We start from the raw sequence: 72,089 nt of genomic DNA on the forward strand, positions 1-72,089 counted from the left end.
AGTGGATTCATAGTGCAGGCACTGAGCCCCAGCAATAACCCTGGAGGCAAAAATACAAAGGAGTTAAATTGTTTAAGGTAAAGAAAATAAGCCCATGGGGCCAGGTGTTGGTGCACCTGGTTAGGTGCACACATTACAGTGCTCGAGGACCCAGGTTTGAGCCCCTGCTCCCCACCTGCAAGGGGAAAGCTTCATGAGTAGTGGAGTACGACTGCAGGTGTCTTTCTGTCTCTTCCCCTCCTTATCCCCTTCCCTCTCAATCTCTCTCTGTGTCTATCCAATAATTAAATAAATATCAAAAATGAAAGTAATCCCATTAGAAGGCATACATTGATTTTGAAACAAATTAAAAGTTAATTCAACAACTGCAATTCTTAAGAACGGAGTAAATATTGTTCTTGACATGTGCAAAACAGTCTGTAAAATTCTGTATTAGAAATCAAAGTTATTCATCTGAAAACAGTAATTTCATAAAGGGTGAGTTGTTATAGCTCCAAAATTTGTTTACTATTTAAGGGAAAAGCTAACATTTATGTAAAACATTGTAGATCAGTAAAATAATATGAATCTTAGGTCTGGAGGACTTTTTGTAGGAAATTAATTCATATAACTTTTATAATGATCAGAAACAACACATTTTTGTTAAATGTATCTTCAAGACTACATCTTTTATTTGTGAAAACTATTTCACATGGACCTAACAAATTTATTAGTGAAAGTAGAATTTCCAAATACCTGGATAGTATGTTGTTTTGCCATGTGCATGGCCCAAGCTCAAATCCAGTCCCTGTGTTTTCCCTCCGCCCCACCCTAATTCCCTCCCTTTCAATTTCTGGCTGTTTCTATGCAGTAAATAAATAAAGATAAAAAATTTAAAAAAGAAATGCAAAGAGAGGAGAGAGAAAGAAAGAGAGAGTGAGGGAGAGAAATCAAAGTACCACTCTACAATTAATGGAGTTCTATGAATTTTATTCCTTGGTGTCAGGGATGAAAATCAGAATGCTAAAAATGATAATGGAGTTCTATGAATTTTATTCCTTGGTGTCAGGGACGAAAGTAAGGATGCTATAAATGAAAGTTGTGCACACCACCTCGGAGTCATATTATGAGCACCTAAGAAAAGTCTGTCACTCAATAAATGCATTCACAAAGGATTACTTAACAGTGAGTAAATTAAAGAATGATTAGGGCTGAATTTATAAAGCATCTTAACAAAAGAGCACTAATTTTTAGAGAACTGACAATGCAAAGGGAAAAGATCTTTGGTATTTTATAAATGGCAAATTATAAATAGATAAATATAGGGGGATAAACTATGTGGATTAATGACTCATTATTCAGGATTTTTTTTTCCTTTTTTTTAAATATAGATTTCTCTGGTGGTGTCTTCAGGCTGATAAGAGTCTAGAAAGTGAAAATTTCCTGTTGTCTTTTCCTTTTTGACCAAAATATAGCTTGGAATTTTCTTCTGTCTGCTTCTTTTAGCTCAAAATAATTCTTATGCCAGTGTAGTATATTTGTGGTGGTGCATTCTGAAAAAAATCAGTGTCATTAGCTCTAACATGAGGAAATTAAAGTTTTGAACACCATAGTTTGAAAAAAAAATTCACCTCATAAAAATTATCTTTTAATGATACAATCTCACAAATGTAAAATGCTAATAGGAAGGAAAACTATGGGCTAGGAAAACAAAGTGAGAACTCCACTTCTTTGCTTAAATTTTCTATACACCTAATACTACTTCAAAAAGTAATTTCTGGTCTTAAAAAGTAGCTATATGTTTGATAGTAGTGCTCTCTTTGTGGGCCCCCATAGGACCTTGCCCTCAACTTGGATCAACAACAGTAGAGAATGTTCCATCCTCCGAAGGCAGGCTGGACAGCATAGTCTATACCTGAGGAAGATGGGTTCTGATATTGGGGCAGCTTGGAAAGTTCCTATTGATAAACACAGAATGTGAGCTCAGATCTACAGAGATGCAGGGGTCACAGACTTCTAAGCTGAATATGGGCACCAGATCAGATCAAATCTATGGGGTTTACAGTCAACAATATTTACACACCTTTCCCATATTTGGGAGCTACTGTCTTCCCTGATCCAGCTTTCTGGTCCTTTTTCCAGCCATGAAATCATCTCCCCAGACACAAACTGGTATCCAACTGCATAGCAGATTTCAGGTTCGGTGGAGAAAAAAGAAAAATTAGAAAAAAAACTAGTATAGCCACAGGCCCTTTGGAATATAACTAAAATATTCTTACTAGCTATCTACAAAATGGAGACACCCCCCCCCCCCCAACTCTTCATCTGCACTATTCCAGCTTTTAGGTTCATGATTGTTCAACAATTTGTTTGGCTTCACGTGTTAATTCTGTATTCAATCACCAGGTTCCAGATGCTAGCAAGATGCCAACCAGACTTCCCTGGACAGACAACCCCACCAATGTGTCCTGGAGCTCTGATTCCCCAGAAACCTGCCCTACTAGGGAAAGAGAAAGACAGGCTGGGAGTATAAATCAACCTGTCAATACCCATGTTGAGCTAGGAAGCAATTACAGAAGCCAGACCTTCCACCTTCTGCATCCCACAATGACCTTGGGTCTATACTCCCAGAGGGTTAAAGAATTGGAAAGCTATCAGGGGAGAGGATGGGATATGGAGTTCTGGTGGTGGGAACAGTGTGGAGCTGTACCCTTCTTATCCTATTGGCAGGATAAAGAAACCATAGTACCAAAGTTCCCTTTAAGGTAATGGTGGCTGGACATAAACCATAGTCATGCACATGACAAAGTGGCACACTACCCTAGGGAGCTATTTTGTGGAGCTAGGGGCCTCATATATGCACATTTTGACCCTCTGTGTGACATTTTAATTGAGAGAGAGAGAGAAAGAGACAGAGAGAGAGAGAGAGAGAGAGAGAAAATAAGACAGTGACACAGCAACATGTCATAGCACCTCTCAAAGTTAGGCTGTGAAAATGGCAAGAAATGTGTCCTACCCAGTGATCTCTCTAGAATAGAAAATTTCTTAATAGAAGTTCTTATTTTATAATTATTTTTTAGAATGAGACAAAAGCAGAGACAAAGTGAAAGAGCCCATAGCACTGAAGCTTCCTTAAATGCAGAGGGTGTTGGGCTTAAACCTAGGTCACACACATGGCCCAGTAGTTAGGAAGCTATTTTATTGACCCCATATCTTATAAATGAATATATGACAACATGTAAAGATATGTACTTATAATTAAAATAAGGTTATCCGGGTATATTTTTGAAATTATTTTATTTTTTACAGATTTTTAAAACACTTTTATTGTCAATTGTATTTATTGGATAGAGGTAGTCAGAAATTGAAAGGAAAGGATGAAGCAGAGAGGGGGCGACAGAGAGGCACCTGCAGCATTGCTTCACCACTTGTGAAACTTCCCTCCCGCAGTGGAGAAAATTGAAGCAATAGTTATATAATGAATAAGTCGACAGACTAGTTAGAATTTATTTAAAATCAGTGTAATATAAAAGAAAATTAAAAATCAACATAATATTTTGACTACAATAATAAAAGATTATTGTAGGGTATATATCAAGAGGGGATTATATAACCCTATAGCAGAGTTTTCAAAACCTATTCCAATGATTTTTTGGTTTTTTACAGAATTAAAATGTTCAGAGAAGCCTTTGTCTTTCCTAGTAGGAAAATCAGGCTTCAAAATAATAGGTGTAATACAAACATGGATAGGGAGCAGGTTAAAACTATTGTACATTGTCAGGTCTTGGGAACTTAAACTTGGCACTACATACACAATTTTTTTTCTTTTTGTAAAATTTTCCTAATGAGGTAATCAAGCTTCAAAATAATATATGCTCAATAGTAATAACTCATCACAACATTTATAAATGGCAAGATTTAGTAGCCACATAAATGTGCATTACAGAGATTGGTAAAGTTAATGATGTTACATGCATTATGAAATTTTAATCAACCATTAAAATGATAATGTAGTTCATACATTTACATGTAAAAATACTTGCCACATAGAATTGAGTAATGATGAATTACAATTAAACAGAAAAGACTGATAGAAAACAATAATTTCTCCCTCCAAAAATGAAAGGAAACAGGAAATGTAACTGAATCCTGTGACACTGTGTTTGTGTATATTTTTAAGAAAAAATAAAACAAAACTCAAGAACAGAAAGACACAAGAACCTGGATGACTGATGAATGCATGTTTCTGCATTTAGAAGGAACAGTGAAAATTCTTATTCAGAGACGGCAGAGATACGATAAATGAAGCACTTTGATATACTGTCCTTGAAGACCTGAGACATAACATTTTAAGCAAATTATTCATTTGGTGTAAAATAACAACATAAAGAAATATAAGTGTATTTTATTAATTGATTTGTCTGTGATATTTTATGTACTAGTAATACAGTCATTTATGTCTAGGCACTTGAAGCCTATGAAATTTCTTAGAATAATGCTTTTACAAATGACCCCATCCAAAAATGGGCAGAGGATATGAACAAAACATTCACCTCAGAGGAGATCCAAAAGGCTAACAAACATATGAAAAGCTGCTCTAGGTCACTGATTGTCAGAGAAATGCAAATTAAGACAACACTAAGATACCACCTCACTCCTGTAAGAATGGCATACATCAAAAAGGACAGCAGCAACAAATGCTGGAGAGGATGTGGGGACAGAGGAACCCTTTTGCATTGCTGGTGGGAATGTAAATTGGTACAGCCTCTGTGGAGAGCAGTCTGGAAAAGTCTCACAAGGCTAGACATGGATCTTCCATATGATCCAGTAATTCCTCTCCTGGGGTTATACCCCAAGGACTCCATAACACCCAAGCAAAAAGAGGTGTGTACTCCTATGTTCATAGCAGCACAATTCATAATAGCTAAAACCTGGAAGCAACCCAGGTGCCCAACAACAGATGAGTGGCTGAGAAAGCTGTGGTATATATACACAATGGAATACTATGCAGCTATCAAGAACAATGAACCCACCTTCTCTGACCCATCTTGGACAGAGCTAGAAGGAATTATGTTAAGTGAGCTAAGTCAGAAAGATAAAAATGAGTATGGGATGATCCCACTCATCAACAGAAGTTGAGGAAGAAGATCTGAAAGGGAAACTAAAAGCAGGACCTGACCAAATTGTAAGTAGGGCAGCAAAGTAAAAACCCTGAGGTGAGGGGTAGACATGCAGCTTCCTGGGCCAGTGGGGGGTGGGAGTGGGTGGGAGGGATGGGTCACAGTCTTTTGGTGGTGGGAATGGTGTTTATGTACACTCCTAGCAAAATGTAGACATATAAATCAGTAGTTAATTATATGAGAGGGGGAAAATCAATTGTATGTCTCAAAGTTTTTCAAAACACAAACTGAATCTTTTTAATATATAGGCTGTGTACTTGATATTCAGACTCTGTCAAAAGCCTAGACTAAGTAGATTAGAAGCATCCAATAGCACAGCTATATACAAGAGACTGGATACTGTACAGCAAACCCTAACAAAAGGACTTTTCAAAGTTAACCCAATTACCAAATAATGTGATGATAACATTAACTATCAATTGTCTTTTTGAACCCTAAGACAGCAGGAACCTCACATCTCCACTATAGAGCCTCTACTTCCCCCAGTCCTGGAACCCTTGGATAGGGCCCACTTTCCCATATGCCTCTCCCAATCCATACCAAATAATATTGCATCTGCCGATCACAACCTAACCAACGCAACGATTGCCACCTCAACATGCTTCACTTCAGACTGTGTCCAGAGACTTCACTTGTGGAATGACAACCCTTCAGCTTCATTACTCGGGTGAGACCTTTCCTTTTATAGTACACTCTAATTTCATCTCAGGTGGTTCACTTTCTAACAAAGTCCCAAAACCTAGATATACACCAGTTTCTGTGAGAGAGAGCTTATGTTCACACGTATCCATAAACTACTGCAAAATATGTACCTGAAAGCAGAAGTACACTAGAGTTTGCAGTGAGTACCCCCCTAACACTTCCTCTCCACTGTTCCAAGCTTTGGGCCCATGATTGCTCAACAATTTGTTTGGCTTCATATGTTAACTCTCTTTTCAATCACCAGGTTCCAGATGCCACCAGGATGCTGGCCAAGCTTCCCTCGATTGAAGACCCCACCAATGTGTCCTGGAGCTCAGCTTCCCCAGAGACACACCATACTAGGGAAAGACAGAGGCAGACTGGGAGTATGGACAGACCAGTCAACACCCATTTTCAGCGGGGAAGCAATTACAGAAGCCAGACCTTCCACCTTCTGCAACCCAGGACCCTGGGTCCATGCTCCCAGAGAGATAGAGAATGGGAAAGCTATCAGGGGAGGGGGTGGGTTATGGAGATTGTGTGGTGGGAATTGTGTGGAGTTGTACCCTTCCTACCCTATGGTTTTGTTAATTAATCCATTCTTAAATTAAAAAAAATTTTTAAAAATTTAAAAAATTTAAAAAATTAAAAAAATTTAAAAGAAAGAATAATGCTTTTAATTGAAGGTAGTGTAATACGGTTGAAAAGGCAAACAAAATTTATTAAGTATTGTCCATGTATTATTAATATATAATACTTTATATACGTGCTTCTTTGTTACTTGGCAAAGGAGATTTAGTATAGATGCAGTTTAAACGTAGTTGATATTTTGAAATCTTCACCACAGATTGTAAATTTTTTTAATTTAATTTAATTTTTTCCATGCAATGTAACAGATGATACCCAAAGTCTCATACATGCAGATTAATATACTGGCATCCCTGCACCAAAATATTTTTCTGACATTTAGAGTATGAGAGAGAACCAGTAGGAAAGCTAGAAGAAGACGGAGAAGAAGAAAGAAAAGGAGGACAAAGAGGAGGAAGAGGAGTAAGAGGAGAAGGAGGGAAGGAGCAAAGCACTGTTTTGCCATCCTGAAGTGCTCCTTGCTACTCTATTGCAGGGCTCAAATTCAGAGTCTTGAGTATATGAAGGGTGTATTCTAGAGATAAAACACCTCCTGTCCTCTGGATTGTGATTTTTTTTTTCTGCGAATGATTTCTATTTGGTAATTAAATCACAAATAGTACCCTAATTATTCGAGTTCATTTGCTACATTCCTATTTTAAGAAAATGGTAAATTTGAAACAGGGATTATGGGGGATTAAGTAACTAAATTCAAAAATTTACTAAATATAAACCATAGACATCTTGGAGTGCAATTAAGAATGCCTAAATTGCCTACTTCTATTTAAATGAATAACTTACATTCAAATGTGATATAACTACAGTGAGCAAATTGGAACAAAAGACAACTAAAGTATCTGAAGGCAAAATACCTCTGGGGATAACAACTGGAAAATAGGAAAAATGAGGTAAGAGATTTATTTTTATTATTTTGCCAGTTGAGCTATTACTAGAGATAGACATCTACAGGATTCTTGTGTTCCCAGACCATTCCCCTCTCTTTTTCCCCTTTTCTTTTATTGACAGAGATAGAGAAAAAGAGAAAGGGAGAAAGAGGCAGAGAGAGAGAGAAACAGAGGGAGAGAGACCCTGCAGTATTCCTGCTCCACTGTTCATGAAGCTTCCTTAAAACAGATGGGATCCAGGGGCTTCAACCTGGGTCTTCACTCATAGTAATGTGTGTACTCTACCATGTGTGTGCCTTCATTTGACCCACTGGTATATTTTTCTAAAACTCATAAACTGCCATTTAATTTTAGTTAATAATGCTTTGAGTATTCATATTGAGTTTCTGTAACACACATGCATGTAGAAAGACATCTAGAGGAAAAAAAGACAAAGGATATGAACAGTAATTAACCTATGGCTGAAATATCAGGTGAATTATATTTTTTGATATTATTTATATTTTAATTGTTTTATAGTTATTAATATAAATATTAAAATACATATTTTTCATTTAAAACATAAAATATTAATGTATTAATCCAGAGCAGAAAGAATGGGCATATTAATACACACACATGATTAAACGGGAAAATGTACTACACAATTTCATTTAAATAAATGTATCATATGTCTATGGTAATATTACAGGTAAGATATCAAACTTCCTAAAATATTTATGGTATTTTCACAAGGAAATACAAAGGGAAACTTATTTTAATTTTAAAAAGAAAATCTAATAATAGCAAAAAATAGCATTAATTTGAAATGTGAATTATAAATTGCCAGAGATATTAAGCATCTGAAATGATTTATACCCCATATGGTATAATCTTGAGTATCAATTAAGATAACTTATAAATTAAATTCTGGCATAAGATTTTCTTTCTTTTTCTTTTTTATTCCCACTAGGGTTTTCTCTGGGGCTCTGTACCAGCACTACAAACCTGAAAATCCTTACAAACTCTTTTTTTTGTTTGTTTCTTTCTATATTATCTGATAAGACAAAGAAATATTGAGGGAGGAGGGAGTGATAGAGAGGGATGGAGAGAAACAGATACCTGCAGACATGCTTCCCCTTGTGTGTGTGTCGGGGGGGTGCATGGGCTATATGTAGCCCATGCCTTCTGGCATGGTAATATGTGTATTCAACCAGATGTACCACCATCCAGCCTCCACAAGATTTTATTTATATTATTAATTAAGAGGACAAAAACGTTCAAAGAAATGCTGGTCAGATTGAGTTCACTGAACTATTTATTAATCAGTTTATGAATAAGTCTATTCTATATTACAGGCATGGTAATGAATGTTATATTTAAATATGTATCATTCCTGATACTATTCACAGTGATCAAATATGTATGCTAGAGAATGTGTGATTAAAATTTGCCATGGTAATTCTGAAGGAAAAACATAAAAACACTGAGAGTGCATCATAATGATCCTGATCAAGATTACTATATCAAGTAAACTACTGCTTTGAGGAAGTTTCCACTGAACAGCCTAGAGAGACTAAACAGAAATTAGGTGGTTGAAGGAAAAGGAATGGCAGAAGTGTTGCCCCAATAAAGGAAAACTACTATATACCTGGAGGAAAATGACAGAGTGAAAGATTAAATAGAAGTGTCCCTTAAAGTTCAGAAGGCTAAGGTGCACAGCAGGGAGAAAGCGCCCTGATTTAGGTTAAGGAAGTTTCTGAAGTTTCAATGTCTTACAGACTAATTAAGAAAATAAATAGTTTCAAGTTGGGCATTGAGATTTGAAGAAATTGATAAACATTGTAATTAAAAAGTTACTCTGGCTGTATTATAGGAAATAAGTGATGGAAATATCATTTTGGATGGAGAATAACATTTGCAAAGTATGATTGGAAAAATATTTAGAAAAGAGTTCGTAAGTAAAATAATGGGCTTACAGAAGATCTATTTAATTATATAAATAATGTATTTAAGTTAATTTTTATTTATAAAATGGAAATATTGACAAGACCATAGGATAAGAGGGGTACATTTCCACATTAACTTTTTCCAAAACAAAGACCCTCAAATCTTCATCTGCAATATTCTTGCCTTTAGGTTCATAATTAGTCAACAATTTGTTCTGCCTTATTTATTGACTCTTTTTAGCCACCAGGTTCAAGATGACAACCTGACTTCCCTGGCCAGAGGACCCACCCCACCAATGTGTCCTGGAGCCCTGCCTCCCTAGATCCTTGCCCCACTAGGGAAAGAAAGAGACAGGCTGGGAGTGTGGATCAACCTGCCAATGCCCAAGTTCAGTGGAGAAACACTTACAGAGGCTAGACCTTCCACCTTCTGCACCCCAAAATGATCCTGGGTCCATGACATGAATACTGAAAGGTGGTAGAGGAATTCACCTCCCCTCATGTCTTAAGTCATTTTAACTCAGAAAAATATAGCTTCTCCAACTATTTCAGTTCTTTAACTATATCACTCTACCCACTTCTATGTTTGTATATGACCTTGATCACTTATGTGCAGTCATTAAACTACATATTTATCCATGACTTAGATCTGCAACTCAATAGTCCATTGGAAATGCACATTCTATAGTTCTGTATAAAGAAGACTGAAAGACATAGTTGTATATCATTTCATTTCAATTTAGATTATTTTTTCTTATAAACTGTACATATAGAAAAGTTGTGTCAATTTGTAGATTAATACATTGTTTAAAGCAGTACATTGAACTAAATTTAGTCGAAATGATGAATATAAAGCATAACCCAGAAAGTTATAATTCCTACCTCAAATGACAATATATATTTTTAAAAGCAGCTCCAGGATCATTTAATGAAAATTAGTATAATATAACATTAAATTTAGTACCCATCTATTTTAAATGTCTCAGCACTAACAAGTGGAATTACATTGTTATTTTTTTAACTGCAAATGATAGATAAGAAAAATAACATCATTCAAATTCTTAATAATAGTTGTGATTATAACAGCATGTTCTCTTATATGTGAACTGAAATAAAAGACTTACTTGAATATAGGAAAGAAGCAGATTTGTGACATGTATTTTACCAAATTAATTCACTGTGAGGTATTTGAGAAGTCATATATTTTTCATTCACCAAGTAATGCCAAAAGACACCACAGCAAAGAAGCTGCCTCCAGAGGGGTGGGGTCAAGCTTGGGCGATATGCACTTTCCAGGGCAGCTATTTTGCTAGACATTATCAAATAATATTTTAATCTTTAATGTTGTTTTCGACGGGTTATGTTGTTTTCGCCAGGCTGGCTTCACAAGTGGGTAACAGACGACCAGGGACTCATAGTTGAGCTGTAGGCAGTATCTCTTTATTCATGCAGGACGCAGCCCAATCTAAGACGAGCTAAGCTAAACTCAAGGTAAAGTACAGTACTCTAAAACTCACAATGCTGTCTTTATATATACTTCCCAAGGAGGGTGGAAACAGGATGTGATATAGAGAGGGTGGAGAGAAAAATGACTGGTGAAAATCAGAGTGTGACAAGGAAGGGGGTGGAGCAGGTGAGAATCCTATCACTGAACCACAAATGCCCTGGAGGGAAGGTGGTACTTGTTAACAGTGGTTATGTAAATAGAATGAAGTGGTTATGTAAATAGAATAGTGTTAAGCAGGGGGAATTTAAACCAAATGAAACAGAAGGAGTCTCATGCATACCAACACTTTAACATGTGCCAGACACAGTATTATCACCCTCTGTTGCAGCCCATCAGTGCTGTAAGAAAGAATTAAAAGGACCTCTGCCATTCTCCAGCCTGCATGGCCTTAAATTGGAGCATACAGCTCCCCAACCTTCACACCTGAAAACAATGAGTAGTTATTTGCATAAGAGCCTGAATACACTTGCCTGAGGACATGAAGTAGAGATCTGAAAACCTTTTAAATGGAAGAAAAGGACACAGACACCAGACACCAAAGAACTGAATTTGGGGCTGGGGTATCCCTGCTTCCTCATTGTGCAATACTAGTTTTCTATTTTTACTATTATAAATCTCATCTGTTATATTCTTGTCTTTAGGTTCCTGATTATTAAACAATTTGTCCTTATTTATATCTTAGTGCTTTTTCAGCCACCAAGTTGCAGATGCTACCATGATTCCTGTTAGAAAAAGTAACTCTAAAATTGCTTTAAGTAAAATTTTAAGCATGAGTTATAAGTATAGTTGCTTTTCTGCCTGCAGTGGAAAATTCCTGTACCTCTCATTTATGAAAAAAGGGGCTAGACAAAACCCACACACCAAGATGTAAGCCACCTGTTGTCTGTCTTAAAGAGAATAGCTAGCCTAACCAAGTCCTTGAAACCCAACCACTAGCTCAAGGTCAAGGGAGCTGATAGCCAGGTGGTCTTGGCTGACAACAAGAAAGTGTGGTGAACCTATTTTGCATAAAGGCTTGAAATTAGACAATTCTTTTTTTTTATTTAAGAAAGTATTAATTAACAAAACCATAGGGTAGGAGGGGTACAATTTCACACAATTCCCACCACCCATTCTCCATATCCCACCCCCTCCCCTGATGGCTTTCCCATTCTCTATCCCTCTGGGAGCATGGACCCAGGGTCATTGTGGGTTGCAGAAGGTAGGTCTGCCTTCTGTAATTGCTTCCCCGCTGAACATGGGTGTTAACTGGTCGGTCCATACTCCCAGTCTGCCTCTCTCTTTCCCTAGTAGGGTGGAACTCTGGGGAAGCGGAGCTCCAGGAAACATTGGTAGGGTCTTCAGTCCAGGTAAGCCTGGCCAGCATCCTGATGACATCTGGAACCTGGTGACTGAAAAGAGACTTAACATACGAAGCCAAACAAGTTGTTGAGCAATCATAGACCCAAAGCTTGGAATAGTGCAGAGGAAGTGTTAGGGGGGTACTCACTGCAAACTCTAGTGTACTTCTGCTTTCAGGTATATATTTTGCAGTAGTTTACAGATACATGTGAACATATGCTCTCTCTCACAGAAACTGGTGTATATCTAGGTTTTGGGACTTTGTTAGAAAGTGAACCACCTGAGATGGAATTAGAGTATACTATGAAAGGAAAGGTCTCACCTGAGTAATGAAGCTGAAGGGTTGTCATTCCACACCTGAAGTCTCTGGACACAGTCTGAAGTGAAGCATGTTGAGGTGGCAATTGTTGTGTTGGTTAGGTTATGATTGGCAGATGCAATATTATTTGATATGGATTGGGAGAGGCATACGGGAAAGTGGGCCCTATCCAAGGGTTCCAGGACTGGGGGAAGTAGAGGCTCTATAGCGGAGATGTGAGGTTCCTGCTGTCTTAGGGTTCAAAAAGACAATCTATAGTTAATGTTATCATCACATTAATTGGTAATTGGGTTAACTTTGAAAAGTCCTTTTGTTAGGGTTTTCTGTACAGTACCCAGTATCTTGTATATAGTTGTGCTATTGGTTACTTCTGAGCTACTTGGCCTAGGCTTTTGAGAGAGTCTGCATATCAATTACACTGCATATATTGAGAAAAGATTCAGTTTGTGTTTTGAAAAACTTCGAGACATACAATTAATTTTCCCCCTCTCATATTAATTAACTAGTGATGTATATGACTACATTTTACTAGGAGTGTACATAAACACCATTCCCACCACCAAAAGACTGTGACCCATCCTTCGCACCCACTCCCACCCCCCACTGGCCCAGGAAGCTGCATGTCTACCCCTCACCACAGGGTTATTACTTTGCTGCCCTACTTACAATTTGGTCAGGTCCTGCTTTTAATTTCCCTTTCAGATCTTCTTCCTCAACTTCTGTTGATGAGTGGGATCATCCCATACTCATCTTTATCTTTCTGACTTAGCTCACTTAACATAATTCCTTCTAGCTCTGTCCAAGATGGGTCAGAGAAGGTGGGTTCATTGTTCTTGATAGCTGCATAGTATTCCATTGTGTATATATACCACAGCTTTCTCAGCCACTCATCTGTTGTTGGGCACCTGGGTTGCTTCCAGGTTTTAGCTATTATGAATTGTGCTGCTATGAACATAGGAGTACACACCTCTTTTTGCTTGGGTGTTATGGAGTCCTTGGGGTATAACCCCAGGAGAGGAATTACTGGATCATATGGAAGGTCCACGTCTAGCCTTGTGAGAGTTTTCCAGACTGCTCTCCACAGAGGCTGTACCAATTTACATTCCCACCAGCAATGTAAAAGGGTTCCTCTGTCCCCACAACCTCTCCAGCATTTGTTGCTGATGTCCTTTTTGATGTACGCCATTCTTACAGGAGTGAGGTGGTATCTTAGTGTTGTCTTAATTTGCATTTCTCTGACAATCAGTGACCTAGAGCAGTTTTTCATATGTTTGTTAGCCTTTTGGATCTCCTCTGAGGTGAATGTTTTGTTCATATCCTCTGCCCATTTTTGGATGGGGTCATTTGCTTTTTTGGTGCTAAGTTTGCTGAGCTCTTTATATATTTTGGTGATTAGTTTCTTGTCTGATGTATAGCATGTGAAGATCTTCTCCCATTCTGTGAGTGGTCTGTTCGTTTGTTTAATAGTTTCTTTGGATGTGCAGAAGCTTTTCAATTTGATGTAGTCCCATTGGTTTGTTTCTGCTTTTTTCTTCCTTGCAATTGGGTTTGATTCATCAAAGATGTCCTTGAGGTATAGGTGAGAAACTGTTTTACCAATGTTTTCCTCTAAGTATTTGATTGTTTCTGGTCTGACATCCAGGTCTTTGATCCATTTGGAGTTGATTTTTGTTTCTGGTGAGATAAAGTGGTTCAATTTCATTCTTCTGCATGTTACAACCCAGTTTTCACAGCACCATTTATTGAAGAGAGCCTTCTTCTTCCATTTAATGCTTTGGGCCCCCTTATCAAAGATTAGATGTTGATAGGTGTGTGGATTTATTTCTGGGCTTTCAATTCTGTTCCACTGATCTGTGTGCCTTTTTTTTGTTCCAGTACCATGCTGTTTTGATGATGATGGCTTTATAATATAGTTTAAGGTCTGGGAGTGTGATGCCTCCATTTTTGTTTCTTTTTTTAAAATTTTTTTATTATTTTATTTATTTATTTATTCCCTTTTGTTGCCCTTATTTTTTATTGTTGTTGTCATTGTTGGATAGGACAGAGAGAAATGGAGAGAGGAGGGGAAGACAGAGAGGAGGAGAGAAAGATAGACACCTGCAGACCTGCTTCACCGCCTGTGATGCGACTCCCCTGCAGGTGGGGAGCCGGGGTTCGAACCGGGATCCTTATGCTGGTCCTTGTGCTTTGTGCCACCTCATTTCTGTTTCTTTTCCTTAAGATGTTTTTGGCAATTCTAGGTGTTTTCATGTTTCAGGTAAATGATTGTAGTGTTTGTTCTATTCTCTTAAAGAAGCTTGGTGGAACTTTGATGGGTATTGCATTAAATTTGTATATGGCTCTGGGGAGAATATTCATTTTGATGATATTTATTCTTCCAATCCATGAGCATGGGATATCTTTCCATTTCTTGGTATCAGTTTCTATTTCCTTGAGTAGCAACTCATAGTTTTCAGTATATAAGTCTTTCACTTCTTTGGTCAACTTATTCCTAGGTATTTGATTGATTTTGCTGAAACAGTAAATGGGAGTGATTTCTAGATGTCTTCTTCTTCAGATTTAGTGTTTGCATAAAGAAATGCCACTGATTTTTGTACATTGATTTTGTAACCTCATGCCTTGCTATATTGCCTAATAACTTCCAGTAGTTTTCTGCTGGATTCTTTAGGTTTTTCTATGTATACTATCATATCATCTGCAAATAGTGAGAGCTTGACTTCTTCCCTTCCGATCTGTATTCCTCTGATTTCTTTCTCTTGCCTGATTGCTTTGGCAAGAACTTCCAATACTATGTTGAAGAGTAATGGTGACAGTGGACAGCCCTGTCTAGTCCCCTATCTGAGGGGGAATGCTTTCATCTTCTGTCCATTGAGTATGATGTTGGCTGTAGGTTTGCTATATATAGACTCCACTATCTTGAGGAATTTCCCATCTATTCCCATTTTTTGTAGAGTTTTGAGCATGAATGGGTGTTGGATTTTGTCAAAGGCTTTCTCTGCATCTGTTGAAATAATCATGTGGTTTTTGGCTTTGCTTTTATTGATGTGGTGAATGACATTGATTGACTTACGGATGTTGAACCAGCCTTGCATTCCTGGGATGAATCCCACTTGGTCATGATGAATAATCTTTTTGATATGTTGCTGTATCCGTTTGGCCAAGATCTTGTTTAATATTTTGGCATCTATGTTCATCAGAGATATTGGTCTGTAGTTTTCCTTTTTTTTTTTCTGGAAATTAGACAATTCTTATAGGCTGCTTAGGGTATTGCAATGTCTGAAATGATTGGATCCTGCGTTTTCTGCAAAATGCTATTGAGTGTGTGATAGAATTCTGGTTTTGCATATTTTACACCCAGAATGTACTCTATAATCCTATAAATTGTGTGGTTTGAGCATTGTTCAGGGTCAAGCTGCTGAACTGGTGTCAGTCACCTCTCGGCCCAGATTCGAATTCGTGAATAAACATCTTTTGCTTCCTTACAGTGGATGGTGGTTTGATTTTGCTCGCTAACAATTCCTACCTGACTGCCCCAGGCTGATGACCTCACCAATATATCCTGGAACCTCCCCTCTCCAGAGGCCTGCTCCACTAGAGAAAGATAAAACAGACTGAGGACATGAGTAGATCTGCCAGTGCTCATGTTCAGTGGATAAGTAATTTCAGGAGCCAGACCTTAAACCTTCTTTACTCTATAATGAAACTCGACCCATGGTTCCAGAGAGATAAAAAATAGGAAAGCTTCCAACGAACGGGATGGTATATGGAACTCTTGTGATAGGAATTGTTTGAAATTATACCCTTCTTATCCCATGGTCTTGTCAATATTTTTTTAATTTTATAAATAAATTTTAAAAATGAAAAAAATTAAGAAAAATGTGTTCAACTACTCTCAGCTTTAGTTTTTCCCTATATTCAGTGAAAATATCTGTTTTTTTATACCTTTTGGAATGGAGGAGAAGATTAAAACCTACCTGAAATAATGTATATTCTTTGAGTAGTTGAAATATATGAACTAAACCTACATTATTGTTGTTATGATTAAAATGTCTAAGACTTAAAAAAAGCATTTTTTCCATGCACAAAAGAGTATGTGTGTTTTTATGGATTGTTGATAAATCGGTAATGGCCTACTCTTTTGGTTCTATCACCCTTATTGCAAAAAAATGTAATTCACTTAATAGATTCAATACTCATAAACCCCTGGAGGATAGAGATTTGCTTTTTTTGTAGCTTTAGTAAAAGAATCATTCTTTATTACTACGAAGTCTGTAGATTCCTATCTTAGTCACTTTTTTTTCCTTTGTGAAATTATCTGAAAATTTTCTGCTTTCCTTATTTACATGCTACATATCCCAAAATGCCTTTAAGTATTTCATTATTTTTATAATCTTTTCAGTTTACCTAAAATTATGTCATTAGAATTTAACTTACTGAACAGTATTTGTTTTACTTGTTATCCATACTTTTCTATATCTTTATATTATGATAATATAGAATAATATAATAAATAATATTATATATAAGCAATAATATTTATAAAAGCTCTTTCATTTATTTTCTACACTTACTGACATAGAAATACAACCCCTCATCTCCCTGTAGTAGGTGTTCGCAAGACACTCTTTTAAAAATATTTTTATTTATTATCAGATAAAGACAGAGAAATTGAGGACAGAGAGAGAAAGAAGGTAACCTCCAGCATCGCTCTACCACTTGTGAAACTTTCCCTGTTTGTGGGGACCAGGGGATTGAACTTGAGTCCTTGAGAACTGTGATGTGTGCACTTAATAACCAGATGAACCACCACCTGACCCACAGCCTAGATTCTTTTCCACCAGCATACAGCAGAACCACAGAGCCTCTCTATCCCATCCTGTTCCCTTCTTCCCCAGAGATCTTCAATTTGATGTAATAAATCACACCCAGTTCAAGTTTCACCTTATCTTTTCCCTTGTCTTTGTTTCTTAGGTTCCACCTATGAGCGAGATCATTTTTAACCACAGCACTCCTAGTCCTGGCTTATGGAAGTGCCAGGGATTGAATCTAGAGTGTCTGCTATTTAAGACAGCAATGTTAGTATTTTCTGTCCCAAAATATTACTTTTTTTGTATCCAGGAAGGTTGTGAAGCAGCAGAACATTGCACTTGCAAGCATGAAGGCCTGAACTCAATTCCTATCACCTCGTAGGTCCGAGTCTCAGGCCTCTGTTTTTCAAGAAATAAATAAAATAAATATTTAAGCATCATATCAATTATTGCTAGTTCTAAAAAATAGTTAAAATAAGCTTCTTTAGCATTAAAAAATACACATTTTTATGCTAAGCACAAAATATTTTTCATTTGAAAAATAGCATGTGACATACAATCTGGTGTTATGACCTACATTTATGTATATTAGAAGTAAATCTTATTAGTTATATTTACACTAGAATTGTTAGTGAAAAATAACATAGACATCAGGTATTAGAAAGAGATATGATACAAACATATGATTATCAAAAAGACAGATCTTTATCAAGGCATTAATTCTGTATAATTTCCATGAAAGTCTGAGTTTTCTAATTTTGACATTCATACAACACTTGAAAGCCGTGATATCTGTTACTTATTTTTAAATCGTATAAATATTGATGCAAAATAGAAAAAAAAAATTCATTCCTTCATTGTCTTTGAAGTACAATTCTCAGAATCACTAATATAATAATTAAAAGTAAAACCAAATAGGGGCTGGGTGGTAGCGCACCCAGTTCAGCACACATAGTATGAGGTGCAATGACCCGCACAAGGATCCCAGTTGGAGGTCCTGGCTCCTCATCTGCTAGGTGGGATCGCATCACAAGCAGTGAAGCAGGTCTGCATGTGTCTGTCTTTCTATTCTCTTCTCTATCTTCCCCTCCTCTCTTAATTTCTCTTTGTCTTATCCTATAAAATGGGAAAAAATGTCCTCCAGGAGCAGTGGATTTGTAGTGCCTGCACCGAGCCCCAATGATAAAACTGGAGGTAAAATAAATAAATAAATAAATAAATAAAAATAAGTAAATAAAAAAAATAAAGGTTAAAAAAAGAAAACAAAATTAAAAAGAAAAAAAAGTAAAACCAAATGACAAGATTAAGGTACATTTATCTTTTGGTCTAATTGGAAAACTTCTAAAATGTGTATGATTTGGTTTGAGTTTTGTGTGCTTTGTATAACTTGACTGTTTCCTTACTTTTCTATTTTGGGTCAACATGTATTAGAATTCAAGAAATACTTGGTGTAATCCATTTTTGAAGTATCAAATTTCGCAAAAGTCTTCTTTGTGTAGTCGGATATTGTGTTGAAGAGATAATCAATACAAGATTATATATTTTCCATGAATTATACACTGTGATTGATCTCAGAGCTTCATATAGTGAAGCAGCAGCCCTCTGGACTCTCTTAACTAGCTAAAGTCAGAAGTGACAGCTTTTAAAGATGTCATCTGCTCTGCTCTGATATACAATTATGTGGTTTTTTTTGGATTTTTTTTTTTTTACTGTTTTAAAAGTAACTCAGTATTTATATTCTTTATTTCTTTCCCTGAATGTTACTAACCTATTTGTAACATGTCTAGTGGATAAAAATCAGTTTTATTTATTAATAGATACTTTATTGAATTTCAATCCTGAAACAAGTTCTTAATTAATTTGTAATCCATACATGGGGTGATATATTTCTCCCTAAAGAGGAGATATAAATTATTGAACTTGATATTGCTCTTCTTGGAGAATGAAATAATTATGTTTTCAGACACCACAAAATATGGTAAGAACTCCTTAGGAGGGCAAGAGCTGCCAGTCTGTGCTATATTCATGAAGAACACAGAGCTGTTGGTAACATTTCTGTGTTGATAATAGCAGGCAGCCATCATGATGTCATCTGTTTTTCTTTTTAATTAGTGTATTAGTGATTCTGAGAATTATACTTCAAAAACAATGACAAGTTTTTTCTATTTCGCATAAACATTTTATATAATTAAAAATAAGTAACAGATATCATAGCTTTCCAGTGCTGCATGAATATTAAAATTAGAAAAGTCATTGTGTTGGGGGGTGAGGAGACTTTGTGCTCTAACAACACTTTCCTAATTAAATGAATGAGTTCCGAGAGAAAGTTAGTGGAAGTGTGGAGTAAGGCAGACTCTGAAATTAAATCAAATGAACAAAGAGAGCAATAGCGATTAGTATTTTTAAAGGAAGAATTTTCTTCCCTGAAAATCAATAGAAGGTATTACAGGTAGGGGGTCCCTAACTCTAAATTGGCCATTGTTCCCTGCTGTTTCCATCAAGAAAAGTTGTGTGCTGATTTCCTCTGTGATTTCTGTCCTTGTGCTATGAAGTAGGCAGCCTGCCCCTTCAGCATGCTGAAAGATCTCACACATGAATGAAAGGCAGTTTCACCTCTATCATGAGGTGATGGTATAAGATAGGCATTCTTAAAGAAGGATGGCACAAAATTTTATCTTACAAAATACTGAAAGATACTTACTGAATTTTAATTTCAAATCACTTTATTGTGTCATGTTTACCATGTTTAAGCTGATTACTCAGGAGAATGAATGAATTGAAAAAAGTATCCAGAAAGTTGTTCAACTTAATAAAAGTAATTGCTAAATTATTTTGAATATGTCATTGTATTTTAGTAAGTGCTCATATCTCATATTATTTTTAATTTAGTAACAGAGGGGAAAAAGTTAATATTTAGGGGCCAGGTGGTGGCGCACCTGGTTGAGTGCACATGTCACAATATTCAAGGACCCCAGTGTGAGCCCCTAGTCCTGCTTTACAAGTGGTGGTATTGCAGGTGTCTGTCTTTCTTCCTCTGTATCCCCCCTTACCCTCTTTATTTCTGGGTATTTCTACCTAAAAAATAAATATAACACATTTTAAAATTAATAAAATTAATATTTAGACTGATAATTTAAATTTAAATTATTATCATCAAAAAGATGGCAGCTATTTTGGTAAGTCAACTGTTGGAAGACAGTCTTTAAACATCTATTTTAAGAACAGTTCTATGTGTTAATTTCTTTTATTTATGAGATCTTTTTAAAATTTATTTATTTTCCTTTTTGTTGCTCTTGTTTTTTTATTGTTGTAGTTATTATTGTTATTGATGTCATCATTGTTAGATAGGACAGAGAGAAATGGAGAGAGGAGGGGAAGATGGAGAGGGGGAGAGAAAGATAGACACCTGCAGACCTGCTTCACTGCCTATCAAGTGACTTCCTTGCAGGTGGGGAGGCAGGGGCTCGAATCAGGATCCTAACACAGGTCCTTGTACTTCGTGCCATGTGCGCTTAACCCGCTGTGCTTCCGCCTGACTCCCTATGTGTTAATTTCTTCAGACAACATTGATGAACATGCTTTTGATAAGCTAAAAAATGATATATAGACAACTTATCTTACTAATTTGTTTTTTCTGTGGACTGTAGACCATCAAAATATTACTGGGGAAAAAAAAAAACATGTGCAGCAGCATCTTGAAATGATCCATTCATTGTGTTAGCATAGAAGGATGACAACCAAAACCTGTGTTATAGAAAATAGAATGTTTGCGAAGGTATTTGTTGGTCAACATACATTTAATGCCGCTTGACTTATTTCAAGCAGAAAAACGAGTTATTAGCACCCTTCTTTTACTGATGAGAACATCAAATTTCAGGAATAATACTTATTTGTTCACATTTAGGCAACAAATCTTAGCAAAGATGTAGAGAGAATGATCCCAATAATTTTTTAATTTATTTTTTATTTAAGAAATGATTAATTAACAAAACCATAGGGTAGGAGGGGTACAACTCCACACAATTCCCACCACCCAATTTCCATATCCCATCCCCTCCCCTGATAGCTTTTCCATTCTCTATCCCTCTGGGAGCATGGACCCAGGGTCATTGTGGGTTGCAGAAGGTAGAAGGTCTGGCTTCTGTAATTGCTTCCCCGCTGAACATGGGCATTGACTGGTCAGTCCATACTCCCAGTCTGCCTCTCTCTTTCCCTCGTAGGGTGGGTCTTTGGGGAAGTGGAGCTCCAGAACACATTGGTGGGGTCTTCAGTCCAGGGAAGCCTGGCCGGCATCCTGATGACATCTGGAACCTGGTGGCTGAAAAGAGAGTTAACATACGAAGCCAAACAAGTTGTTGAGCAATCATGGACCCAAAGGTTGGAATAGTGGGGAAGTGTTGGTGGGGTACTCACTAAAACTCTAGTGTACTTCTGCTTTCAGGTATATATTTTGCACTAGTTTATGGATATGTGTGAACATATGCTCTATCTCCTGGAACCTGGTGTATATCTAGGTTTTGGGACTTTGTTAGAAAGTGATCCACCTGGGATGGAATTAGAGAATACTATGAAAGGAAAGGTCTCACCCGAGTAATGAAGCTGAAGGATTGTCATTCCACACCTGAAGTCTCTGGACACAGTCTGAAGCATGTTGAGGTGGCAATCGTTGCGTTGATTAGGTTGTGATCGGCGGATGCAATATTATTTGATATGGATTGGGAGAGGCATGCGGGAAAGTGGGCCCTATCCTAAGGTTCCAGGACTGGGGGAAATATAGGCTTTATAGTGGAGATGTGATGTTCCTGCTGTCTTAGGGTTCAAAAAGACAATGGATAGTTATTGTTATCATCATATTATTTGGTAATTGGGTTAACTTTGAAAAGTCCTTTTGTTAGGGTTTGCTGTATAGTACCTAATATCTTATATAGCTGTGCCACTGGTTGCTTCTGATCTACTTGGTCTAGGCTTTTGAGAGAGCCCACATATCAAATACACATCCTATATATTAAAAAGACTCAGTCTGTGTTTTAAAAACTTCGAGACATACAATTAATTTCCCCCTCTCATATTAATTAACTCTCATATTAATTAACTAGTGATTTATATGACCACACTTTACTAGGAGTGTACATAAACACCATTCCCACCACCAAAAGACTGTGTCCCATCCCACCCACCCACCCCCACCCCGATCCCAATAATTTTAAGTTAACTTTCCAGTTAAACCAAAATTGCCTGGGTGTTTAAGAATAAAATGGCACCTGAGAGATAGCTCACAGGATAGGGTGTGTGCCTCATCATGCATGCAAGCTACCACATGGGAGGTGGAATGACACTGAAGGATGTTTATGTTTTTGTGTCTCTTCCTGGGTCTGTCTCAATGACAAGTATCCCAGAGGGGTGAAATCGCACATGAATGAACCCCTGGCTTTGAAAAATAAAAGCATAAAAAGGGATTGTAGCATTTGTTGGAACATTTAATTATGATGATATAATTGAGACTTTTATTTTTTTTCCAATAATGCAATTATGCGTATCATAAATGTTCCAGATGAACTGTGCCAAGTGCTTCCCTTTACTCCTTAGAGTATTTGCTACTCTAACAATCAATAAAACACAGTCTAGAAAAAGCTGAATCATAGGCAATGTAGTGACTCTCCTACATTTTAAGTGTTTAATATTGTTGCTGAAAACTCAAAGTTAGAACTCTGAACTGTTTTAACAGAAGAAAAAAGCAGAGGGAATTACGATACCACAGAAGAATAACACTCAAAATAGTATGAGTTAAGGAAGAAATTTATGCAGAAGAAATAAACATAAATACATCCACATATACCTATATGTATATATTGGGTATATAATTTGTACGTCTGCCTAACATGCATATATTAAAAAACAAGGGGGGTCAGGCGGTGGTGCAGTGGGTTAAGCGCATATGGCTCAAAGCGCAGGGACCAGCATAAGGATCCTGGTTCGAGCCCCCGGCTCCCCACCTGCAGGGGAGTCGCTTCACAGGCGGTGAAGCAGGTCTGCAGGTGTGTATCTTTCTCTCGCCTTCTCTGTCTTCCCCTCCTCTCTCCATTTCTCTCTGTCCTATCCAACAACGAACAACATTAACAATGGCAATAATAATAACCACAACAAGGGCAACAAAGTGGGGAAAAATGGCCTCCAGGAGCAGTGGATTCATGGTGCAGGCACCAAGCCCAGCAATAACCCTGGAGGAAAAAAAAAAACTGATTCCAACTGGTCTTTCTAGTTAAATTACTACCTCAGTAATAGAAACAAACTTTGTAAATTACTACCTCAAAAAGAGAACCAAATGTGGAAGCTTGTGATTCTGTGATTTTTGTGTGATGTGAGTTGGTATCATTTTTTTTTTTAAATGTGCTCATTTGACTAGAGCCTGGGCAGAAAAGCTTTTGAGCCAGTGCAGTCCTTCACTCCTAAAACATGGACCATTGCCCAAGGCATTCTGGGATTATAAACATAAACTAGCATTTCAGCAACAAGATTATCTATTGAGAAGCCAAAACCTTTGAATAAGGAAAAACGGTATATTTATTATATGCCACCTATGTTTTTTTTTGTCTCAAATTGATAGCATAAGTATTAATAGTAACATTTTCTGGCATGCTCAGAAAATATGGATGCATAAATGCTTGGTAAGAAGGGGGATGTATCCTAAATGACAAGAAAAGCTATTATGAAACCTATAGTGAATGAATAGGAATTTGGTAAAGACCAGGATATATTCTCTCCTGATACTTTAATAAGTAAGCAATTGTGTGCATGTGTGTGATTTGCAAATCTCATGCGAATATTCATTGTGACTTTGGAAAGTATATGCTGATGTTTACAGTGAGTGACTTAGGTAGTATTAGACATATTAATAGTGCAATAAGTCTTTTTATTTTTTCCTGTCTTAAAATTAACTCCTTCAGGATTGCATTCTGGTAAGTGAACTGTGTAGTCAGATTAATTCAATATGGTTAAGAGCTTAAATATTGGACTTTTAAAATGCAATTCTAGCTCTTCTATATTATAGTTATTGTGGATATACTGTCCTGATTATTCATTATTATTTTTTGAAGATAGTGAAAAATTATATTTATGGAATAATTTTTCTTTCCTTTCATTTTTTTTGTAAATCAGATGTTGGTCAGTGGAAATCTTTATAAAGATTTTTCTATTTATTTTATAACTAGTCATTATAACTAGACATGTGTTTAAAATGCCTGGACATGTAATTTAAAAATGTGTTATTATTGTTTTTCACTTCTAGCAATTGCATTTCAGACTAGGAATGGAAAGAGAAAAACTTGAGTCCACAGAGCTATAGAACAGATTTCTCTAGGTTTACTGGATTTAAATCATAAATGTGATCAATTTTATAAATTAACACATAAAGGCAGTGAGAGAAGAAACCATTTTAAAGAAATACACACAACTTTATGAGTTTGAAAAAATATTTAGTATTTATATGGAAACACAAAAATAGCTTATTTAAGAGGATATGAGTTTGAATGACTAGAGAATCAAATTCTTATTAAAATTTAAAGATGAGTATTTTAAAATTTATTTTATTATTTTCATTTATTCTTTTATTTTGCATAGAGTTAGAATAGAAATATTTAGGTGGTAGGGAGAAAGAGAGAGAAGAAAAGAGAGAGAAAGGGAGAGAGAGAGAAAGAGAGAGAACTGAAACACTTCTTCACTACTCCTGAAGATTTCTTCCTGCAGGTAGGAAACAGGCAATTGTACCTGAGTCCTTTTGCACTGAAATATATGCACTCAGTCAGGTGTGCCAGGACTAGATCCCCAAATGAGTATCTTTTTAGAAGAATTTTTCTTAAACTTGAAATGAGGATGTGTGAAAGGGAAATGGATATCTAATACAACTAAGTTGGAAGAAGGAAACAAATTCCTTAGGATAAAGGTAAAAGTCACAAAGCTCAGCTAAGACAAATGTGAAAGAGAAAAGGAAATAACATTTACTGCTGTTGTTGATGGGCCTAGTAAAGACAGAAATAAATTTTAAATTGAGAAATGAACATGACTGATGTTTAAAAGACATTAAGAAAAAGAGTAAAAGACAACTGAGTCAGAGGGGATGTATCTTTAAAAAATACAGAGGCTTTAACATATAAGAGAAATTTTAACATATAAGAGAGAAAGTCAGTTTCTTGGGATGAATGACTCTGAAAATGTCCAATAGTTCTAGTTTATCTATCTCTTCATTTAGCTCCCTTATGTCTTTACTGATTTTCTGCCTGGATGATCTGTCAAGTTGAGATAGTGGGGTGCTGAAGTCCCCTACTATGATTGTGTTATTGTTAATATATTGCTGTAGCTCTTTCAGTAGAAGTTTGATGTATTTAGATGGCTTCTCATTGGGTGCATAGATATTAATAATTGTTAAGTCCTCTTGATTGACTGATCCTCTGAGCATTAAGTAGTGTCCATTCCTATCTTTTTTAATCTTATCTATTTTAAAGTCTATCATGTCAGATATGAGAATAGCTGTTCCTGCCCTTTTTTGTGGGCCATTGGCTTGAATGATAGTTTTCCATCCTTTCACTTTAAGTCTGTGTTTGTCTTGTTGAGTTAGGTGAGTTTCCTGTAGACAACATATTGTTGGCTTGTGTTTTCTGATCCATCTTCCTACTCTGTGTCTTTTAATAGGTGAATTCAGGCCATTGACATTTATTGATATCAAAGATTGAAGATATTTTAACGCCATTCTTGTAGAGTTTTAGAGTGTTTTGATATATGTCCTATTTGTGGTGGTCTGACTGTTTATAGGAGACCTTTCAGAACTTCTTTCACAGAAGAGATCCAAAAGGCCGAGAAACACATGAAAAAATGCTCCAAGTCTCTGATTGTCAGAGAAATGCAAATCAAGACAATAATGAGATATCACTTCACTCCTGTGAGAATGTCACACATCAGAAAAGGTAACAGCAGCAAATGCTGGAGAGGGTGTGGGGTCAAAGGAACCCTCCTGCACTGCTGGTGGGAATGTCAATTGGTCCAACCTCTGTGGAGAACAGTCTGGAGAACTCTCAGAAGGCTAGAAATGGACCTACCCTATGACCCTGCAATTCCCCTCCTGGGGATATATCCTAAGGAACCCAAAACAGCCATCCAAAAAGATCTGTGTACACATATGTTCTTGGCAGCACAATTTGTAATAGCCAAAACCTGGAAGCAACCAGGTGTCCAACAACAGATGAGTGGCTGAGCAAGTTGTGGTATATATACACAATGGAATACTACTCAGCTGTAAAAAATGGTGACTTCACCGTTTTCAGCCGATCTTGGATGGACCTTGAAAAAATCATGTTGAGTGAAATAAGTCAGAAACAGAAGGATGAATACGGGATGATCTCACTCTCAGGCCGAAGTTGAAAAACAAGATTAGAAAAGAAAACACAAGTCGAACCTGAAATGGAATTGGAGTATTACACCAAAGTAAAAGACTCTGGGGTGGGTGGGTGGGTGGGGAGAATACAGGTCCATGAAAGATGATGAATGAAATAGTGGGGGTTGTATTGTTAAATGGGAATCTGGGGAATGTTATGCATGTAAAAAAAAAAAAAAGAAGTAGAAACGCAAAGCAGAAATTGACTAAAAAAAAAAAAAAAAAAGAGAGAGAAAGTCAATAAACAATTTTCACAAACAACCTTTGGGCAGTTAGAAATCACATTTTATAGAAATAAATGGGAGTAGAAGCCTAGTATAATCTGTCTACACTCATTATTTTAAAAACAGGCTAATAAAGCATTTTAAGGTGCTATGAAACCATACACATAAATTTAAGCTGTCAGGCTTTAGAAGGAAAATGAAGAGCTCACACACAAATAAGGATTAAGAATAAAGCAAGTTGAGAGAATTTTTTGAAACTGTGACAGTGCCATTGTTCTACAAAAGATAATGAGTGGCACAATTAATCTTAATGAATGATTTGGACAAATAAGGACATCATTTCATTCATAAATATGTAATAATTAGAATAGTAATAAGTATAATTATTACTATTATGAGATAGTAGAAGAGAGAGAGAGGAAGATAGACACCATCACTGAAGCTTCTTTCAATGCAGTGGGAGACAGGCTCTCAAATACAATATCCAACAAAGCTATTTTGCAGGCCTATAAATATTTATTACTGATGCCTGAATGATAGGATCCTTGGGATTTGTTTTAGAAAAAAAGAATTCACACACTTTGCAAATACTTGATGTGGTAGAAAGGAAAAGAGGACTACGTTAAGTAAAAAAATAACTACTTCTATCTATCTATCATCTATCTACCTTACCTCCCTACCTACCTCTGTAACTACCTGCCTACCTAGCTTTTGCCATCTATCTATGCAACTTGGTATACTTGAAAAAAAATAGACCAGATCAGATAGAGATATGGAATAGTATGATTATATCCTGTTATTCAGAAAAAAAATATGCATGAGAATGCCACTATGCCTACAACTCCAACTGTCAGAATATTCAAAATTTGAAAGAAAATCAGATTTTGAAGACTAGAACTTAAAAGAAAGTACTGGGAGTCTGGCGGTAAGAGGTTAAATGCATGTGGCGAAGCACAAGGACTAGCTTAAGGATCCCGGTTCCAGCCCCCACTCCCTACCTGCAGGGGAGTCACTTCACAGGGGGTGAAGCAGGTCTGCAGGTGTCTATCTTTAGCTCTCCCCTTCTCTGTCTTCCCCTCCTGTCTCCATATCTTTCTGTCCTATCTAACAACGGCATCAATAACAACAATAATAACTACAACAACAATAAAAACAAGAGCAACAAAAGGGAAAATAAATAAATTAATTAAATTCATAAAAATAAAAGTACTAATATGCTTTGAACTAATGAATCCAAAAACAATCAATAATTCAACTTTTCTTTTCCAGTTTGGAAAGTTTCAGTTTTAGTTTTCCAGGACACTTTGGAATTTCTTTATATATTTCAACTGGATATATAGGCAAGGTTGAAACCATCACATAGTCAAAAATATAAAGAATTCTGTCTATAAGTAGAAGGAGTCAGTTGTAATAGGTAAAAGCTTTAATGCACAATGCACATCTCAGAATAGAAAAATAAAAATAGTATAGAGGATTAAACTTAAGGGGAAAATAGTGAAATGAGTTACAACTAAGTAACCTTAAACATTGTTTTATTATTTTATTTTGAGTAGAGACAGAAATTGAGAAGGAAGAGGGAGACAGAGAGGAAGAGAAAGAGACACACCAACAACAGTGCTTTTCCTCTGTAACTGGGGACCAGGGATGTGAACCTGTGTCTTGTGCATTGTAGTGTATGTGCTCTACCAGTTGTGGCATCACCCTGCTTCAGTGTTTTTTAAATATAAATTTTGCTTACCCTATTCAAATAAAAGGATGAAAACTACTAGCAGAGCAGGTTCATAATCAACTCAGTATCAAATTACTAGAAAAAAAAGTGCTAAAAGGAATACTGGTAAAAACGTGGGCTGAAATATTCAGTGTGTAATAATTGTGAAAGGAATATAATTTAATTAATGCCTGGAAAACATAATATAATTGTACTTCATAAAAATTTCTTAATAGCTTACCTTGTAGAGAACACACACCGTGCACGCGAGAGGGCTTGTGTAGGCGCTCGGGACTACCGCATGGGAACCGTGTAAAGGGCTGGTGGAAAATTGCTGAGGTGTCTCACCTTTTCTTTCTCTTTTTCTCTGTCATTCTACTACTCTTTTGAAAAGGAGTCTTCTGGGAGTAATAGAATCCTGCAGAATGAAAATATTTGCCTAAAGCTCCAGCAAGTACTGGGTAGGAAAAAAAAAAAAAAACAGAAAGAGAATATATATGCTTAGAAAATGTATTATTTCAAGTACTAAACTCTCAGAAAACCTGCTCCTGGAGGATTTTTCTCCTCAGTAGTAAACACTAGAGTACATGTTTGAATTATTTTCTTTGGAAATATTCTTATATAAAGTTAAAATGAAGTTTCTGTGTTTAATATTACTCACCTTATGAGTCTTCTACTATTCTAGAAAACAAACAAGAAATAGATTTACTTGCACTTTAATATCTGGTTTCTAGAAACCCAATTCAGTAATGAAAACTTCTTCAGAGACTCTAGATGAACTTATATTTTCAGAAAATCATGCTTTGATTCCAAAACTATGTAGTCATTTGACTAAAAAGAAAGTAGGAAATAAGACAAACCGAGGCAAGAGAAGAGTGTTTGAGGTGATTCACTGGGACAAACTGACAGTGGAAATGCTTCAACACAGACATACTGAGAAACATGTATATATAAGCAAAAACATTCTTAAAAAGAGTAAAGAAGTAAGAAAACAATGAAGTTAGGGTGCCAAGGGGGTAGTGCGCCAGGTTAAGCACACATAGTACAACAAGCAAGGACCTGTCAAAGATCACAGTTGGAGTTTCTAGTTCCCCACCAGCAGGGGCACTGCTCCACAAATGCTGAAGCAGGTCTGCAGGGGACTTTCTCTCTCCTTATCTTCCCTTCCTCTCTCAATTTATCTCTGTCTTATGAAAAACAATTTGAAAAGTGAACACAGGTGCAGTGGATTTGTAGTGCAGGCACCAAGCTATACTGATAACCCTGGAGGCAAACAAAAAACAACAAAATGAAAAAAGAAAAACTAATGAAGTTAAATAAAAATTGTAAGAATTATTTATTTTCAAGGGGCTGGTGGTGATGCACCAATCAGAGCACACATGTTACAAAGTACAGTGACCTGAGTTCAAACACACACCTGCAGGTGGGGGGAGCTTCACAACTAGTGAAACAGTGCTGCACTCGTCTCTCCTTCTCTCTTCCCCTCACTACCTCTCCCTTCCTTCTTAATTTCCGTCTCAATAAAATAGATAAAATATTTTTTAAAAATTATTTTCAACATCAATTTTGAAGGAAGGGGAATATATAGTATGTTAATTATTTCTATAAGCTCAATATGGATGGATCAAAAATTCTCAAATTTAAATTTTATTACTTATGTAAAATTAATTAAGACATTTTTATGTCATTATTTATATTAAACAGTAACAACTAGTGAATTCATTAAAAAATGACTATGTAAATGAAAGCAATGCAAATGCTATTGATGCTAAGTCATTAATGCTAAGATACACTTTTTATTTCCTAATTGTAGTATAAGATTTATTTCAGCTTTCTGTAGACAGCTGAACAGTCCTACAGGGGTTTTAAGTAATAAATAAGAAGTTCTGGTAGATTTTATAATAATCTCACAGAGGTGGGGCAGAACTGCAAATTGTTAGTTGTTTAACTGAGTCCATTTGTTGTTTCTTACAACATCAACTGGGAGAAGTGAATTTTTACTTGAGAAGATGAGTCTTATTTTATTTTTAAATAAATATGACTTTGTTTGTTTACAGAAATTAAGAGGGGAGGGGGAGGAAAAGACACCTATATCAATGTTTCATTGATTGTGAAGCTTCTCCCTTTCAGGTCGGGATAGGGGCCTCAAGCCCAAGTCCTTGCACACTATAATGTGCAGCTGATTCAGATGGGCCTCCAACTAGGTGTGTCTTTTTTTTCCGACTTGAGAGTTTCAAGAAAAATAAAATTCTTCCAAATATATTCTTAATAGTGATATCTATCATTCATGTATTCAATTATTTTTGTTGTTATTATACTAAGCTCCTAATATATTTATTTAACAAAGATGATTTTAAAGTACAGACAATACAACCTGTGCATGATATTCATTGTAATACTATCATGAATGTGAAAAAGGTATCTTGTTACAGTTGGGAGTTTGTGTATGCACAAATTATTTAAATCTTAGTATACTAAGTCCAATTTATAATGGTGAATATTTTAAAATAGTACCCCCAGCCAAGTTTGGGATTGGAATTATTTTGTGTCTATAGTTTGTTCAAGAGCCAGGTTAATCAAATAGTATGCAGGGATGCTTCACTCAGTGTTATTCACCACAATCATAATTAATTATTATTATTTTTGCAATCACCAAGTATATACAGATGTTACCACATACTTTAATATATTTTAAAATCAATGCCAGTTTTGCTGACTTTTGACTTAAATTTATGGCTTAAATTTATGAAGTAACTAAAATCCATATTTTTCAGAGGTGTTTACCTCTTAGTTCAGTGTGTTATATACACATACAAAACACTAGACTCAAACTTGGATTATTCCAAAAAGGGAAATTCATATATATATATATATATATATATATATATGAATATGTATATATGTAATTATATGTATATATGTAATATATATGTAATTTTAATTAATCAATCAATCAATTATTTTATACTTACTCAGCTATGGCTTATTATGGTGTTGCTGGGAAATAAACCTGGAATCGCAGAGCTTCAGGCAAGAAAAATCACTTACATAATTATTAAGGCCTCTCACTAGCCCTTATATTCTCTTAATGTAACTCACAAATTTAGTCCCAGTTAATACTAATATGACTTTCATATGATACCACTCAAATCCAAACAGAAAACAAAATAATAAACTGTCATTAATGTATTCATAGGGTAGAAAGTTTAATGATGACTGAAAGATTTGAAAGATTTAAAAAACTTTGAAAGAGAACTCAATATATAGATTGATACTTTTTTTCCCTGGTGGTGAGTAAAAAAGTAACAGTTTGGAAAATATACCATTAGAATGCTTATTGAGCTATAAGCCTGAGTATTTCTCTGAACAAAAGAGCCTGTGGTAGCAAGAAGGCAACACAGTGCACTGAGAATTCCTTTCAGATTCTATATTCAAAGTTCTGTTAGGGACACTAAAGATTCTCTGTTTCAAAATTGTCATCTTAGACGAGTTAATCTTCTAAAAGGATAAAAATAAGTTAATGATAGTTAATAAATTAATAAGGGCCAGAATCTGAATCTACTAACTTTCACTTTATAACTTTCATGGATAGCACAGTGTTGAAGAGTTCATTATTATTTCATGGATATACAGTTACTCTCCAGGGTTAACATTTTACATGTTTTCACTGTTATTTCTTTCATAAATAATTTTCTGGCACACAAATGAGCTTGCATATCATTGTAGAATTTCATAAAATCTATAAAATGAAGCTTGTCGCAAACAGAGATTCTACTTTGAATTCAGTCTTGACACTCATACAAAAATAGCATGGATGACTCACCATCAGTGGCTTTCCAGAAAGGTTGGGAGCTTGTCTAAAAGATAATAAAATTTGTTTGCCTTATTCTCATTAGTCTTGGCTGACAGTCTCAATCACAATTCCAGAAGACTAAAAATAGAATCATGGAAATTTCAGAGTGCATGACTATAGGCAAAAAAATCGATCAGGGAAGACTAGTCAAGTCTGTGAATTTGCAGACTTCACCATTGTGAAAGAAAGTTGAAACATGCAATGGAATACACAAAGCAAGCTTCCTATCCATTCAGACTAATAAAAATAAATTCAGTCTGGGAGGGAGAATAATAACTACCATTCATATCAAGTTCTAATTTCTTTGCCAATTGATATCTACATATCACTTTATGTCACACTCATTTAAATATATACTTATGCCCATTTTCTGGATGAATACATTGAGGCACAGAAGATTAAACTGTCCACATCAATCATCTATGTTGATTACTTTATGTAATATCTCCACCTTTTGTGTTCTTCATTCTAATAAGCTACACATAACTTTGAGAAAAAATTGGCATCCTGAAACTTCAGATTCTGTATTTATAAAATGAAATAATATTAGAAGAAACTCTATAGATTAATTGTGTAGTTAAAGAAGAAAATATCTGAGAAATATTTGCCATTCTCTACCTCACCTATTATCTGCTATATAATATCTAGCTGTGATTATTATCGACAAAATTCTATCCATTTTAAATATTCAAACATTAGCTATTTCTAATACATGTGCATTAGATTGTCACATAAATTTGAAAATAATAACAATTGTGTCAAGATTATAATTTATATATTTTGTATACTATGTGTACTTGATTATAACAAAGTCAGAATTGAAATTATTGAGAATGAAAAACCTACCACTTTATAGAAATAGTAATGATTTCTTGAAGAGAATTATTTCCAACAACCAAATGCTTTTTCTGACTTAAATACAATTGCTTTTAGTGACAACATGGAATAAAATTGCTTTAGTTAGAAACTTATATCATGTAGAAGAATAGAAATATTTAGTTAATTTAAATAATTTCATTACATGAAAAGTGGGTGGGATAAACCAAGTTCTTTGCAATGTTATTCCAACCAACTGATTTTTAGATCTAACCCAAAGGGAGATAAGGCATCAGCTTGGCTATGTCAGCTATGATTGACAAGTAGATTTTAAAATATTCAACTAAAAGCAATTAAAACGTGGAAATAGGTAAGTGAATTATAAGTCTTCAATTCATGACATCAAAGGAGCCTTTAAGCTATGTCACCCAATATGTCAATTATAGTAATTTCTAAGACATAACACTTTTTGCTATGCAGCCACCAATCTTCAATAGAAGTTTGCATTTGGGAGCGGGGGGCCTAGCCTGCAGCAGCCTGCCCCAGAGGATCTGCCCAGCCAGCCACCTGGCCCCCTGCTCCCCCAGCAACACCTGATGGGCAAAGTCATGGCTGGGCACATGGGCTTCCAGGCGTGGAATCAGTGCTGAATGAACCAGCTGAGCGAGGTGATCCGGCCCACCCCTACGGGAATCCCCGAATTTGACTCGTCAAGGATCATCCCCTCTGAGAAGCCAAGCAGCACCCTTCAGTACTTTCCCAAGAGCGAGAATCAGCCCCCCAAGGCCCAGCCCCCAAACATGCATCTCATGAACCTGCAGAACATGATGGCAGAGCACACCCCCTCACGGCCCCCAACCTCCCGGGCCAGCAGGGAGTCCAGTGGGGGCTCAACATGTCCATGTGCCACCCGGACAGATGTCCTTCCTGGGCAGAATGAGCGTGCCCCCACAGCAGGGCATGGTGCCCCATGGTCTGCACCAGGGCGTCATGTCCCCTCCACAAGGCCTCATGACCCAGCAGAATTTCATGCTGATGAAGCAGCGGGGGATGGGGGGTGAGGTGTACAGCCAGCCACCCACATGCTGTTTCTTCAGGGCTCCCTCATGGGCCCCCCAGGACCCCAGCAGAACCTCATGGTGTCTCACGTGATGCAGCAGCGCAGCGTGTCTCTGGACAGCCAGATGGGCTACCTCCTGGCACCAGGCAGTATGGCCAATCTGCCATTCTATTGGTTGGGGGCTGGAGCTGGGGCAATATGTAAAAATACAATAACCTCAAAACAAAACAAAACAAACAAACAAAAACAAAAAAAAGTTTGCATTAAGTTATAAAGAGGCTTTGGTAAGATAGTCACATGATAAAAGATGCAACAAAAGCCATGAGAAGAAAGTTCTTCACATTTAATGGGTTTTAGCTTCAGGCTTGAGGAAAAAAAAAAAAAAAAGCCTTCAGAGTTCGTTTGTTATATTAGGCTTTCTGTTAAGCTTTAATAAAAGTTTTTAGCATTGCACCTATGCAACACCCTAGTGCTTTTGTCTAAATAACTGTAGTTAGAAAACAAAAATTTAAAAAAATATTCTTATTTTTCTGTCATGATCTCTGTAGGCAATAGTCACTGACTCTGTGAATATTTTCAGCTTGGAAAAGACAGTGAATGTCATCCAAAAACCGTGGGACTGCTAATAGAGAAGGATGACTTTATTGGAAAGAAGACAATTTGTATGTTGGGAAGCTAGTCTGGTCAGCACAGAGTACACAGCAAGCTTTGGAAAGGGAAAGATACTGTGGTGTTCAAACTTTGTAAGGAATAAATTTAAGCTGATGTAGCAATCTCCTTGTTCTAAAGTTTTCTAGAAAAAATATGCATTTTTGTAGGGGAGTAGTAAGCATATGGGATTGATGATACAAATGTAATCATATTTAACATGTACAGAAAATAGTAGAAAATTTATTTTTAAAGTCACTTTATTGGGCTGTTAATGGTCTCTAGGTAAAAATTTCTCATCTCATCATGACAGGTGTTGCTGTAACTGGTTTTTGTTTGTTTACGTAAGGTAATGAGGAAGTAGGACAAAAAGTGCTCTGTTGTGCAGCCTTCATGGATCATTTCTGTCTAACTTTGGGGGTTTTGTAAAGTATAGCAGTATTTGTGAAGTTCTGAATCAGTGTAATAAAATCCAAATGAATGTCTGCCAAGAGCAAGTTGTCCCATGTCCAAACGACAAGTCTCTAGCAGGGAAAAGTGAGCACATGAGATTGTGCCTGCATACTTGCACATGTGTTGATACCTTAGTCATAGAAGTTCCATCATTTTATTTTATTTTATTTTATTTTATTTTATTTTATTTTATTTTGTTTTCCCAGAGGGTATATAGAACCTCTAAATTCACATTGAAGGGCAGAGAGCGTCCTCCACGGGCAAAAAGGTACCCTTTGCTGTTAGCACCTTTTAAACAGAAGTAAAGTTACACAATTTTGATGGTTGGATTAAATACGCAATAGAGAAATGTCTCAGTGTAGTAGAAAGTTACATGTATAGGGAAAGACAGTAGCTACATGAACAAAAATTTCCAGGTTCCTACATACTTTGTATTTATATACTTGTTTGTAATCATCTCATGTAAAGGTAGACATTACAGTTAGAAATGGGATGTGTGCTGGGCTGAACAAACATATTTTGTGCTACCCTGCCCACCCCCTGTTCTCCTCCTTCACCACTGACCCCCGAATCCAACCCTCACCCAAAATTCCCAGATTGAAAGCAGCTTCCTTGCAGAGCTCACACCAGATGTTGTCTCCAAGCCGCCACCTTCATCAAATGCTTTCACATGGCAATATTTATATAAATTAATGTATACATGCATTACTCCCAAATACTATTGATGTTAACATATATTTTTATTTCCTAATTGTTTCAGTAGAACACTTCATTGTTCTGTGTAGAAAATCAGAAAAAAAGCATATTTAAGAAGTCAGGCATCTTTGAATGAGTGATTCTGATAAAGATAGTCACCAAAGAACTTGCATTAACATAATATCAAGATATCCTCACAATATTTACATTTAATTCTATACCTGTTCCTCAATACAGACAATGATTGTTTTGTTTTCTACTGACAGATCTACTTCTGAATTATGGTCACATTTTAACCGCTTGAATCCAAGCATCAATATCATACCAAAAGAGGTTGCATTAGCATTCATTACTCTGTCAGAAATTCTTAGTAGAAATGAAAATGATTTAAGCTACTATAGCACTTCCTACATCAAAATAGAAATATAATTACATTGCAGGTGGCAAACTACTTCAGGTACCTGCAGAGTACAGATAAAGTGGTTCATTGCCATCCATTTCCCAGGAGGTTTAACTTAATCTGCAGAATATGTATAATGTATATTAATACAACAAAGTAGAGAGAAAGCACACCTGAATCTTCCTCTAAGAATAGGCTTTGTAACACATTTTTTTCTGTCTCTAACAATCATCACTAGGTATTTTTAAGCCTATCTGCCAACCCTTGTTGTTGACCTAAAATACTTATCCAGACTTTTTACCCTTCTGAGATTCATCTACAATAAAGGGAGTGAAGATGCCCTGTATCAGTATTGTGTCAAAGAATGTTCAAAGTACCAGGTCATAGCTAAAATATGTAAAATCCCTGTCTGCATGATTATAGCAGGTAGATAGCTCAAGTTAAGTAGACATTTTCTAGAGGACGGCAGCACATATTTCTTTTTAAAAAAAGATTAGTGTCAAAAAGAGAACATCTTGCCCATTTCTACAAAAACTTTTATGGTCTACATACTAAACTTCCACATATATTGTAAGATATTGTGACATTATGCCAGATGGGCTTGTTCATTTGCTCTGTTGATTATACATCATACATGATGAGCTGACAAGTAGCTTGTGGCTTGGAGCACATATAATAGTTTAACAGCAAGTAAATCTGTTATAAATCATTGCAGTTCTAATCCATTTATGTTTACAGATTGGCAAAATCCTTTTCACAATTTGACTGATTATCCCTCTGCAATTCAGGTAAAATATCCATAAAAGTTACATAGTGCCCAATATCAATTTTAATACTTACAATTAAATTAAAAATACACGTTTGAATATCAAGCTTTGTAAAAAATAAAGTAAGGTCAATAAAAAATAAACTAATTTTATTTGGAAGAGAATTATAGACAATAATTACAAATTATAATATGTATCTGTCTTACATAGTGTCTTACATTTTATCACCAGAGTAAAACTGATGAATTCAGTTAAAAACATGAGAAATATATTTTCTTTTTTTTTTTTATTGGGGTTAACAGATTACAGTATTGTTGTTGACACATGCACACAATTTCTCATGTTCTTGTGATTGGTTTCTGAAAAACACTCTCATCTCCAGTTTAGATCCTTTTCCACCTTTTATCAGTTTTGAAATAATATTTAATAATATGGAATTTGGGGGGTTGGGAGATAGCTGTCATCCAGTAGAACCCACACTTTGCCATGTTTAAGGACTGGGTTGAAAGGCTTCAAGAGCTGTGGAGCTATGCTGTGGTGTCTATTGTTTTTATTTTATTTTATCTTATTTTATTAATTTATCTATTTTCACTATCACCAGGGTTATCACTGAGGTTCTAGGCAGGCACTACAAATCCACAAGTCCCTGAAGGCAATTTTCCCCTGTTTTTCTATTTTTTCTTTCTATTTTATTTAACAAGACAGAGAGGAATTAGATTTGGGGGTGGAGGGAGAGAGAGAGAAAGAAAAACCAGCTAACCTGCTTCACTGATCAGGAAGCATTCCCCTCAGGTAGGGAGTGTATCATTTAATGAATAAATATAGTAATACAATGCTACCTGTTAATTAACGAAGGTTCTGCTATGACAAACATTTTTTATCGTAGCTAGAAAAAGAGAGACAGAAACAGAGGGAAGAGGGAAAGAAACCACAGTACCAAGGCTTTACACAGTGCAGTGGGAGTCGGGCTCAAACTTGTCTCATGGATGGCAAAGCAGGCACCCCCAGTTTGACCTATTTTACTTGCCCTCTGACACACATTTTTCAATTTTATACGTTTTCTTTTTGGCATTAGCAAAGCTTTTACACTCCAGGACAACTTTTTCAGATACAAAGAGAGATAGAAAACACAAAGCAGAGAGAGACACCACATCACTAAGGACTCCCCCAGTGTATTGCAGGCTTGATCCTGGGCTATGTGCTTGGCAGAGCTATAATCCCTCAAACTCCAGTTTAAGGGATCCCACTGCCCCCTTGCACTTCCTAAATAATGTGACCTCTCTCTCTCTCTCTCATATATATATTCTAGTTAGTGATAACAGCAGTTATCTTCATTGTATAGTTAAGAAAATAAGAGGTGACACGTCATAGAATATTTACCTGGCAGCATATCAAAGAGAGTATCATCAAGATCCATGTCCTCTATATTAAGTTTATAAAAGAATATGCACCTATAAATATACCACCTTCCATAGAGTTGAGTAAGATGAGCCCCAGTGGGGTAAAAATGCAGATAGAGTTCTTAGAAATATATTTAAAAGAATAAAACAGATGTAGTAGGGAAAAATATATTGGTAGGTAATTAAAACCATAATTAAAATTTTGAAATTGCCATACAACTAGGAAGAGGGATCAATGTAGAACAGTACAAAATAAAGAGTTTAGTGGAAAAAATGTGTGAAAATTTAAGATATAATTGAAGAAATGTATCAGATAAGTGGAGCAATTAATTTTTTAGAAAACATGCATATGACCTCTCTGAAGATACCACATGAGACCTATTAGCATGATAAATTTAAGTCACGGTCTGTTTTAATATTGTACCTATTTGTGTATACTCTCCTCTATCCTTCACTTTTGCTTCCTGAAAATACAGCCCTTTCATTAACAATGTGTTAGCACATTATAATTTTGTATTGGGTTCCATTTACTAGACTAGCTGATGTAAGATAGAAGAAATTTGCCTTTTATTAATACTTTTAAAAATTATTTTATTATCTTTATTTATTAGAGACAGACAGAAATTGAGAGGGTAGGGGGAGAGAGAAAGAGGGAGAAAGAGTGACACCTGCAGCACTGCCTCACCATTTGTGAAGCTTTCCTCCTGCAGGTGGGGAGCAGGGGCTAGAACCCATGTCCCTGTCCATTGTAACATGTGTGCTCAACCAGGTGCACCACCACCCAGCCCTACTTTTGATCAATTCTGACTATAGAAATTGCTTGTACCTCATCACTGGATGTTCTACCTTCTTTCTGTACAAAAGGCTAGTTCTCCTACTGTGATAGCATCGTGTGTGTGTGTGTGCACGCGCGCACGCACACGTGTGTGTTGCCAGTCAGTTGGTGTGGTGTGTCTGAAGTGAACTGCTCCTGAGTCAAAAACCTGAATGGCTATAGAAATATAAAATATTTGTAATTCAAAAAAATGGAAATGAAAACTTTCCCTTTTAACATTTGAGTCACTCTTTCAGGAGATGCATCACTCATTGCTGATTGAGTTCCTCTAGGATCCTTATTAATATGATTGAGGAAATTCTGTTGTTAACACTGCAGTGTCCCACAAAGTTGCTGGCAGTGGCAGCTGAGATCTGACTCCTTTGTGTTGTTGTTGCCAGGTGTCAGGCTGCACCACGGATAAGAGAGAGAGAGGAGGTCTGGAGCAAGTGGGATACATAAATCTTTATTATAGGATGGGGGGGTGGCTCAGGCCATGTGGAGTCAGCCGACAATGGCCATCCCCACTACATAATGAGGGGGAGGCAGGAGACCATGACCCACCAAACAGAGGGGCTATTTGGCATTGTATAGTCCTCAAGGCAACAGTCTGTAAAAGTCTATGAATTACTCAGGATCAGTCTATGAAAAACCAGCAGCGTGAAGGGAAATAAGCTGCTTTAAAATTGTGTAAAGTGTCTATAGGGTATGCCAGCAAGTCCGATACAAGTCTCAGTCCAAAGTAGATGGCTAGGGGAAGAGTTGGCAGGGGATGAGACACTGCATGAGGGAGGTCAGCCGCTGGAATTCTGCTTTTCTGTAGATAGCCAGCTGGAACCACCAACACATGACAGGCAAATCAGAAGCAGGAATGGCAAGCAGGTATTAAGAAAGTTCTGTCCTGAAAACAGTGAAGTCACCATTTTTTCACTGTTTTCAGCCAATCTTGGATGGACCTTGAAAAAATCATGTTGAGTGAAATAAGTCAGAAACTGAAGGATGAATATGGGATGATCTCATTCTCAGGCCGAAGTTGAAAAACAAGATTAGAAAAGAAAACACAAGTCGAACCTGAAATGGAATTGGAGTATTACACCAAAGTAAAAGACTCTGGGGTGGGTGGGTGGATGGGGAGAATACAGATCCATGAAAGATGATGAATGACATAGTGGGGGTTGTATTGTTAAATGGGAATCTGGGGAATGTTATGCATGTACAAACTATTGTATTTACTGTTGAATGTAAAGCATTAATTTCCCAATAAAGAAATAAATTATATATATATAAAAAAAAGGCAACTAGCTGAACAAGCTAAAACAGTATCAGAGCAGGGCAACAAAATAGATGAATTCCAGAAAGCAGTAGAGGGCAGAGAGAATAGAATCTATGAGGCTGAAGACAGAATTGGCAAGATTGAGGATGAATTAGAGACAACTAAAAAAGAAGTAAGAAATCTCAAAAAGAGATTAAGAGATGCTGAAAACAACAACAGAGTCCTATGGGATGACTTCAAAAGAAAGAATATACGCATTATTGGCTTACCAGAGGAAGAAAGAGAAGGAGAGGAAGAAAGCATTCTCCAGGCCATAATAGCTGAAATTTTCTCTAGTCTAGACAACACCAAAGACATAAAGATTCAAGAAGCCCAGAGGGTCCCAAACAGAATTAACCCAGACCTAAAGACACCAAGACATGTCATACTTAGAATAAAAAGGAATAAGGATAAAGAAAGGATCCTCAAGGCTGCAAGAGAAAAACAAAGAGTCACCTACAAAGGAAAACCCATAAGATTAGCAGCAGACTTCTCCATACAAACACTACAGACCAGAAGAGAATGGCAAGATATCTATCGAGTGCTCAATGAGAAAGGCTTTCAGCCAAGAATACTATATCCTGCTAGACTGTCATTCAGACTAGATGGAAGCATCAAAAAAAAAAAAAAAGAAAGTTCTGTCCTTGGAGTCTGTGTATCAGGTTCTTCAGATCGCGTTGAGTGACATCTAGGGTTTCGGGGGGTGTGCCACTGTAGTAGTGCCGTCTAGTGGGTGACATCAGGGTGTGCAGGGGTTCAGATGGTTTTTCCAGGATTCCTGTGAAAGAAACACAAACAATCTGCTTCTCGTGGTTAATTTAAACTTGTAACAAGTTAAAGGTTTATTATAGTTGATACCTCGATGATTATAATTGGTTTAAATATCTTTATGATTTTATTTAAAGGTCATCTAATGTGCCCTCCTGTAGCAGTCTCTGCAGCAGGATCTTGAGACCAATTTTAGTTAAAATGTGTATTTTAAACAGACTCAAATTGCTTAGATAGTTAACGCATTTTCATGACAACGATTTTAACATTTACAGTGCCAGATTGATGCCAGATCTGTTGTGCATTATTTTCCACAAGATAGTTTACAGGGCACTTTTGGGGGCCCTCCAAAGGTGTCCTGTATAGAGAATTTATATTTTAGTTTTGGGAATGTATAGTCACATTAAGCATTTAGACTTTTGCCTTAAATAGTTAGCTTAACAAATTAATTTTTACCTTGTCTGGTAATAATGTAGCTGTAGGGTTACTCTTTTGACCGTTAAGTTAGTGTTACCAAACTTGAAACATACCCATAAACATTTAGTTATAACACACTGGAGGAAAAAGAACTTTTGTTATAAAAACATATCATTTTAAAAACAAATTTATATCTGTCATTAGCCACACAGTTTAAGACTAAACACTTACATATATACCAAAACTATATATAAAAATCAAAAGAAGGAGAAAAACAAAAAATTTGGAATGTTTCTGGACGTCTCCAGAAACTTTGGCTGCGTCCAGCATTTTTGTATAAAGCCAATTACCTTTTAGAGTACTCCGAGCAGATGGGTCATGCAAAAAAATGTTTTGTCATTCAACACATACTCACAAAACACAACTTTCCAGTTATAACATAAGACATTCAGGGAAAGGGTAGGAGAGAGGTCTCTGTGAGCCAGATTTTGTAGGTTCAGCCATGTCGTATTACGGGTCCTGGGATGTATCCTGCATCTGGTCCTCTTGTAGTATTTCTTGTTCTTCAGGGATAACAGCACCATCCTGCGGGTATTGTCGGACATGGCAGGCAGGAACCCAGACAGGTTTAGAGAAATTTTGAGGGAAAACGCATGTGAAACCCCTACCCATGGTCAATAGGGGGTCAGGCCCTTTCCAAATTTTATCAAGTGGGTCTTTCCATTTGACCTTAATGGATGGGAGGGTAGATGGTGTTTGCCAGTGAAGAATGATAGGAGGTAGGTCTGAATTATTGTAAATATTAAAGAGATTTAATGTAGTTAAGGCTTTTGCTAGCTGGATATTGGGGGGATATGTTCGTCCTTTATCTTTATTTAATTGAGCCTTCAGAGTTTGATGGGCCTTCTCAACAATGCCTTGTCCCTGTGGATTGTAGGGAATGCCCGTGGTATGAGTAATATTCCAGAGGGAACAAAAATCTTTAAATTGTTTGCTTGTAAACGCAGCTACATTGTCTGTTTTCAGTTGAAGAGGTAAGCCCATCACAGCAAAACAGGAGAGTACATGGCTTATAAGCTTTATGGAGCTTTCTCCTGTCTGAGCTGTAGCCCATATAAATTTAGAAAAGGTATCAATTGAGACAAACACATATTTTTGTTTGCCAAGTTTGGTATGTGGGTGACATCAATTTGCCAAATAGCATTAGCTTTTAAACCTCGGGGGTTAACCCCAAGGGTCTGGAGAGCAGGTGTCTTTATGAAACTTGCACAAGAAGAACATGTAGTGAGAATATGTTTTAACTGAAATGATGGGGTCACCCCTCCTACTCCATGTATACTGGGTCCAGGGAGAAGTTCCCAATCTTGGGGAACCTCTTCTTGCCTTAAAATCGTCTTTTCTGCCCCCGTGTCAATCAAAAATTTAAAAGGAATATTGCCAAACTTTACTGTCATAGAAGGGTGACCTCGTTCTAAAACAGGAGTGGTCCACTGTTGTTAAGTCAACAGAAGGCGGGTTTAGAGAAATGGAAACCGGAACTGGGCCTGCAGGATCAGCTGGGGGCGGGGTCAAAGGAGGAGCCTCCGAACACATGTGCATGTCGGTGGGAATGGAAGCTTTGAGTCTAGCTGCTGATTGCTTAGGGCGTCTAAGTCTTAAGCACATATGCTTTAATTCTTGTATCTCAGCCTCAAGGTCGCGTATCCTCAAGGCAGACCACGTTGTACATATCTTTTAAATCGCCATTATAGCTATGAGAACCCACGGTGTAGCAAAAATTAAAGCGTCTCTGAGAGCGTGAATCTGTCCCAGGAGAGAAGGAGATAATGTCTGGGACACCTCCTCATAAAACGAAAAAATTCCCATGGTGGAGGGAAACACGGGGCCACAGAGGCAGGTGGATGCCACTTACCTGTGTCTGGGTGGCTTTTGGGGACCTCTGGCCGGGCCACCCAGTGGGGCATGGGTGTGGGACACGATGGGCACCAGATGTTGTTGTTGCCAGGTGTCGGGCTGCACCGTGGATAAGAGAGAGAGAGGAGGCCTGGAGCAAGTGGGATACAGGAACCTTTATTATAGGATGAGGGGTGGCTCAGGCCATGTGGAGTCAGCCAACAATGGCCGTCACCACTATTAAATTCCCAACTAAATATTTAGACTTATGATGCTCTTTAAGCTGACAATTAGGAAATGCTAAAAGGTAACCTCCATCATCATTCATCTTAATTGTTGCAAATAATCTGCTTCTACTTAATCCATGGTCTATCTGTGAACAAATCTTTACAGGTACATTGACAAGCCTTCTGAACAGGTTAATTTCCATAGGCATGAAAGTCAAATTCTATATTGTATTGATAAGTGGCTCATTCTGAAAGAAAATAGATATAATTTTTTATTTTATTTATAAAAAGGAAATACTGACAAACCATAAGATAAGAGGGGTACAACTCCACACAATTCCCACCACCAGAACTCTGTATCTCTTCCCCTCCCCTGATAGCTTTCCTATTCTTTATCCCTATGGGATTATGGACCCAAGGTCATTGTGGGATGCAGAAGGTGGAAAGTCTGGCTTCTGTAATTGCTTACCCCCTGAAGATGGACATTGAAATCCATACTTCCAACCTGCCTCTCTCTTTCCCTAGTGGAGCAGAGTTCTGGGGAATCAGAGATCCAGTACACATTGGTGGGGTTGTCTGTACAGGGAAGTCTGGTTGGCATCATGCTAGCATCTGGAACTTAGTGGCTGAAAAGAGAGTTAACATATAAAGCCAAACAAGTTTTTGAACAATCATGAACCTAAAGGCTGGAGTAGTGCAGATGAAGAGTGGGGAGGGTGTCTCTGTTTTGTAGATAGCTAGTAGGCTTGTTTTAGTTATATTCCAAAGGGCCTGTGGCTATACTAGTTTTTTTTTTTTCCTTTTTTTTTTCCCCCCTGAGCCTGAAATCTGATACACAGGTAGATCCAATTTATTGTCTGGGGAGATGATGTCATGGCTGGGAAAAGGACCAGAAAGCTGGATCAGGGGAGAGAGTAACTCCCAAAGATGGGAAAGGTATATAAATACTGTTGACTGTAAACCCTATCAATTTGATCTTATCTGGGGCCTATATTCAGCTTAGGAGCCTATGTGACCTCTGCATCCCTACAGATCCAAGTTCACATTCTGTGGTCATGAATAGGAATGTTCCAAGCTGCCCCAGTATCGGGACCCATCTTCCTCAGGTGTAGCATAGAGTATGTTATCCAGACTCCCTTCAAATGATGGAACATTCTCTACTGCTATTGATACAAGTTGAGGGTAATGTCCTATGGGGGCCCACAAAGGGATCTGTTTTGCTGTTCCCAATAGAGATGACTGGTAACAATGGAGAGAGGGATGTATTCAAGGTGTAGTGTCATTTTTGGCAGGTTGGCTTCGCGGGTGGGAGACAGAGATGACCAGGAACTCATAGCTGAGCGGAGAGCAGTATTTCTTTATTGACGAGTGGGGATATATATATATATATATATATATATATATATATATATATATATATATATATATATTTTTTTTTTCTTCTCAGTAGAAAAAATAATTATAGATATATATGATAGTGACAGAGAAAGATTGAGAGGTAAGTGGGAGGGGAGTAGATAAGTAGAAAGCAAGACACCTGCAGCACAGCAAACTATCAAAGCTAATAAAAACACACAAAAAGGGGGCCAGGTGATGGCACACCTGGTTGAGTGCACATGTTGCAATGCACAAGGACCCAGGTTTGAGCCCACGGTCCCCACCTGCAGGGGGAAAGCTTTGCAAGTGGTGAAGCAGGGTTGCAGGTGTCTTTCTGTCTCTTTCCCCCTCTGTCTCCCTCCTTCCTCTCAATTTCTGACTGTTTCTATCCAATAAATAAATAAAGATAATAATAAAAAATTTAAAAAAACACAAAAAAAGACACAGGAAAAGATGATCAATACTAAGTGATGTAGTGAAGTTTCTGTCCAGTTCTGGGAAACATTGTTTTTTTTTCTACAGAGAAGAAAAATTAGACTCACAGACTTCTTAGGTCTAAGAAATATGTTAGTCTTAAAATATGTTATTCTTAAAGTCAAATCATAAAATGAAGAAGAAATTCAATAGTACTAATAGTTGGGGACCAGGGGCTTGAATCCAGGTCCTTGTGCATTATCACATGTGTGCTTAACCTGGTGCACTCCTACTTGGCCTCTGATGTGCTTCTTCTGTGTCATCTCCATGGCTCTATTTGCATTTTTAACGTATCATTTGCTTGAGGAAATGTACTGCCTTATATATAGCTAGTAGTGAGATACTTTATTTATGATTACCATCCAATATAATCCTACATCATTTTTGTTAAATTTGAAAATGTAAGGTGTAAAATAAATAGAATACTTGTAACAGAGTCAAGATGTTAAAATACCTAAGAAAATGGACACATCTTCAAATCTAAGCTCTAGATGTCAAGGTTTTAAAACAAGTTCTTTATGCAATCTATTAAGTTGAAAAATCATAGCATGAGATTAGGTTTTAAATACTGTTGGGTAACCTATGGGATTTCTCTACCTATCATACTTTTCTCAAAAATATGTATTTATAAATGAAGTTCTCTAAATTAAATTGTTATCACCATAGTGTACTTGACAGTGTCAGTGTAATATGAACTGACTAGGGCTAGTGAACATGTCGTGCTTTCAGTAGAAGTCCCTGTGTAGTTTCAGTGCAGGATGACCTTCCTCATAAGTGTATTTTTGGGGAAATAGACAGAAATATGAAAAGTAAATTTATATAAAGAGCAAGAAGTAGAGGAAAACAAATTGGGAAATTTTCAAATGTTTCAGGAAAGGAAAAATAATGATAGATGTGCTTCTAAAACTACTTACTGCTTACAAGACCACATGATTTATATTAATCTGTTCTAAATTACAAATAAAGAAAGATATTGGTTTGAACAGACTTAGAAAAATATTAACTAACTGATTAATCAATTAATGGGTGTCAGGGATCATGTATACATAGTTTTCCAGCCCAAGTCCTTTTTTCACTCAGATACACACACACACACACACACACACACACACACACACAAGAGGGAGGGATGGAGAGAGAGAGAGAGAAAGAGAGAAGGGGGGGAGAGACTCCATAGCACTAGAGCTTCCTCTACATCAATAGCATCACCACTGTGGTGCCAGGGTTCAAATCTGGCTTGTACACTTGGCAAGGCACATGCTTAACCAGAAGAGCTGTATTTCTGGTCATACCATAGTAAATTCTTACATAATAGCAAAGATACTTAAACTCTCTAAAATGTGCCTTTAGAGGTTAAGATGATATGTTCATGTGAAATTTAGAAAAAAGAAAAACACAGAAGCAAGATTCTCTGAAAAGGTAATCTAAGTTGTATATCAAAAAATTTCTTTCACAAATATTTTATAATTTAAACACAAATATTTTATAATTTAAATTTTATAATTATATATATATGAAGGATTGGTAAGAGATAGAAATTAGGTAGTTATAAAAATTAGCAGACTTTCGTCTTTATTTAATGGATATTTTGGGAAAATTCTTGATAGACTTTGCCTCATTCAAAATTCTCTGGAATTACTATTAGCACTAAATTTTCTTCATGTATTAAGATTCTTTCAGCAATCTAAGTTATTAGAGATACATTGAAATAATATAATTTTCAGGACATTGATTTTAATAAATGAGTTACTACCAAAATATACAATAACTTTATATTTTAATATTAGTATTAAACAAAATTGTATATATTTTAAGTACAAGTCTTATTAAGAAGATGAACAAACAATAAATTAAATTATCTTGAAGTGTAGTCTCTCTCGTTTATCCTTGCTGCAGCAGGAGATGACCTGAGTGGTCACCAAAGTCAACCATTTTCATTATTTTTATAGTGGCAGAATAGAAACAGAGGAAGAAGGAAGGTAGAAAGGGTTAAAGTGTAGTAACTTCAGTACTGCTCTTCCACCCATAAAGCAAACCGAGTGTTATCCAAGATGCTCTCATTTGGTAGTGGGATTTGACACCAGGATATCATTCATATGTTCTACTGGGTGAGCTATTTCCTAGTCCTTAGACTGGTAACACAAGAACTTTCTACTCTTCCACTGTTTTCAGCATATTTTTAGCAGCACTGAGTAGTGAATAATTCATAGAAACTAATAACAGATAAACTTGTATCCCAATTTTGCAATTTATGAACTCATGAACTTGGCCAAGTTACTTATATCCTTAGAAGGACTGTCTTCTGAAATGTAAATCATGGTCATTATAGACTTGAATAGAAGGAAGATTAAATATGCAAAAGAAATTGTGTGAAATACACACACACATAAACATATATATCTATACCTTTTTTTTCTTTTGCCTACTGGAACAAAGGAACTTTAGAAATCTGAGAAAAAAGTATTCTTTTTACATGTCTATCCCTTAACACAGTCTTTTCAATTTTATTTGTGACATGACTTTGATCTTATTATTTGGGGAAATAAACAAGTCTGTAGTATGCTTAGAATAATAAAAATCATTTGCTTTGACTAATGAAGTGAATATAAAAAAATCAAAATACAAATATCAATTAATGAAGAAATAAAATTATCATTGAAACTTGGGTCATGAGACATCACCCAGAGAATTAGATAGGTAATTAAGATTCTGAATCTCTTCCTCTCTATCTCTCCTTCTCTCTCAATCCCTCTTTGTCTTATTTAAAAAAAAAAAAAAGGCTACCAGAAGTGGTGGATTCATCATGTAATACCAAGCCCTAATGATGACTCTGGTGTCAATGAAAAAAAAAAAAAGACTCTAAGAAACATGTATGGAAATACTACTTAAACAATGTTATTATGCAGTTTTCCCCCTTCTGTTTATAAGTATTGTATGCAAATAATCAGAATTTTGCTTGGTAGAGATACCTAAGTGTTGATCTTCAAGTGAGTCATTTGAGAGACCTTAGAGAGAGAGAGGGAGGGAGAGAGAGAGAAGAGAGAGGGAGAGAGAGAGAAGAGAGAGGGAGAGGGAGAGAGAGAGAGAGGGAGAGTGTGTTGTATGCTTTACATTGGGTTGTTCTAGCTCTCCCCCTGCCAAGAAAATTAGATCAGTCCTGCTGGTTTCGCGGGCCCGATTGGCCCCCACCCCAAGGAACCCCTAGAGGGTTCCAGAGTTCGAGAGTTCTTGGGGCCGCCGAGGGGGAAAGAGGCAGCAGAGTTCTGTTTGGTGATTAGTTTGGTTTACTTTATGAATCGTTGTTCCTGAATAAAGAAATACAGCTTCCCTGCCCAGCCGTATGTCTTTGGTCATCTCTGTTACCCACCCGTGAAGCTAGCCTGGCCAGCTGGAGCCCCCGGATATTAACAACAGAGAGAGAGAGAGAGATAAAGCAATAACAGCACCAAAGTTTCTTTCAGTGTGACCAGGACTGAGGCTCACACATGGCAAAGGAGAGCATTATCCTAGTAAGCTAGTATTTTGCAGACACCTATTACAGGGAGATAAGAGATGGAATCCATACATTGACAATGTTACTGTAATCCATGAAGCCAACAATTAATAAATAAAAGTAATATAAAAATAAATAATTACAGCTGGGGAGATAGACTAATGATTATATAAGACTTTCATGCCTGACTGAGTCTCTCAGGTCCTAGGTTTAATCCTCAGCCAGAGCTGAGCAGTCTTCTGGTCAGTCTTTCTCTCTGTACCTCTACCATTAAAATCAATCAGTTAATTATTTTAAAATAAACAGTATCTTAAATATAAGGATTCTACATTTTTGGTATTCAAAAATTTAAACAACTTTTTATTATTAGTATTAGTACAGAGGCCCTAAACTTTAAAACATGTGATGTTTGTATATGTATATGTATATGTATATGTATATGTATATGTATATGTATATGTATATGTATATGTATATGTATATGTATATGTATATGTATATGTATATGTATATATAATATTTATGAAACAGCAAAAACTTTATTGTAGGTTTGATTTACTTAGCCACTGAATAAATTTTAGCAGTGTCCATGTTTCCATTTTATTTTGCTCATTCCAGCTCACCTGTTTGTGTATAATAACCTGAGTTCATACTGGGTTGTTAGAAAATCCATGATACATCCAATAGTAGATTTTTTTTTTTTTTGCACAAAATGGACATTAAGTAAAAACAAAAAGGATGACCTCAATTACATGTGGGACATAAGAAACACTAAAGAAAAATAGCAGGGGGTTTCTGAAAGATGACAGACTGAGAAGCTGCTAGTGACTTGAGCTCGACTGGAAACGGTAGGATTTTCTGCCTTTAGTAGGCCAGTCAATAAGGGGTCCCAGCGGTAACACCAAGGAGGTGACTATAACTTAATTTGGGTTAAAAAATAGAGTAAAAAGAAAGGGAAAAAAGTTTTTCTTTTAAATTATTATTCCCAAAGCACATACCCTCCCCCCTTGCCCCCCATAACCAGTCCATGGGGACCAGAGATCTGCTCCTAGCAGGTTCCACTGCTGAGCTTCTTTCTTTACCAAGATACCTGTCCCACCAGGGGGTGTCATTCAGTCTAAGTCTATTCCCTTCCGAAACCTTTGGCCTTTTTTCTTTCTAAGCAGCCAACCAGCTGCCTCTGCTCAGACAGCTCCCCTCCCTCCCTCCCCCGCATTGCTAATTAAATAATAAAAAATAATTAAATAAAAAACTCTCGCTCCCCCCACATAGCTAATTAAATAATAAAAAATAAATTAATAAAAACTCCTTTCACCGATCTTTTATTACTGTGCTTTTTCTTATCTTTTTCTTTTTTCTCTTTTTTTTTCTTTTTCTCATTCTTGTCATCCTTTCTTCCTTAATCCTTGAGCTTTCTTAATTCACTGATACACGTTTGGGAATTATTTTGGGGAAGAAATCTAACTCAGAGTGGACTCTTTCTGCATGTATCACTGCTTAGCTTCCCTTCGTCCTCTAGCTACCCCTAGAATATACAGTGGATAGTAGATTTGCATAACTGTCTATTCCTGATATCCTTGTCAAGTCCTGAGGGTTTTTTTTTCTTTTCATTCTTAACAATCAGCTGCCTCTGTGTAGGAGGCTTGAGGCAATCTGGGACATGGGTTTTACCCTACTCTATTTTATTATTAATATTATATAAAGGCATATAACCCCCCCAGGTTGATCAGAATTAACTCTTAGGGTATCTTTTATTGCTAGGGTAGTGGGCATCTTATCTATTGTGAGAGGAACTTGTCTCGTTACTCCTACCTCCTCTACAGACTCTCCCCTTCTTCCTCCTCTTAGCTAATTAAAAAAAATAATAAAAAAATAAAATAAAAAATAAAGTAATCAACTGAAAAAACTTTCCTTTCACTGCTATTTAATTACAGCTCTTTTTCTTATCTTTTCTCTTTTATCTCTCTTGTTTCTCTCTTTTTTTTTTCTTGTCATACTTCCTTCTTCTTTGCCTTTCTGAATTTGTGAATTATTTTGGGGAAGAAATTTGACTCAGAGTGGACTCTCTATGTGTGTATCTCTGTTCTACTTCCCTTTTGCATCTTGTTACCCCTAGAATATACAGTGGATAGTAGTTTTGCATAACTGTCTATTCTTGCTATCTCTTCTTTCTTTCCTCTTTCTTCTTCACTTGGACTTGGTTGCTATTTTTTCAGGGACTGGAGACATTGTTTGGCTAACTGGTAGTGATTAAACTGCTTCAATACTTGCTTCAGTTGCTACTGTAATTCCTGAGGTTGGTGAGTGCAATTGTCATAAAGGTATCTAGTCCAGTGTTGCTTGTACTCAAGACACAACAACTTTTCTTAAAAAAAATAAGAAACACATAAATCAAAAAAATGGGTAGATCAAAAACAAATAAAACTGCTACTCCAATGAATGAAGACAATATCCCAGAAGAAACTACAAATCAGCCAGAAGTAACCACAGATAAGAAAAGTATGCAAGCAATAATAAACTTATTAATCACAGAAATGAAAACAACATTGGAGGAAAGGAATGGCAGTATTAGGGAAACAACAGTTGAGACCCCCCAAGGAAAATATTGATTATCTTGAGGCAATTAGAGAACTGAAAGCCGAAATAGTGGAACTGAGGAAAGAAGCTGAGGGAAGGGAGAGCAGACTAACAGAAGCAGAAAACAGAATTAGTCAGACAGAGGATGAGTTAGAGAAGACGAAGAAAGAGGTGAAAGAGCTCAAAAAGAGATTGAGAGACACTGAAAGCAACAACAGAGATAGATGGAATGATCTCGAAAGAAGTAACATTCATATAATTGGCCTGCCAGAGGAAAAAAGAGAGGAAGGGGAAGCAAACATTCTAGAGGAAATAATACAAGAAAACTTCTCAGACCTGAATAACAGAAAGAACATCAAGATTCAAGAGGCACAGAGAGTTTCAAACAGAATAAACCCAGACCTAAAGACACCGAGATACATCATAGTCACAATGAAAAGGAGTAAGGATAAAGAAAGGTTCCTAAAGGCTGCAAGAGAGAAACAAAAAGTCACATACAGGGGAAAACCCATAAGATTATCTGCAGACTTCTCCACTCAAACTCTAAAAACCAGAAGAGAATGGCAAGATATCTATCAAGCCCTAAATGAAAAAGGGTTTCAACCAAGGATAATATATCCTGCGTTTCAACCAAGGATAATATATCCTGCTAGACTTTCATTCAAACTATATGGAAGGATAAAAACCTTTGTAGACAAACAACGGTTAAAGGAGGCGACCATCACCAAACCAGCACTGAAAGAGGTTCTAAAAGACCTCTTATAAACGAGGACATCATTATAATACTTACAATATATCAGAGCAAACAATTTTTTTAACAATGGTACTACAATACATTAAATCCATAATATCAATAAATGTCAATGGCTTAAACTCACCCATCAAAAGGAACAGAGTGGGAGGATGGATCAGAAAACATAACCCAACCATATGCTGCTTGCAAGAATCCCATCTGACACAACAAGATAAACACAGACTTAAAGTGAAAGGATGGAAAACTATCATACAGGTTAACGGACCACAAAAAAGGGCAGGAACAGCCATTCTCATCTCAGACATGATATATTTTAAATTAAATAAATTAATAAAAGATAGGAAAGGACATTACATAATGATTAGAGGATCAATCAGCCAAGAAGACTTAACAATTATTAACATCTATGCAGCCAATGAGGGACCATCTAAATACGTCAAGCACTTACTGAAAGAATTTCAAAAATACATCAATAGTAATACAATAATAGTGGCAGACTTCAATACCCCACTCTCACACTTAGACAAATCATAACAGCAGAGAATCAACAAAGATACAAGAGAATTAAATGAAGAGATTGACAGACTAGACCTCCTGGACATTTTCAGAGTCCTTCACCCCAAAAAACTGGAATACACCTTCTTTTCAAATCCACATAACACATACTCAAGGATTGACCAAATGTTAGGCGACAAAGACAGCATCAATAAATTCAAGTGCATCGAAATCATCCCAAGTATCTTCTCAGACTACAGTGGAGTAAAACTAACATTTAACAACAAACAGAAAATTATTAGAAGTCACAGAATTTGGAAACTAAGAACCACTGGGTCAGAGAATCACTCAAGCAGGAAATTCAAATGTTCCTGGAAACAAATGAAAATGAAGACACAACCTATCAAACTATTTGAGACACAGCTAAAGCAGTACTGAGAGGGAAACTTATATCCATACAATCACATATTAAACAACAAGAAAAAACTCCAATGAACTATCTTACTGCACACCTCAAGAACCTAGAGGAAGAGGAACAAAGGAACCTTAAAGCAACCAGAAGGACAGAAATCACTAAAATTAGAGCAGAAATAAACAACATAAAAAATAAAAGAACCATACAAAAGATCAATGAAGCCAAATGTTGGTTCTTTGAAAGATTAAACAAAATTGACAAACCCCTAGCCAGACTCACCAAACAAAAAAGAGAAAAGACTAAAATCAATAGAATTGTAAGTGATGGAGGAGATATCACAACTGACACCACAGAAATCCAGAGAATCCTGTGAAACTTCTTTGTTTTTTAATCTTATTTTTTATTACTTTTTTTAAATATTTATTTTATTTATTTATTCCCTTTTGTTGCCCTGGTTGTTTTATTGTTGTAGTTATTATTGTTGTTGTCATTGTTGGATAGGACAGAGAGAAATGGAGAGAGGAGGGGAAAACAGAGAGGAGGAGAGAAAGATAGACACCTGCAGACCTGCTTCACCACCTGTGAAGCGACTCCCCTGCAGGTGGGGAGCCAGGGTTCGAACTGGGATCCTTATGCTGGTCCTTGTGCTTTGCGCCACCTGTGCTTAACCTGCTGCGCTACAGACCGACTCCCTTCTGTGAAACTTCTATGAAGAACTATACGCCACCAAGCTTGAGAATCTGGAAGAAATGGAATAATTCCTAGAAGCATATGCCCTTCCAAAACAGAACCAAAAAGAACTACAAATCCTAAATAAACTAATCACAGACAAAGACATTGAAACCATTATTAAGAATCACCCCAACAACAAAAGTCCTGGACCAGATGGCTTCACAAATGAATTCTACAAAACTTTCAGGCAACAGTTAGTACCCATACTTCTTAAGCTTTTCCATAAGATTGAAGAAACAGGAATACTCCCTTAAACCTTCTATAAAGCCAACATCACCCTGATACTAAAAGCTGACAGGGACACAACAAAAAAGGAAAACTACAGACCAATATCTCTGATGAACATAGATGCCAAAATATTAAACAAGATCTTGGCCAACCGGATACAGCAGCGTATCAAAAAGATTATTCATCATGACCAAGTGGTATTCATCCCAGGAATGCAAGGCTGGTTCAACATCCATAAGTCAATCAATGTCATTCACCACATCAATAAAAGCAAAGCCAAAAACCACATGATTATCTCAATAGATGCAGAGAAAGCCTTTGACAAAATCCAACACCCATTCATGCTCAAAACTCTACAAAAAATGGGAATAGATGGGAAATTCCTCAAGATAGTGGAGTCTATATATAGCAAACCTACAGTCAACATCAAACTCAATGGACAGAAGCTGAAAGCATTCCCCCTCAGATCAGGGACTAGACAGGGCTGTCCACTGTCACCATTACTCTTCAACATAGTATTGGAAGTCCTTCCATAGCAATCAGGCAAGAGAAAGAAATCAAAGGAATATAGATTGGAAGGGAAGAAGTTAAGATCTCACAATTTGCAGATGATATGATAGTGTACATAGAAAAACCTAAAGAATCCAGCAGAAAACTACTGAAAGTTATTAGGCAATATAGCAAGGCATGAGGTTACAAAATCAATGTACAAAAATCAGTGGCATTTCTTTATGCAAACACTAAATTTGAAGAAGAAGAAGACATCCAGAAATCACTCCCATTTACTGTTTCAGAAAAATCAATCAAATATCTAGGAATAAAATTGACCAAAGAAGTGAAAGATTTGTACACTGAAAACTATGAGTGGCTACTCAAGGAAATAGAAACTGATACCAAGAAATGGAAAGATATCCCATGCTCATGGATTGGAAGAATAAATATCATCAAAATGAATATCCTCCCCAGAGCCATATACAAATTTAATGCAATTCCCATCAAACTTCCACCAAGCTTCTTTAAGAGAATAGAACAAACACTACAATCATTTATCTGGAACCTGAAAACACCTAGAATTGCCAAAACCATCTTGTGGAAAAGAAACAGAAATGAAGGCATCACATTCCCAGACCTTAAACTATATTATAAAGCCATCATCATCAAAACAGCAAGGTACTGGAATAAAAATAGGCACACAGACCAGTGGAACAGAATTGAAAGCCCAGAAATAAATCCCCACACCTATGGACATCTAATCTTTGATAAGGGGGCCCAAAGTATTAAATGGAAGAGGAAGGCTCTTTTCAATAAATGGTGCTTGGAAAACTGGGTTGAAACATGCAATAGAATTAAATTGAACCACTTTATCTCACCAGAAACAAAAATCAACTCCAAATGGATCAAAGACCTGGATGTCAGACCAGAAACAATCAAATACTTAGAGGAAAACATTGGTAAAACACTTTCCCACCTACACCTCAAGGACATCTTTGATGAATCCAACCCAATTGCAAGGAAGACTAAAGCAGAAACAAACCAATGGGACTACATCAAATTGAAAAGCTTCTGCACAACCAAAGAAACTATCACACAAACAAAGAGACCCCTCACAGAATGGGAGAAGATATTCACATGCCATACATCAGACAAGAAACTAATCACCAAAATATATAAAGAGCTCAGCAAACTTAGCACCAAAAAAGCAAATGACCCCATCCAAAAATGGGCAGAGGATATGAACAAAAAATTCACCTCAGAGGAGATCCAAAAGGCTAACAAACATATGAAAAATTGCTCTAGGTCACTGATTGTCAGAGAAATGCAAATTAAGACAACACTAAAATACCACCTCACTCCTGTAAGAATGGCATACATCAAAATGGACAGCAGCAACAAATGCTGGAGAGGATGTGGGGACAGAGGAACCCTTTTACATTGCTGGTGGGAATGTAAATTGGTACAGCCTCTGTGGAGAGCAGTCTGGAAAAGTCTCAGAAGGCTAGACATGGACCTTCCATATGATCCAGTAATTCCTCTCCTGGGGTTATACCCCAAGGACTCCATAACACCCAACCAAAAAGAGGTGTGTACTCCTATGTTCATAGCAGCACAATTCATAATAGCTAAAACCTGGAAGCAACCCAGGTGCCCAACAACAGATGAGTGGCTGAGAAAGCTGTGCTATATATACACAATGTAATACTATGCAGCTATCAAGAACAATGAACACACCTTCTCTGACCCATCTTGGACAGAGCTAGAAGGAATTATGTTAAGTGAGCTAAGTCAGAAAGATAAAGATGAGTATGGGATGATCCCACTCATCAACAGAAATTGACTAAGAAGATCTGAAAGGGAAACTAAAAGTAGGACCTGACTAAATTCTAAGTAGGGCACCAAAGTAAAAACCCTGTGGTGAGGGGTAGACATGCAGCTTCCTGGGCCAGTGGGGTTGGGAGTGGGTGGGAGGAATGGGTCACAGTCTTTTGGTGGTGGGAATGGTGTTAATGTATACTCTTTTAAAGTTTATTCATGTAAATCACTAGTAATTTATATGAGGGGGGATATTAATTGTATGTCTCAAAGTTTTTAAACACAGAATGATTCTTTTTAATATATATGTATATTTGATGTGTGGACTCTCTCAAAAGCCTAAACAAAGTACATCAGAAGAAACCAATAGGACAGCTATATACAAGATACTGGGTATTGTACAGCAAACCCTAACAGAAGGACTTTTCAAAGTTAACCCAGTTACCAAATAATGGGACGATAACATTAACTTTCCATTGTCTTTTTGAACCCTAAGTAGCAGGAATCTCACATTTCCACTATAGAGGCTCTACTTCCCCCAGTCCTTGAACCTTTGATAGTGCCCACTTTCCCGCATGCCTCTCCCAATCCATATCAAATAATATTGCATCTGCCCATCACAACCTAATCAAAGAAACAATTGCCACGACAACATGCTTCAGCTCAGACTGTGTCCAGAGACTTCACGTGTGGAATGACAACTCTTCAGCTTCATTACTCAGGTGAGACCTTTTCTTACATAGTATTCTCTAATTACATCCCAGGTGGTTCACTTTCTAACAAAGACCCAAAACCTAGATATACACCAGTTTCTGTGAGAGAGAGCATATGTTCACATGTATCTGTAAACTACTGCAAAATATATACTTGAAAGCAGAAGTACATTAGAGTTTGCAGTGAGTGCCCCCCTAAGACTTCCTCTCCACTATTCCAAGCTTTGGGTCCATGATTACTCAACAATTTGTTTGGCTTCGTATGTTAACTCTCTTTTCAGTCACCAGGTTCCAGATGTCATCAGGATGCCGGCCAGGCTTCCCTGGACTGAAGACCCCACTAATGTGTCCCGGAACTCCGCTTCCCCAGAGATCCACCCTACTAGGCAAAGAGAGAGGCAGACTGGGAGTATGGATTGACCAGGTAACGTCAATATTCAGTGGGGAAGCAATTACAGAAGCCAGACCTTCTACCTTCTGCATCCCACAATGACCCTGTGTCCATGCTCCCAGAGGTATAGAGAGTGGGAAAGCTATCAGGGGAGGGGGTGGGATATGGAGATTGGGTGGTGGGAACTGTGTGGAGTTGTACCCCCCGTACCCTATGGATTTGTTAATTTATCCTTTCTTAAATAAAAAAAAATAAAAATAAAAAAAGAAACCACTTAGGCAGAGCTGCTAATTAGTTGTACTCTTTAAAGGAAATAAAGAAAAGAAATCAAAACAACAACAACAAAAAAGTAAAATAGCAATGTCTTATAAAAACAAATTCTGGACCAGAACCAAGATGTAAATTTGGAGACAACACCGGTGTTATCTCTGGAAAAAAGAAGCTTTCAACCTGAGATTCTAGGAAGAGGAACAGATTTCTGATCATCAGTGTTAAGGGAGAGCAAGTGGTGGTTAGGGTGACATCAAAAAAGATTCCTATAACCCTCTCTTAGGCTGGCAAACAGAGAACAAAAGGACAAAGGAAAGGAAATCTTTGGCTTGAGTATTTCTGAACTCACCCTTCCCCCACACCCTAAAAGGAGCCCCCACAGGTTGGCCAGCTATTCCTAGCAGGCTTTCTGTGGAGATACTTTCTTTACCATGATTCCTAGCCTAGCAGGGGTATCATTCCAAGCCTTTGTTTATTTTTTATTTTTATTTTTTAAGGGTTTTTAAAAATATTTATTTATTCCCTTTTATTGCCTTTGTCTTTTATTGTTATAGTTATTATTGTTGTTGATGTTATCACCGTTGAATAGGACAGAGAGTAATGGAGAGAGGAGGGGAGGACAGAGAGAGGGAGAGAAAGATAAGACACCTGCAGATCTCCTTCACTGCCTATGAAGCAATTCCCCTGCAGGTGGGGAGCAGAGGCTCAAACCTGTACTTATGCCTGTACTTGTGCTTTGTGCCATCTGCACTTAATTCTCTGCACTACCGCCTGACTTCCTTTCAATTTTTTTTAAGTGGGTGGAGCTCTATTTCAGTGACAGAATAGGGCCTCAGGCATGCCTGGGAAAGACTAGCTGGAGGTTTTTTTTTTTTATACTTCTTATAATTGGTTGTCTTTGCTTTGTTTAAGAAGAGGACAAGGCTGTATGCAGCCAGTCTGGAGTGGTCCAAGTTGCAGACTGAATTTTAGGGTTTTTCACTTTTTATTTTATTATTACTTTTATTATATACATGAATCACTTTTTCCACATCCTCAGGTTGACCAAAATTAACTGTTGTTGCTTTTTTCATTGATAGATGACTGGGTGTCCTATCCATTGTGGGAGTAACTTGTTTCTCTCTCCCTCTCTCCTCCTCCCTCCTTTATCTTTCCTCCTAGCTAATTAAAAAAATATATATATATATTTCCTTTCACTGCTCTTTTTTTTCCCCCTTCTTCTTCCTTCTTTTTGCTTTCTGTATTCACTGACACTAGTTTGTGAATTATTTTGTGGAAGAAATCTGACTCAAAGTGGACTCTGTGTGTGTTCTCCTTTCTTTTCTACTCTTGCTATCTCTAGAATTTATAGTGGACAGTAGATTTGCATAATTTTGTATTATTGCTGTGCCTTTTTTCCTTTTCTCTTCTTTTTCATTTACTTTTGGTTTTGATTGTTTGTTTGTTTGTTTTTCATGGACTGGAGGTGTTGTTTGGCTGACTAGTATTGGTTGAACTGCATCAATATTTGCCTTAGTTTCTATTGTAATTTCTGAGGTTTGTGACTGTATTTGTGAAAAGACTTTAGTTTAACATGGCTTGTTCTCAAAACACAACAATTGAAGAATGACAGAACAGAAGAATATAAACCACATCAATAAAAATATGCTTAAATCAAGAGCAAATAAAACTGCTACCAAAATGAATCAGGACAAGAGTCCACAAGATACTCCAAATCAGTGAGACGTAACCATAGAAAAGAAAGGTATGCAAGCAATTAGAAACCTAGTAATCACAGAAATGAAGACAACTATGGAGGAAAGGGCTATCAGAAACAGGGAAACAACAGATGAGACTCTCAAGGAAAATAGTATGTACCGCAACGTAATTAGAGAACTGAAAGCTGAAATAGCTGAGCTAAAAAGACAATTAGCAGAACTAGCTAATAGTATAACAGAGCTGAAGAAAGAAGCTGAGGGAAATGAAAGTAGATTAACAGAAGCAAAAAACAGAATGAGTCAGACAAAGGATGAGCTGGAGAAAACAAATAACGAGGTAAAAGAGCTCAAAAAGAGATTGAGAGACACTGAAAACAACAAAAAAGACATATGGGATGATCTCAAAAGAAGTAACATTCATATAATTGGCCTACCAGAGGAAGAAAGAGAGGAAGGGAAAGTAACATTCTAGAGCAAATAATAGAAGAAAACTTCCCAGACCTGAATAACAGAAAAGATATTAAGATTCAAAAGGCCCAGAGAGTCCCAAACAGAATAAACCCAGACCTGAAGAAACCAAAACACATCATAGTTACAGTGAAAAGAAGTAAGGATAAAGAAAGGATCCTAAAGGCTGCAAGAGAAAAACAAATAGTCACATACAGGGGGAAGCCCATAAGACTATCAGCAGACTTCTCCACTCAAACTCAAACACTCAAAAAGCCAGCTGAGAATGGCAAGATATCTGTGTAGCGCTCAATGAAAAGGGGTTTTACCCAAGGATAATATATCCTGCTAGACTTTCATTCTGACTAGATGGAGGGATCAAAACCTTCTCAGACAGGCAACAGTTAAAGGAGGCAACCATGACCAAGCCTGCCCTGAAAGCGGTTCTAAAAGACCTTTTATATACAAGAACATCACCAAAATACTTGCTATATTTGGGGACTATGTGATAGCTTGGTAGAGCATAGGTGAGCTCTCCCATCCTTGGATGGAGGTCTGGATAGACATTCCGCGGGTAAGTCTCTCTTGTCATAGAGGTGAGCCAAGAGGGAAAAAGTCTCCCAGACTAAGCTTGCCTTGTTAGTCTCTCAAGCCCACAGAAACCCCAATACTTCCCTCCATTAACTGCAGGCCACATGGCTGCCTACCTTAAGATTCACTTACTCAAAGTTCACAGAGGAGAACACACCATATCACACACTCCTAGCACTGCCCTTTGATGTCCTCAATTTGCATCAAACCTTGCTTATCTTCTCTGTATCTTGCCTTAACTGGTTCAACCCCTTTCCTCCCCTCAGATGCCTTTGGGTAATTAAATGCCTGCATCAGGAGACTAATTATCTTGACCTTTATGTATCTGCATCAATTCTTGTCATACCAGCTCCCTACCATAGGGGAAAGCTAATCTCTAAGAAACCTGTAATTTCTGACATATTTCAATAATTCCCTTTGTTTGGTTTTCTATTTAACTCTTGTCCATCTGCTAATAAACGAGACCTGAGACCTGAGACTTGAGATCTGAGATCTGAGCACGCTGCAACTCTCCCTGGTGTCTTTATTTCATGTTGTCTCTTGTGTGAGTGAGAAAGAACCAATCTGTTACCTTTCCCCTGAAGATCACCCCACCAGAGACCCCGACAGCTATATATCAGAGCAAATAAAAAATTGTTGAATAATAGTACTGCAATACCTTAAATCCATAATATCAATAAAGGTCAATGGCTTAAACTCACCCATTAAAAGGCACAGAGTGTGAAGATGGGTCAGAAAAAAACAATCCAGCCGTATGCGGCTTGCAAGAATCCCACCTGATGCAACAAGACAAACAGAGACTTAAAGTGAAAGGATGGAAATCTATCACACAGGCTAATGGACCACAAAAAAGGCAGAAACAGTCATTCTAATCTCTGACACAATAGACTTTAAATTAAGTAAAATAATAAAGATAGGCAAGGCCATTACATAATGATCAGAGGAATAATCAACCAAGAAGATTTAACTAGTACTAACATCTATGCACCCAATGAGGGCCCATATAAATACATCAAACATTTACTGACTCACTACAGACTATTGTGCACTTTTGCTTTCAGGTTAGGAAACGAACCCATCCAAAAATGGACAGGGATATGAACTGAACACTCACTAGAGAAGAGATACATAAGGCTATCAAACACATGAAAAACTGCTCCAGGTTACTGAATGTCAGAGAACTGCAAATAATGACAACACTGACATACCACCTGACTGCTGTAAGAATGGCATACATCAAAATGGACAGTAGCAACAAATGCTGTTGGTACAAAGGAACCCTTCTGCACTGCTGGTGGGAATGTTAATTGTTCCAGCCTCTGTGGAGAGCAGTTTGGAGAACTCTCACAAGGCTAGACATGGACCTTTCATATGACCCAGTAATCCCTCTCCTAGGGATACACCCCAAGGACTACATAACACCCAAACAAAAAGATATGTGTACACCTATGTTCATAGCAGCACAATTCATAACAGCTAAAACCTGGAAGCAACACAGGTCACCAACAACAGATGAATGGCTGAGAAAACTGTGGTATATATACACAATGGAATACTATGCAGCTATGAAGATCAACGAATCTACCTTCTTTGATGTATCTTGGATGGAGTTAGAAGAAATTATGTTAAGTGAGCTAAGTCAGAAAGACAAAGAAAGTATGGGATGATCTCACTCATAAACAGAAGCTGCGAAAGAAGAACAGAAAGGGAGACTCAAAGCAGGATTTATTTGAGTTTGGAGTAGAGCACCAAAGTAAAAATCTATGGGTTGAGGGTGAGGGTGAAAGTTTGGCTTCACTGGGGTGGGGGAGGATGGTATAGGACACAGTCTTTTGGTGGTGGCAATGGTTTTTATGTACACTATTAACTTGTAGTTGTATAAATCACTATTTAATTAACATGAAAGGGGAATAACTAAATGAATGTCTCTAACTTTTTAATGCACAGACCATATGTTGAGTCTTTGAAATTTTGATTCTCTTAAAAGCTTAGACCAGGGAGAACAGAAGCAACCTGTGGCATTACTCTACAAGAGACAGCTATATACAAATAATATCAAAGGACATAAATTATGGTGATGATGTGTATGACACCGCAAATTCTAACAAAGGAATTTTCAAAATTAACACAATAGCCAAATAATTGTATTACAATAACTCTCTATTGCCTTCTTAAACCCTAGGACAGCAGGAACCTTCCACTTCTTTTATAGAGCCTGTAATTCCCCTAGTCCTGGCATCTCTAGAGTGGGACTCATTTTCCTGCATGCTTCTCTCAATTCATACCAAATGATACTGCATCTGCTGATATCAACCTAATCAACTCAGTGAGTACCACATCAGGAAGCTTCACTTCAGACTGTGTTCAGAGACTTCAGGTGTGGAACGTCAACCCTTCAGTCTCATTACTTGGGTGAGACCTTTCCTTTCATAGGATTCTCTAATTCCATTTCAGGTAGTTCACTTCCTAACAAAGTTCCAAAACCTAGAATATAGAACAGGTCCCATGAAATAGGACATATGTTCACATGTATCCATAAATTAGGGTAAAGTATATACCTGAAAGCAAAAATGCACAATAGTCTGCAGTGAGTCAGTATATGCAGCAAACAAGTAGAAAGACCTAAAAAGATACCTTAAAGTTCATAATGAATTAGTGTCTACTTAGACTTAGATACCCTCCTCACCTACCTCCTATTACAGTTTTCTCACTCACTCCAAAGCTAACCTTATCAAAGTAAGGACTAAAAAAATCTGAATAAGGGTAAGAGACTGGCATACTTTAATAATGACTTTTTAGTCAGTATGAGGCCACCTCATCAGCTGGGGCCCTAGACTGGGAGTCCTGAGATTCCCAAACAGTCTTGATGGGCCTGGACCTTGAACAAATCCCTCTCTCCATTGTTACCGGTCATCGCTATCAGGAACAGCACAATAGACCCCTCTGTGGGCCCCTATAGGAGCTTGCCCTTAACATGAATCAACAATGGTGGAGAATGTTCTATCCTCCGAAGGGAGGCTGGACTACATACTCTATGTTCCACCTGAGGAAGATGTGCCCTGATATTGGGGCAGCTTGGAATGTTCCTAATGATGACCACACAGTGTGAGCTCAGGTCTTACAGGGATGCAGAGGTCACATAGGCTTCTAAGATAAATAGGGGCTCCAGATCAGATCAGATCAATGGGGATTACAGTTCACAATATTTATATACCTTTCTCATGTTTGGGAGCTACTATCTTTCCCTGATCCTGCTTTCTGGTCCTTTTTCCAGCCATGATATCATCTCCATAGACAATAACTTGGATCCACCTGCATATCATATGTCAGGCTCAGAAAAAAAAACAGTAGCATATTCATGGGCCCTTTGAAATATAACTAAAATAGGCCTACTATCTACAAAACGGAGACCCTTCAAATATTCATCTGCACTATTCCAGCCTTTAGGTTCATGATTGTTCAACAATTTGGCTTTATACATTAACTTTTCTTTCAGCCTCCAGGTTCCAGATGCTAACAAGACACCAACAGGACTTCCCTGAGCAGATGACCCCACCAATATGTCCTGGAGCTCAGCTTCCCCAGAGCCTTGCCCCACTAGGGAAAGAGAGAGGCATGCTGGCAGTATGAAGAGATGTAAAATGGTTGGCATACCACATATATAGCATATACAGTCTGAAAACAAACATTACCTCAAGGAAAATATATCAAAACAAAGTTTCTTAAATGAAATAATATGTTATGATGAAACTGGTGTGACTTAGATGCTTCATATTGAATTTTTTTTCACCAGTATCATCACTAAAGCTTGATGCCTGTATGGCTCCACCATTCCTAATGGCAATTTCCCCCTTTTCTCTTCTTTTGGATATACAGTAGGAGACCAAAGAAATACATAGGCAGAGAGAAGGGAGAGAAAAGAGAGACATATGTAGCAGTGTTCATCACCTGTGGGGACTTAGAACTTGAACTCTAATCCTCAGCAAGGTAGTATGTGGTCTACTGGGGTTACCACCTCCCAATCCCCAAAATGTTTTTTTTTTAATTTTTAAATTTTTTATTTAAGAAAGGATTAATTAACAAAACTATAGGGTAGGAGGGGTACAATTCCACACAATTCCCACCACCCAATCTCCATTTCCCACCCTCTCCCCTGATAGCTTTCCCATTCTCTATCCCTCTGGGAGCATGGACCCAGGGTCATTGTGGGTTGCAGAAGGTAGAAGGTCTGGCTTCTGTAATTGCTTCCCCGCTGACCATGGGCATTGACTGGTCGGTCCATACTCCCAGTCTGCCTCTCTCTTTCCCTAGTAGGGTGGGTCTCTGGGGAAGCTGAGCTCCAGGACACATTGGTGGGGTCTTCAGTCCAGGGAAGCCTGGCCGGCATCCTGATGACATCTGGAACCTGGTGACTGAAAAGAGAGTTAACATATGAAGCCAAACAAATTGTTGAGTAATCATGGACCCAAAGCTTGGAATAGTGGATAGGAAGTGTTAGGGGGGTACTCACTGCAAACTCTAGTGTACTTCTGCTTTCAGGTATATATTTTGCAGTAGTTTACAGATACGTGTGAACATATGCTCTCTCTCACAGAAACTGGTGTATATCTAGGTTTTGGGACTTTGTTAGAAAGTGAACCACCTGAGACGGAATTAGAGTATACTATGAAAGGAAAGGTCTCACCCAAGTAATGAAGTTGAATGGTTGTCATTCCACACGTGAAGTCTCTGGACACAGTCTGAGCTGAAGCATGTTGAGGTGGCAATCGTTGTGTTGGTTAGGTTGTGATCGGCAGATGCAATATTATTTGATATGGATTGGGAGAGGCATACGGGAAAGTGGGCCCTATCCAAGGGTTCCAGGACTGGGGGAAGTAGAGGCTCTATAGTGGAGATGTGAGGTTCCTGCTGTCTTAGGGTTCAAAAAGACAATCGATAGTTAATGTTATCATCCCATTATTTGGTAATTGGGTTAACTTTGAAAATTCCTTTTGTTAGGGTTTGCTGTACAGTACCCCCAGTATCTTGTATAGAGCTGTGCTATTGGATGCTTCTGATCTACTTGGTCTAGGCTTTTGAGAGAGTCTGCATATCAATTACACAGCCTATATATTGAAAAGATTCAGTTTGTGTTTTGAAAAACTTCGAGACATACAATTAATTTTCTCCCTCTCATATTAATTAACTAGTGATTTATATGACTACATTTTACTAGGAGTGTACATAAACACCATTCCCACCACCAAAAGACTGTGACCCATCCCTCCCACCCACTCCCACCCCCCTACTGTCCCAGGAAGCTACATGTCTACCCCTCACCACAGGGTTTTTACTTTGGTGCCCTACTTACAATTTGATCAGGTCCTGCTTTTAGTTTCCCTTTCAGATCTTCTTAGTCAACTTCTGTTGATGAGTGGGATCATTCCATACTCATCTTTATCTTTCTGACTTAGCTCACCAAAATGGTTTTATAAAATATTTCAGCCAGTTCAGAAATTTTTCATAGATTAAAACTGAAAAAAATATCAATTATAAAGTTAATTAATGAGTGGTCTGAAGATGTGCACAAACATATGTGATTCTGGAGGCTAAATATAATTTAGGAAGATGCCAAAAGCTTTTAAAATATGTTTCCATATAACCACAGGTGCTGAAGGTACCAGCACAGCATTTGAAGCAACTAATTTTGTGAGAAGAGATTGGTTCAAGAATTTTAAGAAGCATTTTAATTTGCATAATGTGAAGTTAATAAGAAAGGAGACACTAGTTGAATACATAAATAAGAATGTATTCTCTGTCAGGGCAGAAAATAAAAAGGGATGAGTCATAGGCAGAATAAATTTCAGTAAGAATTAAATTATTTAATAGTGGAAAAAATCATTTTCTAAACATACATTCACACTGTTTGTGGTGAATAACATACAAGACAAAGCAACAATCACAGTTACCTACTGCTACTGTTTTATTTTCATCCATTAAAGCTGAGTTAATAATCTCAATAATGATGCATCACCTAATAAACTAGAGTTTATTTTGATAAAAATACATAGAAAATATACCAATTTAAACTAAAATTTTATGTTGTATATTTGTGTTTGGAGAAGAATTTAAAAGTTCATAAAGTTTGTATTTAATGAGGGACTTTATATATTTTCATGATTTTCAAAATTTGAAGATATAAAAGTATTGCTTACAAATGTCCAACTTTCAATGTTTCCTTTCAGCAAAGTTTATACATAAATATCATCATTTCTCTGTTATTTTTTTAAGTAGCAAGTTTGTATTTTAAATAGAGTATGTCATTTCATTTGATGATTTCTATATGAAAAGATGTGACTTTTGGCAGCAGTCTATAGGAGGTTGTCATTTTCTAATTGCTTGTAAGAAGATTTCTGTTTCCTAATCATTATGTATGAAGATTTTTTCCATTAAAGATTTCAAGTTTGATAGTTATTTAAGATATGTAGCTATTTTGTTTATGAAACATGAAATCCTACATACCTCATTGTGCTCTGAGGAAGTTGAAGCTCCAGATTATATTTGTCAAAATAGGTAGACCCGTGCTAAAATAATAAATCTACCACTACCACCACCACTCTCAGAGAAACAAAAAACATGACTAGAAAAAGTAAAGGAATATTTATTACTTATTCCAAACCCGGTGTGGCTTCAGGTACTTTTCAATGAACACTATCTACCACGTACAAGCTCAATGATTCACTTTCATTTATGCCTCCACTCAAACAAGGTGCAGGCTTCTCCATTACTGTTCTAGTAAGGACAAAGAGAAAAGAATTGCCTAATGACGTATGTTTTTGTTCACAAATAACACATTTTTACCCATATTTTGGCAAGAGAAATACTCACATAATCCTACCCACATTATAACAAATACTGGAAGTACAATTTTTTTTACATGAAAAAAGCAGATATAATGATGATTATTACTAATCTCTACCTGGTGGTAATATAAATTTTTCCAATTTTTAAAAGATATTTATTTATTTATTCCCTTTTGTTGCCCTTGTTTTATTGTTATAGTTATTATTGTTGTTGATATCATTTTTGGATAGGACAGAGAGAAATGGAGAGAGGAGGGGAAGACAGAGGGGGAGAGAAAATTAGATACCTGGGAGTCGGGCGGTAGCGCAGTGGGTTAAGCACAGGTGGCACAAAGCGTAAAGACCAGCCTAAGGATCCCGGTTTGAGCCTCCAGCTCCCCACCTGCAGGGGAGTCGCTTCACAGGCGGTGAAGCAGGTCTGCAGGTGTCTGTCTTTCTCTCCCCCTCTCTGTCTTCCCTTCCTCTCTCCATTTCTCTTTGTCCTATCCAACAACAACATCATCAACAACAATAATAACTACAACAACAAAACAACAAGGACAACAAAAGGCAAGAAATAAAATAAAATATTAAATAAAAGAAAATTAGATACCTGCAGACCTGCTTCCCAGCTTTTGAAGTGACTCCCTTTCAGGTGAGGAGCCGGGGGCTCGAACTGGGATCCTTGAACCAGTCCTTGCGCTTTGCAAATTGGTCCAATTTTTATTCAAAACAGCTTTTGAAAATTCAACAGAGTGCTTGAAGTAGACCTACCTTATGACCCAGCAATCCTTCTCCTAGGGATTTACTCAGGAAAAACAAATTTATTCTTCAGGGAGAACAGAAGAAACTGATGGCACCACTATATACAAGATGCTGGGTGTTATACCTAAAACCCTAACAGAGGGACTTTTCAGAGTTAACCCAATTACCAAATAATGTGATGATAACAATAACTATCCATTGTCTTCTTGAATCCTAAGACAGCAGGAACATCACATTTCCACTATAGAGCCTTTGTTTCCCCCAGTCTTGGAAACTTAGGGTGGGGCCCACTTTTCCTGCATGCTTCTCTCAATTCATATCAAATAATATTGCATCTGCCGATCGCAACCTAATCAACACAACTAGTGCCATCCCAGCATGCTTCACTTCAGACTGTGTCCAGAGACTTCAGGTGTGGAATGACAACCCTTCAGCTTCATCACTCAGGTGAGACCTTTCCTTTCATATTATTCTCTAATTCCATTCCAGGTGGTCACTCCCCAATAAAGTCCCCAAACTTAGATATAGACCAAGTCCTTTGAGATAGAGCATATGTTCACACGTGCCCATAAACCAGGGAAAAATATATACCTGAAAGCAGAAGTACACAAAAGTCTGCAGAGAGTACCCCCTCCAACACTTCATCTGCACTATTCCAGCCTTTAGGTCCATTATTGTTCAACAATTGGTTTGGCTTTGTATGTTAACTCTCTTTTCAGCCACCAGGTTCCAGATGCCACCATGATGCCGACCAGACTTCCCTGGACTGAAGACCCCACCAATGTGTCCTGGAGCTCTGCTTCCCCAGAGCCCTATCGTACTAGGGATAAAGAGAGGCAGACTGGGAGTATGGATTGATCAGTCAACATCCATGTTCAGCAGGGAAGCAATTACAGAAGCCAGACCTTCCACCTTCTGCAACCCACAACTACCCTGGGTCCATACTCCCAGAGGGATAGAGAATGGGAAAGCTATCAGGGGAGGGGATGGGATATGGAGACTGGGTGGTGGGAATTGTGTGGAGTTGTACCCCTCCTAGCCTATAGTTTTGTTAATGTCTTTTTTCTTGAAAAAATCAATCAATCAATCAATAAATAAAAGATTTAAAACAAAAAAAGAAAATATTAGACAGTATAGCAGTTGCCTTCTAAATATATAACTTTCTAACACAACCTCTAAATAAAATCAAACATAATCTCTGCCTAGAGCATAACCAGGAGATAACAGTTTTCTGGAGACAATACCTCAAATTACCATATATGGGTAAAAATAACTAGTCTACTCTTCTAGCTCTTTTTTTTTAATTAGGGAATTAATGTTTTACACTCAACAGTAAATACAATAATTTGTACATGCATAACATTCCCCAGTTTCCCATATAACAATACAACCCCCACTAGGTCCTCTGACATCCTTCTTGGACCTGTATTCTCCTGACCCCAGAGTCTTTTACTTTGGTGCAATAAGCCAATTCCATTTCAGGTTCTACTTGTGTTTTTTTTTTTCTTCTGATCTTGTATTTCAACTTCTGCCTGAGAGTGAGATCATCCCATATTCATCCTTCTGTTTATGACTTATTTTACTTAACATGAATTTTTCAAGTTCCATCCAAGATCGGCTGAAACAATGAATTCACTGTTTTTGATAGCTGAGTAGTATTCCAATGTGATATAGACCACAACTTGCTCAGCCACTCATCTGTTGTTGGACACCTGGGTTGCTTCCAGGTTTTGGCTATTACAAATTGTGCTGCTAAGAACATATGTGTACACAGATCTTTTTGGATAGGTGTGTTAGTTTCCTTAAGATATATCCCCAGGAGAGGAATTGTAGGATCACAGGGTAGGTCCATTTCTAGCCTTCGGAGAGTTCTCCAGACTGTTCTCCACAGAGGTTGGACCAACTGACATTCCCACCAGCAGTGCAGGAGGGTTCCTTTGACCCCACACCCTCTCCAGCATTTGCTGCTGTTACCTTTTCTGATGTATGACATTCTCACAGGAGTGAAGTGACATCTCATTGTTGTCTTTATTTGCATTTCTCTGACAGTCAGAGACTTGGAGCATTTTTTCATGTATTTCTCCGCCTTTTGGATCTCTTCTATGGTGAATATTCTGTCCATGTCCCCTCCCCATTTTTAGATGTGGCTATTTGTTGTTTTGTTGTTGAGTTTGGCAAGCTCTTTATATATGTTGGTTATTAAACTCTTATCTGATGTATGGCATGTAAAGATCTTCTCCCATTCTGTGAGGGGTCTCTTGGTTTGGGTAGTGGTTTCTTTTGCTGTGAAGAAGCTTTTTAATTTGATGTAGTCCCATAGGTTTATATTTGCCTTAGTCTTCTTTGTAATTGGATTCGTTTCATTGAAGATGTCTTTAAAATATATGCAGAAAAGAGTTCTGCCAATATTTTCCTCTAAGTATCTGATAGTTGGTGGTCTAACATCCAAGTCCTTGATCCACTTGGAATTTACTTTTGTATTTGGTGAAATACAGTGATTCAGTTTCATTCTTCTGCATGTTTCAACCCATTGTTTCCAACACCATTTGTTGAAGAGACTCTGCTTTCCCCATTTAATAGTCTGGGCCCCTTTGTCAAAAATTAAATGTCCGTAGGTTTCATTTCTGGGCTCTCAATTCTATTCCACTGGTCAGTGTGTCTATTCATGTTCCAGTACCAAGCAGTTTGGTGACAATGGCCCTATAATACAAATTGAGATCTGGGAGTGTGAGCCTTCGGTTCTGTTCTTTTTTCTCAAGATTGTTTTGGCAATTCTAGGTCTTTTTCTGGTTCCAGATAAACATTTGTAGCATTTGTTCTATTCTCCTAAAAATGTGCTTGGGATCTTGATGAGGATAGCATTAAATTTGTATATGGCTCTTTGTAGTATATTCTTTTTTTTTTTGTTCTTTTTGTTTTTGTTTTAATTTTTTTGTTAATATTTATTTCTTTTTGCTGCCCTTGTTGTTTTATTGTTGTTGTTATTAATGTTGTTGTTGAATAGGATAGAGAGAAATGGAGAGAGGAGGGGAAGACAGAGAGGGCGAGAGAAAGATAGACACCTAAAGACCTGCTTCACCGCCTGTGAAGCGACTCCCCTGCAGGTGGGGAGCCGGGGTCTCGAACCGGGATCCTTATGCCAGTCCTTGCGCTTTGCGCCACCTGCGCTTAACACACTGCGCTACTGCCCAACTCCCCAGTATATTCATTTTGATTATGTTAATTCTTCCAACCCATGAACATGGAATATCTTTCCACTTCTTTGTGTCTTTTTCAATTTCCTTGAGTAGTGACTCATAATATTCAGTATACAAGTCTTTCACTCCTTTGGTTAGGTTTATTCCTAGATATTTTATTGTTTTTGTTGCTATAGTAAAAGGAATT

General features: G+C 37.2%; 1 pseudogene; it reads left to right on the forward strand.

Moving 5' to 3' along the window:
* The first annotated feature begins 20,436 nt into the window (after positions 1–20,436).
* On the forward strand, positions 20,437–34,755 carry LOC103128797 (B-cell CLL/lymphoma 9-like protein; annotated as a pseudogene).
* Positions 34,756–72,089: the final 37,334 nt, after the last annotated feature.

The sequence above is a fragment of the Erinaceus europaeus genome, chromosome 3 (genome assembly GCF_950295315.1).
Source record: "Erinaceus europaeus chromosome 3, mEriEur2.1, whole genome shotgun sequence".
NCBI classification, from domain to species: domain Eukaryota; kingdom Metazoa; phylum Chordata; class Mammalia; order Eulipotyphla; family Erinaceidae; genus Erinaceus; species Erinaceus europaeus.